Source organism: Amphiura filiformis, chromosome 15 (genome assembly GCF_039555335.1).
Source record: "Amphiura filiformis chromosome 15, Afil_fr2py, whole genome shotgun sequence".
Taxonomy (NCBI): Eukaryota; Metazoa; Echinodermata; class Ophiuroidea; order Amphilepidida; family Amphiuridae; genus Amphiura; species Amphiura filiformis.
This window is the reverse complement of record NC_092642.1, coordinates 44,487,369-44,557,614: the sequence shown is the minus strand read 5'-3', so window position 1 is coordinate 44,557,614 and position 70,246 is coordinate 44,487,369. Positions and strand designations below refer to the sequence as shown.

Here is a 70,246-nt window from a genome sequence, read left to right as displayed (position 1 = left end):
TAATACTTTTTAAACCAATATTTATGCAAAGTTGGGTGACCGTGGCCTTAAGCTTTTTTAATTGAAATTCTGTGATAAGCGCACACGACATTTTGTCGACAAAATCATAATGAGAAAAACATTAAATTGCAAACATGAGTAAATCCAACGTCACATTGTATCAAACATTTCTTAATGCATGACAGATTTTTAAGTGTTCACAATATTTTAAATATATATTGGATCGAGGTTGTCTTTATATTAAGTGCAAATACTTAAATCGCTCTCTCATTTCATTAATATCAACAAAATAAAATCTTATATAAACTATTTTATTGCAAAATAATGTACAAGTGTGAAGAAGTGTTTTCAAACGCAGTGGCCCGATGGTGGTGCACGCGTTCTTCCTTGCGTTCTTACCCTCCTCCACGTGCGCCATAATATATATTTAAAAATATCTTTGTCCCTTTCTTGCGGCTGAGAATCAAAACGTATTTTTGAGATATCGCTGGCCGAGTGGCGGGTGTTTATTTTTCTTATATTCTTTTTTTTTTTAATTGTTGCATCTTCTAAGCTTTAAATTTAATTTGTTTAAAGTAACCAATTGTTCAAATCGTAGAGGCTATATTTAAATAGTTTTGATTAAAAATTGGCTTGTTGTTTGAAAATATGAAAGAAAAGTGCATTTGCATCTCCAGGACCTATAGAGTTTTCTTCTTGCAACATAATTTATATAGGCCTGAAGATTTTCATTTCACTTTCAACCTATTAGCTTGTAGCGTACCATATAAATTAGCTTGCTAAGTAACAGTTGGCATACGTAACAAAATACAAAACTTTATAGATTAGTCATTACATGAGTTACAGAGTCCGGAAAAGCAACATTGTGCACCTTTTTGTATTGTGTGTCATTATTTAGGTGGTACTACACCCCTTGATAAATTTTTGACTATTTTTGCATTTTTCTCAAAAAATAATGACACACTGGTAACAAAAGTTATGTATATTATAGGGGCAAGGAATGCAGTCACTACACTGGCATTTCAGTGACTCAAGACAAGCGGTACGTTATTAATGATAAGAAAAGAGGTACCGCTAGAATGTACCTCATTTCTTAATGTAAACGAACAGCTACGAACTTTGTAAACAAAAGTGGCAGTAATAAAATGGTCGATAAATATGACTTTAATTTAATAAGACACGTGTATACCGAATAATACCCTCAATTATTTGACAAGAGCTAACTAGTAATTTGACAAAGATTTATATTAATTCCTCATTAAATGCATGACATCAAAATCATGTTGAATTGATTTGATATAACCTAATTACTGCGTGATTTGTACATAATTTGTTCGCACACGTGTCAACTGGTAATAAAAATTCCCTTTAAAAGGGAAAGCCAGCCTCAATGTAGAAGAGGTCTTGTAATTAGTTTTGGTCAATGTGAAAGGCATTTTTAGGATCACGCTTACTTCTACATGACAGTCCACCAAACCATCAACGATGAGAACATGCACACTGAAACAGCAGAAAACATTAATTCCTAATCTCATGTCAACTCTTTTAATTCATTACATGTACTCCAAATTGTTCTGGTCTGTTTGTTTTTTGTTGTTGTTGTTGTTGTTGTTGTTGTTGTCGTTGGTTTTTTTTGTCTTTTCAGCTTTTTACCTACGATATCTCAATTTCCAATTTTGTAATACCAGAACTTACGAACTCAATATCTTCGCTTAGGAATGTCCGATTTCACTGCTTTCGATATATACACTGCCGGTTTGAGTTAACTTACATGTACATTTTATTTTAAAATAACTTAATTAATTCGCAATGTATAGTTTAAGCCTACTATATTATAATAGATAGTGGCCAGCACATTTATAAAGGACTGGTTACTCACTACAATCTTCAGTTTCACTCTTAAACTGTGTTTTTCTGAATGTGCTGATCTTGTTGATTGCTAGTCGGAAACTCCTGCGAAGCTATGGACATGGCATCTTACATACTCCATTCTATAACAGTCTGCCTAGTGCCTTGTGTGTTTTCTCTTCAATCATTTTGTTGAATGTAATTTTATGAATCAAATAGTTATGTGTCATTTTATTTATAATAAAGAAGTTATTAAATTAATAAAGTAAGACAATTTATTTATCTATAAGTGCATGTCAAATGGGGTACATTGTTCAATAATATATGCATAAATTATGCCCATATAGCTATAGGCCCTAAAAACTTTATTTTGCATCGGATTTTTCCCGTTGAAAAGACAAAACTGATGTTTATGATAGCAACCATTTCATCAATAACATTTTGAGTCATTTTTATCCATAAAACGACACAGGATATGATAGATAACTACTTTCACATCAATATGGTCCATATGATCACAGATTGTTGAGAATCTGTGATATGATCCGGGATATGATGAAGATTTTGATTCTATAGATCGGTTATCAACATGATATCACGCTGTTCAGTGGTCAAGGAGTAAGGACCCCGGTCAAGGACACTGATATGACATCATAGGTGATGTCAGATTTTCTTCTGCTGACCATATGATGCTATATATATTAACTATTATTGTTACATTTAGGCCTTTAAACTTTTAAAGTCATAATTAATTAGTTCAAACATAACTTTGGTAATACTCACTCGTTTTCGTTCGTTGAAACGGCAAAACATACTTACTTTTCCTAACAAATCGAATTAAAATATTTAAAAAAATTTAACCACAAAAAGTAAAAAAAAAAAATCATTCCAATACCACTAAAATATAATCTCTTGAGTAAACTGACCCCAAACCTGAAACAGGTACCAGCCCCGAATGGGCTGGCGAAAAGAGGCAATTTTACTCAGCTGATTATACAAGGTACAGTGATAAAACACGTATTTTATAGTTGCCACTAAGAATCAACTTTTACTGTGCCAGTGGACACAATACAATACAAATTTGTTAGATATATTACATTTATGCGCGGAAGCTCGAAAAATGGAAAACCTGCATTTATGTAGTCTTTGACAAAATCCCCTCCACTACGATGGCGTGAGGAAGCCAAACAATCCCAAACAGAATCTGACATTTTCTCAAATGCACGATTTGGCCAATTCAATCAAAATGGTGTACAATCAAAACGGTATATACCGTAAATAAAAGTATTTTAAGCATTTTAATGTTTTCATCTTTAAAATCGAAATAAACACTCCTTTTTTGAACAACAGTACATGTAGTCACGTGATGATGTTAACCGAGTTTTACTTGTGTCAAAATCATAAAAGCCAACGCGTGTCTATCCTAATAATTTCACGGAATAAAAGAAACAAAAGCCCTAATAATGTATAGAATGATGCACCATTAATGTTAAAAGTCAATAGGATTTTCGTTATTTTTGGCTCATATTGTTTGTTGTCATGTGAATACGATCCCAGAATTCTTTGCGAGAACAGGGTGAAAAATTGAATCATTCCTGGGAAATTGAGTTTAGGCCCCTATATGCTTTTCTATGGGGTTGACCCATAATTTTCATGTCAAAAAGAGGGGCCCTGAAATTTTCGAGGTCTGTAAAGGGGGAGGGGCCGAAACATTTTTGCGATGAAATGTTTCCATGAGGCTACACTTAACAAGTGTTTGTGAACGGTCCCTAAACAGGTTTTTTAACAACAGTAGTCACGTGATGATGTTAACCGAGTTTTACTTGTGTCAAAATCATAAAAGCCAACGCGTGTCTCCTAATAATTTCACGGAATAAAAGAAACAAAAGCCCTAATAATGTATAGAATGATGCACCATTAATGTTAAAAGTCAATAGGATTTTTGTTATTTTTGGCTCCTAGGCCTATATTGTCTGTTGTCACGTGAATGCGATCCCAGAATTCTTTGCGAGAACAGGGTAAAAAATTGAATCATTTAGGACCAATATTCGTCTCAGGTTTTTTTTTTCAGATAATCGTAATAATATTACTTGATCACTTTTCCTACTATAAATTTTGATGTAAAAAAAAATGTTTTTAATATAAAGGGTTCTCTTCAGATCTGCCAATGCAATACGCAACTACTACAAACATGTTTTTGAGTCCTAGTTGATACGTTTGATATAATGTGAGAGAACGCATGGAATTATGGGATTGTATTATATAATGTTGTGACAGCTGCCTATAGCGAAGAACACAAATTTAAGGTGTGTTATTTTAACATGTTTATTATATGATTTCGAGACTTAGTTTAATATCTGATATAGATACGATGAAGAAAGTATCCTACTGATGCTTATTGTCAAAGAAACTATACGTTTTGTCAAAGAAACTACATTAAAAGAATTAACAATTGTAATTGGCCTCTCCGAATTGCTGTTATGAATAAAAATAAACAATGTATAGACAATAAGAATCAACAGCACATTCATTTAATAAAATGAATGCTTAAGGGGGTACTACACCTTGGCCAATTTTGTGCTTATTTTTGCATTTTTCTCCAAAATTATAGCACATTGGTGACAAGTAAGATATGTATATTATAGGGGCAAGGACTACAACTACTGCACTGAAAATTCAGCAACTCAAAGCAAGTAGTTATTGATTTATTGATCAAATATTGGTTTCCCTCATTTTTGACTGAACTCCACAACTGAACGGGAACCAGCGCCTTTTGTTAGGAGTCACGCATGAGTAAAGTGGATAACCTCAATACGTTTGATATAATGTGAGAGAACGCATGGAATTATGGGAATGTATTATATAATGTTGTGACAGCTGCCTATAGCGAAGAACACAAATTTAAGGTGTGTTATTTTAACATGTTTATTATATGATTTCGAGACTTAGTTTAATATCTGATATAGATACGATGAAGAAAGTATCCTACTGATGCTTATTGTCAAAGAAACTATACGTTTTGTAAAAGAATGACATTAAAAGAATTAACAATTGTAATTGGCCTCTCCGAATTGCTGTTATGAATAAAAATAAACAATGTATAGACAATAAGATTCTACAGCACATTCATTTAATAAAATTAATGCTTAAGGGGGTACTACACCCTGGCCAATTTTGTGCTTATTTTTGCATTTTTCTCCAAAATTATAGCACATTGGTGAGAAGTAAGATAGGCCCGCCTATGTACATTATAGGGGCAAGGACTACAATTACTGTACTGAAAATTCAGCAACTCAAAGCAAGTAGTTATTGATTTATTGATCAAATATTGGTTTCCCTCATTTTTGACTGAACTCCACAACTGTTGTCCGTGCTGAAATTAAATTTCCAGTGCAGTAGTTGTAGTCCTTGCCCCTGTAATATAGGCCTACATATCTTACTTGTCCCCAATATGCTATAATTTTCAAGAAAAATGCAAAAATATGCCCAAAAAGGATGTAGTACCCCCTTAAGGCAACGAAAAAAACCATGTTATACGGGCCCAACCTACCAAGATTTTGGGTTTTAGGATTTTTTTCTTTTGAATTTGCTGTAGGCCTGTGCATGTAAAATCAGATCCTGCCTGGCAAAAAGTGGATTGAATTTGACGGAAATTGCTGTATGCATGGCAAATAAAATCAGCTGTTTTAAGCAAAAAGTAGATTTATTTTGAGTGAAAATACCCGAGTGAAGCGAGGGACAAAATACAGATGTTGGTGATGTTTAGAGTCATTTGCTAAGGAAACAAAAAACGCTCAACCGACCGACCCTACGTATCAAATCCGCACTCCCGTAGAACAGGGTTTTTTTTCCGTCGCATAGGCCTATATTAAATCCCAAATCACAAAATACAGGCGCCTCTGCATTTAATGCGTCAAAATACAGACATGCCTGCATTAAGCATATAGAATAAAAGATACGTCAAATTTGACAAATCATAAAACATAATTTTACTGATAAGGCTTAAAAAATTAATAGACCTTTTTATCATGATGACATTAATCGTATACCGTATTGTTTTGGTATTATGTTGTTAATGTTTTTATATTGTCTCGGTTCTAACCGGTCTATGGCTTGGCTCCGTCACATTTTTTTTCAAAGAAAAACATGTATTCACAAAACGTCTGAATCTGCGACATGTAACATTCATGACTGTTGAGAACACAATAGATCATATCTTTAAAACTACAATGTGACGACGTAAGCAATAACCGGTCAAATGGGGCATATAAAAACAAATATTTCGAACTCATAACACCGAGCTATAACTAGCATGACTAACGTGGTTTTCTAATTCAATTTTTATTGAATTATTTACTCTTTTTACTTTATATTATATACTATGATTATGCTTTTGTCCTTCCTAATATTAAATTTTTTTGCATATCCTGATTTGCTTTGAACTTCCTTCCTTCCTTTCTTCCTTGCTTCATTCCTTCCGTCCATCCCTTCTTTCAGTCCTTCTGCCCGTCCTTCCTTACGTCCTTCCTTCCTTTGTATCTTCCTTCCTTCCTATCCTTCCTTGCTTCTTCCTTCCTTGCTTGCTTCCTTCCTTCCTTGCTTCCTTCCTTGCTTCCTTGGCTCCTTCCTCACTTTCTTAATTCTTCCTCCCTTCCTCCGCCCTCCCTTCGTATCTACTTTCTTTACTCTTCAAGTCATGATTTTGTTTTTCCCGATTCCCTTCCCATGATATGAGGCATTTAGATATTCCCTCTATGCCATAGTGCAGGTTTTCCACTTTCCGGATTTCCGCGCAAAATTATCTCTTTGATATCCGCATCTGATATTCCAGTTGAAATCCATACACCCATATGGAAGACATGACCTTAAACAACCGCGCAGGGGGTGCAGATTTCAAATGGAATCATCCATTCATGTATTTGAAATTCACACTCCCTGTGTGGTACATTAAAGTCATGTTTTCCACAGGGGTTTATGGATTTCAACAGTGGCGTAGATTTCTTTTTGACATGGGGGGGTGGAGTTGGAAAAAAATTCTTCAAGTATAGTCAATCCAGCACCTTTTGGCGACAGAATAAGTTTATGGTACAATTGCGCGCGAAACGCGCGAAAATTGTTTATATTTTGAAGCTAAACTGATGAAATTTGGTGTAAAAGTAGAATAAATGCGCGAGAAGCGCGCGAAAATTTGCACTTTTGGGGCTTAAATGGGCAAATATGGGGTTAATTTGGTCAGAAACCCATTATCAGGCGTCAACATTGGGGAGATGATTGTATGGACCATCCCCCCCTGGCAAAATATGGGGGGGGGGGGGGGTAAATCCTCCCATCCCCCCGGGATCTACGCCTATGGATTTCAACTGGACTAACACAATCCAGTGGCGTAGACTGAGAGTGCTCAGGACTCGGAACTACTCGCTAACTAGACTCTTATATAGGGGAGAGCGGGGAGTGTTCGCCCTAGGGGCAGGTTCGCCCACCCCTTGTTTCTCAGCACTACGGCTATCAGGGAATTTGGTGATGGCAAAATTAGGTAACATAGGTCATTATAAACTTCTCATATTAGCTACGCGACATATAGGGACGTGGTCATCGAACTGCAGCCAAAACAAAAAAATTACACCAAAACGTAATTTTTTCTTGCATTCATAATGTTGTATTATCATTGATACATAAATACAGATGGTTTTAATGGAAATCTGTATTGGGAACATATGGGATTTGTCAAAGATTTAATGCAGTTATAATCTCCTTATTCGATTTGTGTTTTGCATACCATGAAGAAAATACAAAAATGTGCACAAGGGGCTCGTTCGCCCTTTTGAGGATGGGGCATGTTCGCCCTATATCTTCCCCGGGCGGACTTACCCCAAACTGGAGGGCGAACCTGCCCCATCAGCGTATTATGCAAAATATGGATAATTAAACCATTAAACAAGGTAAAACTACTGAAAAACATGTTTGTTTTTTTAAAGTTATGTGATATCTGTATTACTCATACCACAGTTTATGTCCTAATCCATTTCTCCCCGAAGTTATAAACATGATACGTTTAAGCTCACTTTGGACCCCTACATTTTACCCTGACCCGACCCCTGCAACAAATTTAGTGGCTCCCCAGAAGAGAATGAATGCCCTGTATACTCTTGCTAAATGTTTGCATTGAATATGTTATTATTATGCAATGTTTAAACCTTTTTTGTGATTAGGGTGAACTTACCCCACCATATGGGTGAACCTGCCCCAATATGGGGCAAGTTCGCCACTTTGCAAAACGTTTTTGTTTGCTCTATCCTGTTGCTATTGTAAGGCCTATAGGTCTGGGATTGTGGCCGTATATAGCTAAGACATAGGGCTTTCACATGGGCTAATCCGGTCATCCCTAACCTTAAAATTGACATCGCTAGGCTGGTCAGAAAAAAATAGGGCGAACACTCCCCGCTCTCCCCTAAGTTGGCCAAGCTGATGCCTTAGCATACATAACTTCAATAATACCTACTTTTGGAAGAAAACATCAAATTTATATAAATATTGGACACAAGCGTGTCTTCACACGGAGCGACCGTTTAAACAAACAAACAAACAAACAAATAAACAAACATTGGTTTTATAGAAAACTCTTTATAATCATATGGTTAATTTTGTGTAAGAGTTTTAAGTGTCGACTTGAAGTGCGCACGTGTCAAAACCTATACCGCACATTCATCAAACATGCAAGCCCCAAAGTATGTGTTTCAAAAGAACAAAAAATGTAATCTTGCAAAAATGTGATTATTTGTTTTGTTAAAAAGCCAGTTGGCACGCGAGTAGCTAATTTCTACACCAAAGTTAAAACTTTTTGAAATAATTGGTATTATCTAGTGTTCATATTTGCTATAATGGTTTGAAAATTGTAATATGATTAATTTGTCTTATTATATGACAATGTATGAGGACACAAGACATCGCTTGATTGACACACCGTGACGGGGTCGGATATCTTTTGAGAAAAAATTGCATCTAATAAAGATTATTTGGGGATTTCCCATAATGCACTGTAAGCTTGTTCTTCTATTTTTAAAAATATTTCTGTGTTTTTTATTTTACAAGATATCACACAAAAAGAATTACAAAGCAATCATAAAAAATCACAAAAAATCACCAAAAACAAAAAATTTGCACAAATTTAACACCAGTGATACAATCCAGCAGAAACTCGTCATAATACAAATTTTTATTTATTTTGATCCGTAGTCCAGAAAAAATCTTTCACGCAATTAGCACTAAAGGGTTAACCAAAAAGATCCAAATAAAACAATGATGATGAGATTATAGTTAAACAATTAGCGTGATTAGTGAGTGCGTCAATGAACATCTTTAAATACCATGTCACGTGCAGGAGCAGTGTTAATTTGAAGCAAGCGCATGCGCAGTAACGGTGACGAACAGGTGGATTGTAGCTGATAGGCAAAGCAACTGTTTCACGCTTTTAATAATAAAACACCATGGAGGGCTGGTTATCAGCCAATCTAACGCAATGATGAATCTTCAATGACTGAGTAAACATACTTTTGAAATTCAATATCACCATTACATGCATGACTCCTAAATAGTATTATATAAACTCGTTACTTGATCAACTCATCAATATCATTTGTATATACCACCTGATGACTTCATACGAGTAATTTCACGCCGCTAATATAAAACTTTCAAAAAATGACGAGGACAGTGGTATTTCTACTTTGCAACCCGGTCGTTGGGACGCCTCGTCAAAATATTGCCACCAAAAATAAAACGATGACTTTTGACAAGTACTTGCTTATTGATGGTTGGAAAGAAATAGATATATCTGAGTCACATGATGTGCTTTCCTCCGCTGATTGCTATATTTCATCTCAAACTTCTGATCAAATCTGGACTTCAAATATTAACCATAGAAACGGATTCTCCAAACTCCAAATATCTGCACTTAGTTTGAAGCATGCAGTAACCACAGCCTCAGTGTCGTCCACGTACAAGCCATGCGTACAGAAAAAACGGAGGAAAGCGGCAAATGCTCGCGAAAGATGTCGAATGAAGAAGATCAACACAGCTTTTAACGAACTCCGTCAAAAGGTGCCGTCGTATAATGAGAGCGACAGACTCTCTAAATATGATACGTTGTTGATGGCTCAACAGTATATCTGCGCTTTACAGGACTTGCTTCAACGAGAAACTGAGAGAGAACGGGAATGTGAAACTGATATTACTGATGAAAAACGAAGGAATTCGTGAATTAATGGGGTCGGCAATGACGTGCCATGAATTAAGGTAAGGACAATTTCATGAGCACATGGCTTACTTATAAATGGTGGTCACGCTCAAGACATCTTTAAATGCATTTTGCAAATTCTTACAGCAGATTATTTATTCTTGTCCAAAAGAAGACCCTACAACAAGATAATGATACGAGCTTATACACAAATTACAAGATCATTGTAAGCGAAAGTCCGAACATTAGTAGAACAATTACTTGTATAGGCCTACATAATATGAAGGGCACGTTGCTGTATATTTTAACATTTAAAGCAGTAAAATTTCACCTCTTAAACAATTATGAAGCAAATTAGGCCTGCTCAAGGGACAATGAAATTACCGAAGGACTTTTAAAATATAAATCCCATCTATAGTCTTAGGCCCAATTCATACTTTATATTCGACGTCGAATAATTCGATGCAACAAGTATCCGTTATTCATTCAATTTCAAGTCATTTTTATCTTCTAACGAATGTTTGTTGACATAAAGTAGGCCTATTCGACACATGGGGGCCATTTTATTCAACGACGACGTACAGGGTGAATCGGGCTTAACGTTAGTTGGCTATGCAAATACTAGACTGGATCCTTCAGTCTTTCAACAACTACGCACGGTCAGGCAACGTGAAGGATTGTGGGTAAAAAAAGGCGCCGCCATTAGAGGCCAGAAAAATTCAGGCTATGCAAATACCGGCCGGTCGTTTTTTTTTATGTAGGACTGTAACAAAAAGTCTTTGATCTGAATAAAATCCAATTTTTGTTATAAACTGTCAAATTAAAGTTTATGCGTGACCTTTTATGATATACAATAAAATGTCAATAAGTCTAAATGAAATTATATGATTAACCTCTTTTCGTATCATAAGTAAAATGGGGTAACTTCGGTCAGCGGGGTAACTTTGGTCGGTCAAATATATTTTTTTAAGTGGTCATATTTTCGTACAGCAATATTGTCCAATTTCCTCGAAATTTACGAAAAATCAGGATTTTTACCAAAAATGAGCATTTTTAAACATTTTTTCAGAAAATATAAAATCGATATTTGTGAGCAAGGATGTGTGCTTGATTAATTTTGCAAGGGGTAAAATGTCAAAAAAAACAACAACTTGCCCATATGTAGCGAAGATCAATTTTTTTGATTATTTTTTTCTTCATGGAATGCAATAGGCTACTCTGACCAAAGTTGCCCCAAATGCGGGGTAACTTTGGTCAGGCTATTTTTAACCCCTAGGGCGCCCTTACAAAATGATTTAAAAACATCTTTCAACTTCAAGGTGTAGAAGGGAACCCTAATGTCATAAAAAGGAGATAATTAGAAATATTATTGGTTTTGTTTGGAAGCAGTGGTTTAAAAACTCTGAAAAGTGCCCAAAGTTACCCCATTTTACGGTACCGCTTGTCTTGAGTCACTGAAATTCCAGTGTTGGATTCCCTGCCCCTATAATATAGGGGAGAGCGGGGAGTGTTCGCCCTAGGGGCAGGTTCGCCCACCCCTTGTTTCTCAGCACTACGGCTAGCAGGGAATTTGGTGATGGCAAAATTAGGTGACATAGGTCCTTATAAACTTCTCATATTAGCTACGCGACATATAGGGAAGTGTTCATCGAACTGCAGCCAAAACAAAAAATTACACCAAAACGTAATTTTTCTTGCATTCATAATGTTGTATTATCATTGATACATAAATACAGATGGTTTTAATGGAAATCTGTATTGGGAACATATGGGATTTGTCAAAGATTTAATGCAGTTATAAACTCCTTATTCGATTTGTGTTTTGCATACCCCGAAGAAAATACAAAATGTGCACAAGGGGCTCGTTCGCCCTTTTGAGGATGGGGCATGTTCGCCCTATATCTTCCCCGGGCGGACTTACCCCAAACTGGAGGGCGGACCTGCCCCATCAGCGTATTATGCAAAATATTGATAATTAAACCAGGTAAAACTACTGAAAACATGTTTTTTTAAAGTTATGTGATATCGGTATTACTCATACCACCGTTTATGTCCTAATCCATTTCTCCCCGAAGTTGTAAACATGATACGTTTAAGCTCACTTTGGACCCCTACATTTTACCCTGACCCGACCCCTGCAACAAATTTAGTGACTCCCCAGAAGAGAATGAATGCCCTGTATACTCTTGCTAAATGTTTGCATTGAATATGTTATTGTTATGCAATGTTTAAACCTTTTTTTGTGATTAGGGTGAACTTACCCCACCATATGGGCGAACCTGCCCCAATATGGGGCAAGTTCGCCACTTTGCAAAACTTTTTTGTTTGCTCTATCCTGTTGCTATTGTAAGGCCTATAGTTCTGGGATTGTGGCAGTATATAGGGAAGCCTTATAAGACATAGGGCTTTCACATGGGCTAATCAGGTCATCCCTAACCTTAAAATTGACATCGCTAGGCTGGTCAGAAAAAAATAGGGCGAACACTCCCCGTTCTCCCCTACATAGCTTTTGTTAGCAGTGTATTATTTTTTTGTTTGAGAAAAATGCAAAAATAGTCACAAATTTATCAAGGGGTGTAGTACCACCTTAACAGACGATTCTTTAGTATTATTCAGGAAAGTTGAAAAAGAAGGAGGAAGAACGGAATTATATCCTTGAGATAATCCCGTAGGTTATCCTGTCGCACCTATTCATAGTCCTTTATTCTCAAGTAGTTACACATCTACTTGAAAGTAGCCTTTGATGTGATGTGCCTTGCCGACTACGGTTGATTAATTTTCACTCCAGAATTACACCACATTTCGCCATAATACATTCTAGAAACGCTTGCTGTTAGAATAAGAAAAATTTTAATGCTAATTTATTGCACATTCTAGGGAAGCGTGGTTACCTTTTAAAATAACCGAGTGAGAGGTTTTTCAAGAAAATATTTTTCCTGTCAAAACTGAAGCATCCTCTGTATAAAAGAAAATATGAATATTAACTGCACATCATATATAACGATTCGTGATACCCAATTGTGGCACAGTTGATGTCGTTTAAGAGCCAGAGAATTTTATTTCAATTTTATATACGCCAAAATATTTTTTTAATTGAGCAAGAATAAGGATAGAAAAAACGTTGAAAATCCTATGTGAATATTACATTAGACCCAACGAAAGATTACTGTTTCGTTTTTATGGTAATCTAATCTTTTATTTCCTGAAAAAACATTTTGGGTCTAATGTCGAATATTCACATACTTGATCAAAACATCGAACGTGTATACAAGAAAATGGTAGGTTTTCGTCTATAGTATTTTACTGACCATGGAAATGTACTGAGACACAAGCACGTGTCAAAATCGATATAATGTATTGTCCATATAGACGCTCAGTTATCATGTATATTGTTGGATTTTTTTTGTATAATACACGCAGTTAACAACAATTGAGCGCTAATAATACACATAAATGTTTTTAGGCAAATAAAATTCCAAAATATGGTACGTTTTCTGCCTTTGCTTGTCACGTGGTAGGCCTATGTTGAAGTTGCGATTATATCTTCAAATAAGTTTCAAATGAATTCCAACAAGACAAGTGGCCGAGTGGTCTAAGGCGCTGGGTTCATAGTGTGTCCAAAGCAGTCCGCCGCCATGAGTTCGAACCCCGCCTCCGCCAATCTTTAATGAAGTAAAATTAAAATTAAAATTTTACTTTAAAAAATTTCATATTGGGGAAATGTGACTGGCAGAATTTATGTATGGCGTGGAGTGGTGTGCTCCAGAATTGAAACCATATCCAATGTTTCTATAGATAATTCCTTGAAAGTATGACACGTGTGTGTTAAGGTTAGCCGAGAGTTTTTCATGCGCTTGATTTCAGAGGGGCGTAAGTTCATAACAGAAACAGCCATGCAGAAAATGAACAAGCGTACCGGGACGTAGGCCTACTTACAATAGAATATCGATCCACGGTCAAGACATGAAAAGGCTATGAAACTTGGCTTAGCTCGTGCCCGGAGCTCGGATGCCGGGGGGGTGGCACAAGCCGTTTTCGGCAATTTTCACAAGGATTTTATAAATTTTAAAATTGATTGGGGGCACTTCGTCAAGCTACGCCCTGGAAAATGTGTTGATTTTGAATTTATAGCCTTGATATCTTTGATGAAATCAATGCTGCTATTCCCCTGATTACAATGTAGGCCTAAGGGTAGGCAACAACAACAATATCAAAAAGCAATTATTTGTAAATCGAATTTGGGATGAAAATCAACAAGACAGACTTAGCAGGCCTACAAATTTCTGAATTATATAAAGTGAAAAACAATCAATCACGATTCACTGCACTCAGCGAATCAATCAAATAAAACTAAAAAGAAAGGAGCAAGAAAGAATAAAGACATAGTGAAAAAGAGGAAGAAAGAGAGAGAAAGAAAATTTAAACGAAGGATTTTCAAATTTATTCTAATAATTTGTATATAACACACACAAAAATGTTAAGCTACATCCAATGCACCAACATTTCACTCGCTGCGATATTTGATTACTGAGAAAACTCTGTTTTAGAGAACAACTTTATACGTCTTTTATACGTTTTTTATACGTCTCTTTGTGTAACCTTAAGAACCTGATGTTGCTCTGCAGGGATACCGCACGTGGATACTATAAGAAAGAAATGTAGTTTTGTAAAGATTCCAAAAAAATCCGCCCATTTTGGAATATATATTAATTATTTAGGAGAGTGTTTTAGGATTTTGTTAGAAACGGGATGATTTTTGATCATCTATATTTTATTGTTTTAATGTATTTTCCTGTCATTTCCTGCAAACCTAATAAAGATATTTTGATAATTGAAAATAGTCTGTATCATAAATCGTAGAGGTTGAAAGCGTAACCAAGCGTGCAAAATTATTATTTGCCATGGAACTTCGGTCATATTTTATTTGAAATAAACTGGATGTTAGGATCTGCATGCATGGTATGCATGGTATTGATGGTATACAGACACTGACCTTTCCCTAAAACCAGTAAGCAGCAACTTGTGTATCACACCCGTCATGGGTTCGAACCCTTTTGTTGTATTTTATTGTTAAACCTAAATAGCGTGATTGCTTTTGAATGAGCGGCAACACACATATTTTGTTTGAGGATAGCTGGATCTATCTCCTTCTTTTACATCTTCTCTGGTATTATTATAGGCCTAGACATAACAATATTGCGGATACTTAATTATAGCGTCAAATAAGGCAAGAAACATAAACACGAAATATCACGATTTCAACAAACACGATGACCTGTTGATTCAAGATTTGTTTACCAAAATATTTTTCAATTTCTTTCGAAAGAAAAAGTTATTTTATGAATGCACCAACACACGTGCGAAGCTGCAGACCTGCAAACATGCGCGTGCCATGTGCAAGACCTCGGCAGCCGTCAACGCTGACACGGGCGCCGTGCCGGTCACTCGAAGATGGCCGGTGGTCGACGTGCATGACATTATTATTGCAAACTATGCGAATACGATAATGATATACACTTTTTTAGATTCTTTATTATATAAATATATTTCTTATCATAACATTTCTTTGTTTAGACAAGTTGTTGTCATTAAAAGACGAATATGTCTACTCTCGCTGCTTGCAGGAAGGTAGCGGCACACCTCAAGTTTTGCGCGTAAGTCCGGAATACGGAAAACCTACATTAGCATCGCATGTTGTATCATAAAATTTCCTTTCATAAGCCTATACACTATAATTTACAATACATGTACATAACACACCAGGAGTGGTGTGTGGGGTGTGTATGCAGGGTGTGAGGGTGATGGGTGGGTGGGTTAAACTATAAAGTATGAGTTATACGACCATGAACTCACTGTTAGGCAGCACGATATACCTTCAATATTGATAGCTAAATACATATGAATTAATAATTTGGCTAACGTAGGCCCTAATAATAATTTCATGAAAATAAAAATAATAATTTCCTGCTTCCTGCGTTAATTAAACTTGTGTAGTAAAATTATTGTGGTCAGAAGTGCATTCATGGTTGAAATGAAAGTGGATATTAGTTGTCCATTATCGGGATTATAAAAGACGTAATCACCTCCCCTTCCATCTCTATTCGATCGCGAGTGCTTCAAGACAATTCAATATTTGATATTTGGTCGCTTTTATCATTTTATAGAAATTAATAAATCATCAAAAAATGCCATAAACCATTCATTTGAAACAAATTGAGATGTAAAAATGACCAACAAGTGCATGCATCATTGCATGGGCAACAAAATCGAGATATTGAATAATTATTAAATGATATACCCTGTAATATCTGGCGATATATAAAGGCGACTATATAGGCCTATTATAAAAGGTCTATGACAGAGCGGGTGGGTAAATGCTATGATACCCTGCCTGTAATATCTGGCGATTATAAAGGCGACTATATAGGCCTATTATAAAAGGTCTATGGCAGAGCGGGTTGGTAAATGATAATTGCTATAAATCGCTATATAAATAATAGACAGAATTGCTTGAATTGCACTAAAAATACATGCATATATACCGAATACCATTATAAACATGATGACGATATCCTGGGGCATTGTGAGCGCATATATGATATTTCAAAAAATGGAAAAAAATGACAAATATCATGTTTTCAAAAGGACCCTCCAGGACCCCTTTTCGGTACAGCATGCGAGCGCGTGGCTGCGTGCTCCAGTTTAAAAGAAAATTGACAATAGGCGTAATTGATGATTTATAAAAGATTTGATTGATGACAGTTTGTATCGATGAATAAGAATTTATCAATTGTTTCATCCCGTTTTCACCATATCTCCAATGCTGCTTTTTTCTTCTTTTCTTTTGTTTTGAATAGAGAATTTGATTGACTATTTGCGGCGAATAATTAAAGGTTGTGGTGTTTATACCATTCTGTAGACTTCTACACGTCGAGATACTTTAAAACTAATTACAATCAAATTAATATCGATATAAACTCAGATTGTTTGATGGTGTCCACAAATTGATGAGGCGAAACGCCGGATGCCGCCTATGATGATCATTGATAATCGACTCACTGTGTGATAATTTCGTTCTCTTAAGGGCTCAGATAGCAGCGTTTGCGCATTTTTTGTGGGTCCTGAGAGCAGACATATCAAATTGCATTCTGAATACGAAGAATGTCCATCTGATATCAAATAATGTTGATTTGTATTTGAATTCGCGATATAATACAAATTTTATGCCAAATTATTAAGCAATTCGATATGTCTGATCTGAGACGAATATACCTATATATTCGTCTCAAGCCTCAGGTCTGATTCGATAAAAACATGAAAAACTCAATTTCAAAATTTTTGATTATGTATAGAATAACCACAACATATAATTTTAACCAAATTATTTGTAAATATAATATAATATTTTGTCATAAAATAGTAATTTTTGTTTGTCTTTTTCTTACGTTTCCAGGGCAACACACGATGCTAATGACATCAGACCAATCATCGTCATCAACTTTGTCGGTATAATCATCGTCATCGGTTTGAATATAAAGCCTGGAACAAGTCAGCTGCTTATTAAACACCATCAATAATTAACGCTAATGACGGATTTAGCAAGAAATGCTTCATTGATAATGATTATTTCATCCATATTTGTCATCAATAATGACAATGTTCAATTCATATGGTGCTAAGTAATGACATTTAATACAGCCTAATTTTAATTGCTTTCCTGTATAACATGTATAATAGTAACTTTAATGGTGTTATTGAAAAGAAAATGCTGCAATTAAGGTTGATCGTGGTAATATGCCCATCGTAACAAATGGACATAACTGACACTATCGTCAACATTGAGTTATTACTACAGATGGGTCCAGGTATAATTATTATGATATCTATCCACAGAATATATAAAATACACCACTATCCCAAACCATAAATTTAAGGTGGTACCTTTTTAATTATTTTTTGACGAAATGTCAGGCATAAGCCTTTATTTATACATATTACGAAAACCACATTTTATACATATTTAAATCGTTAAATCAAACATTTTCAGAACAAAAGATTATTGCATTACACTACATAATTATACAAGTATACGAAATTAAGTTGAACAGTTTGGTACATTGCGAAGTTTGAGTTCATTATCAAACAAAAAGAGAAGATTGGGGTGGTTACCATATCTATATTTATTAATACAAAGCTTGGCAATCACAATTACATAGTTGACAAACAAGTTGTCTTTGATGTGTGAACCATGTTCACCAAACATGACATTTTTAACATTGAGAGAGATGTTATGCTGGATATTCAAAGAAATCACTGTTTTGACTCTGGCCCAAATGGGATTGATTTTTTGCAATAGTAAAAGAAATGATCAACATGATCAATAACATTACAGGTTTCACACATATTAGAATTTTCATTGCCCATTTTATACAACATTGTTTTTGTGGGGTATGTGTTTTGAAGAAGGCGGTACCTTTTTGCAATAGTCTTGCAAATAGACATAGATAGACATAATTATTAATTTCATAATGATGACAAAGGAAGTTATACATGGGACACACAGTGGCGGTGATCGTTTGTCAATGTGGATGACATTGTATTTTGACTGATATAAATGTTGTTTACGGTTGCTTGGTCATTTATCATGTTTATATGATTTTAAACAACTTTTGATCGGTTCTTTGATCGTATAATTCTTTTAAATTACGCAAAAATGAAACGTGTTGATTGTGATGATTTTAACCACCAAACCTTTATGCAACGCACGTTTCCGCACGCGACTAAAATAAACACACATGAATACAGAGTCAGCTGAATGACGTCAAATGATGCATGCGTGTGCGACCAGGTAAAACCCTACAATCGGGAACTTTTTGGTGATTTTTTACTAAAATCCGGGGACTTCGCCCCAAATGGGGACGTCCCCAATTGTAATAACAGCCGTATGGGGTCCCTCTATGGCTGAAAAGGCCAAAAATGGCATTATCACAACTGGAGACTTCCTTGAAGTAGGGGTAGGTCCCCGATTGTGCACACATGAAAAGCCCCAGATGTGTGGAATTTCGCAAAAAAGTCCCCAGTTGGAATTTTTTTGAATGTGTGTCCCCAGTTGTTCTCTCAAGCGTGAGGGGGTGCTCAAGCACGGCGAGTTTAATTTCGGATCGGTGTGGATCTCAATGTGAATCTGTATGTCGTTATTATAACTAGGAATATGCACATACAGGGTGGTTAAAAAAAGTATACCCATTTTTGACTTAATAATAAGTTAAGTTTATAGTCTGGCTTATATTATAAAGTGAAAGAAATCTAATAAAAGGTCTCAAGAATAACTTAATTATGTTTTTAAAAAGTGACAAAAATTCACTTAGTCCATATGGTAGCTTATTCATGCATGGTTTCTTACAATCCTAACAAAAAAGCACTGTTTACTCTCTAATGCATTAACTGACCGTAATTTACTGTAAGTTAATGTGCAATTTAATGCTAAGATCAATTATTGTAAATGAGAGTTTTTAGTTAGGCCGTATAAAATTAATGTTTTGGTTCTCGTCCAGAGGATTTTCATGAATTGATGAGGGAGGAGGTGTTTTTTTTTTTTTTCAATGTAAAATTAGCATTGTCAGTAGTTTTCGGTCTTCTACAACAGTGCTCGAGGAAACGATGAGGCCTTTTTTTTTTTTTTTCAAATGTGAGATTCTGAGGGATAAACCCCTAGAGTACCACAAAAAGACTTGGAAGTGATGCTTGTTCTCTAATAAACTTATTTATATGTATGAAGATTTCATAAATCATTCCAAAGTCTAAAAAATTGAAAAATCTAAAAAAAAATCTGACAAATCCCAGAAATTGAGGAGGAGGGACGAGAACCAAAATATTAATTTTACACGGCCATATAAACTTTGTCCCCATTTGTTCCTTTATCATTACATGGAAGAAAGAGATAAGAAGGAACCACAACGAACACATTCACTTTGTCCACTCCCTTTACCGACATTTAATTGACATTGTTATTCATGAGGATTTACTTTGATCAATACCCCGCGTTAAATAGGTGATTGGTATTGTACTCTATGTATTTGCATGTCTTCTGGAGCGTGTCTGAAGGATGATTTGAACTAATGACCTTCCGTGCAAGCACTCTATAGGATTTTCTCTGGTGACGTGATCATCGGTCATTGATGGCCTACATCTTTTTCTTCCATTTCGCCCAATTTTCCCGAACTTTGATAACTTTTTTTCTCAGAGTTGGCAGTCTTTGGCACTGAAACGAGTTAGCTAGTTACGAATATACACATATAAACTATTAAATTAAACATGTTTCATGTACCGGACTCAACCGGAACATTGTGCATTATTTAAGAACATTTTGCATCTATTTTTCATCGAAAAAGTCACCAAAATCTTACCTTATTTGCTAAAGATGAAACTCAGCAAATAAACGGCCGATTTTGATGACCTTTTCGATGTGTTAAAGGACATTTTCTACACAACACGATCAAGAAAACAGTTTGACTGTAGATCCTAAAACAAAGCTACTATACATGTTCGGAGCATCAGTGAAATTCCATAATCTTACTTCTGGGTAGCGTTTGTTTGTTCTTGGATGGGTTTGTTATAGTTTTTTTCCGTAATGATTTCGCCAAGCATCGATCGCGGTAAATGGATCATACATGAAAGTAAGTACCATTGATAGCTTTTCTTTTCATGCGTCAATGGATAAGCGGATTAAAACTTGGCCGATCGAAGTCGTTGTGGTTCCTTCTCATCTCTTTCTTCCATGATCATTATTACTTAATGTATAAATGGCAATATGTCATATCTGTTATACTCTTTCACATAAGGACTGCATTTTTTAATGTGGGTTTTTCAAGTCTTTTTCAAATCACAATATTCCACTGGAACGAATAATACCACAGTCCTAGGTTCAAGCATGCATTTTTGCTGATTTTGAAAAAGTGGACTTTTCCCCCCAAAATTTGGACCTTTTTTGACGAAAAACCCGATGGTCAGTGCATGTGCCGGATTAGTTGAACACTTACAAGACTACACTCTAATGCAGGCTTTCCGATTACCGGGCTTCCGCGCAAAATGTATCGTAGGAATTTTCATGTGTAGTATTGTGTTGGATGTTATAAACCATGTAATCGTTCACAATAATGTGGTACAGTCACGAGCCGCTTTTTAGTGGACACTTAAAAATACGTGTTGTATCCGTGTACCTTGTACAGCTGACTAAAATTGCCCTTCAGTTGACACGTGTGCGAACAAATTATGTGCAAATTAACTCAGTAATTATGTTATATCAAATTCAATGCAACACATGATTTTGATGTCATTGCATTTAATGACGAATTAATAGAAATATTGTCAAATTACAAGCTAGTTTATAATTGAGGGTATTATTCGGCATACCGTGTCGCATTACCGTATATTATATTAAGGGTAAACTTTTCGACGATTTTGTTCGAACACTTTTGTTTACAATATCAGTTTTGCATGTCATGTAACCGGGCCGTCAAACGTACCGAACGATAAATGTCATGCACGTAAACCATTGTAAACTCTCCACGATCACCAAAACCGAAACAGCATGTTCTTGTAATTTGCAATATCTTGATCCGGCACAACATCACTTCCCGTAAGTTGTGATTTTTATACCACTGGAAACCTCTCATGGGCGTGTGCAGGATTTGTTACTGCGAGGGGCTGAATCTAAATCGTTTGCGCCACTAAGTATATTGCGTCGCGCTTGCGCGACGTAGGGGGGGTGTCTGAGGGGGGATGTGCCCCCTCAGAAGTGAGAAACTTTTGCAAAATGAAGGACCAATTGAAACCATTTGGTGGACTATTTTGGTATTATTATTGTACACAATATGAGTTTGAAAAAGCCGAAAATTGGTGAAAAGAAGCTATTAAAAAGCCATTCGTGGACAAGTTCTCACTATTATTAAGTGTATAAATTATTACTGTAAACATTAAGTGTTGGGTGTCCAAAGCAGAAACAAAAAGGCGAAACTGGGGGTTGTCTGAGGGGGCTGTGCCCCCCTGAGAAGTGAGAAACTTTTGCAAACTGAAGGCCCAAATTAAGCCATTTGGTGGACCATTCTGGCACTATCATTGTGTACAATTTTGGTTTGAAAAATCTGAAAATGGGTTAAAGAAGGCCCAAATTGAAGCCATTCGTGGACAAATTTTCACTATTATTGTATAAATTATTGCTTTTAGTGTTGGGTGAAGCGAAAAGGGGAATTTGTTTATCCATACACACTGTGTATTAACACAGGGGAGTTGGAAAAATTTTGCCCATATCATTAAAAACCCAGCTCTGTTTTTGCCAAAATCGGTTGATTTGGACTATACATTTAAAAAAAAAATCAAAATAGGCCTACATTCAATATAAGTTTCCAAAAAGTCCGCAGAAAAATTAGAAAGTGTCTACTCTATGATAAATCACATCGATCATATACATATGCACAATTTTTGGATCGTGGGTTTAGGAAGCTTGTCAACACTGGCAGGCCAAGCGTTTGCGGCGGTCCAAGGGGATGGCCCCCTGGCGGGGGCCCCCTTACGTAAGAAAATTTTGTATTTGGTGAACTAAAAATGCATAATTTCAGGCCCTCTTTTAGTCTAAATTCACCAAATTATCAAGAAAAAAAGGGTATATGTGATTTTTTGGGGGAGGTGCAGGGCAAAAGGATACTCCAGCCCCCGCCACCCTCACTTAAAATGTTAGGGCATATCTCCTCCATTCCCCTGGATTACCTACGTCTATTCTGACGTATCATAGGCCTGTAATATGACGGCATACCGGGTAGGCCTAGTCTAAATCCATTAAGCGGGGAAGGGGGTGGGACTCAAATATCGTTGCCTATCATTGGCTTTCTTTGTTTCCTTTTCCTTTACTTCTTCTTTCTTTCCTTTTCTTTCCTTTTCCTTTCTTTCTTTTCTTTTCTTTCTTCCTTTCTTTCTCCTCTTCTTTTTTTTCGGGGTCCGTGCGTGCGGGGGGCTGAAGCCCCCAAAGCCCCCCCCTGGACACGCTAGTGCGCTCTGGCTACATAATGTTTATTATGTACAAAAAAATTCTTGCAGATTAAGTCGTTTAGCAAAAATATTGTGAAATTTGAATTATGTTCTGGCTTCTGGTACTTCAGAACGAAATTACAACACATTGTCTAGGGAGCAGTGTAATATCTACCCCTGATAACACAATATGAATGGCGTAGGGGTGTGTGTGTGTGTTGCTATCTACCCCTGACATGCCTGATAGCACAATATGCATGGTATAGTGTGTTGTTATCTATATGATAGCACAATATGCATGGTATAGTGTGTTGCTATCTACCCCTGATAGCACAATATATGAATGGCATAGTGCTGTGTATGTTGCTATCTACCCCTAATAACACAATATGAATGGCGTAGTGCTGTGTGTATTGCTATCTACCCCTGATAACATGAATGACACTGTGTGTGTTGCTATACCCCTGATAACACAGCATGAATGGCATATAGTGTGTGCTGCTATCTACCCCTGATAGCACAATATGAATGATATACCGTAGTGTGTGTTGCTATCTACCCCTGATAACACAATATGAATGGCATAGTGTGTGTTGCCATCTACCCCTGATAACTCAATATGAATGGCATAGTGTGTGTTGCTATCTACCCCTGATAACACAATATGAATGGCATAGTGTGTGTTGCTATCTATACCCCTGATAACACAATATGAATGGCATAGTGTGTGTTGCTATCTACCCGGTACCTCTAATAGCACAATATGAATGTCATAGTGTGTGTTGCTGATAACACAATATGAATGGCATAGTGTGTGTTGATACCCCTGATAACACAATATGAATGTCATAGTGTGTGTTGCTGATAACACAATATGAATGGCATAGTGTGTGTTGATACCCCTGATAACACAATATGAATGGTGTAGTGTGTTGCTGTCTACCCCTGCCCCCTGATAACACAATATGAATGACACATTGTTTGTTGCTATACCACTGATAACACAGCATGAATGGCATAGTGCTGTGTGTATTGCCATACTACCCCTGATAGCACAATATGCATGTATAGTGTGTTGCTATCTACCCCTGATAGCACAATATGATATGAATGGTGTGGTGTGAGTTGCTATCTACCCACGATAGCACAATATGAATGGCAAAGTGTGTGTTGCTATCTACCCCTGATAAACAATATGAATGGTGTAGTGTGTGTTGCTATCTATACCCCTGATAACACAATATGAATGGTGTGTTGTGAATTGCTATCTACCACTGATACCACAATATGAAAGGTCACTGATACCACAATATGAAAGGTAATTAGGCCTATAGTACAGTGTGTGTTGCTATCTACCCCTGATAACACAATATGAATGGTGTGTTGTGAATTGCTATCTACCACTGATACCACAATATGAAAGGTAACTATAGTACAGTGTATGTTGCTATCTTTCTCTGATAGCACAATATGAATGGTATTATAGTGTTGCTATCTATATAAGTACTTTAAAAAAATGCAAAATGCAGGTTGGGATGATGATGGCGCACGATGTTATGCACCTCCAAAGTTTACTATTTGCAAGTAAGGCTCAGAGAGACTGAAATTTCAAGAATTTTTTAAAGCTGAACGAGGGCGCTGTGCACGCTCATATTAATTTACATGTGAGTTGTTGGTGCTAATATGTACCAAAATTATTTTTTAGAGACAATTCTATTTTTTTTGTATCTCAACCCCCCTTATTCATGTACATAATAAGGGAGACTGGCTCTTAAATATTGAAAAAAAAACCCAAAATTACTCATGCCTAATTTACATAAAAATATCATGAATACATAATTAAGGTATAATGGAAATGTAGAAGCCCGGGGGGGGGGGGGCACATCAAACAATTTTGGTGGGTATGTTCCCTCGGAATTTTGAGGTGGTGAGTCTTTGGGGCTGACGGCGTACCGGTAAAAGGGGGTCTTTTGGAGCTGCGAACCGGGCTTCGAATAAGTAAAATGGGGACTTTTGGAGCTATGAACAGCATGAACAGTCAAAATCAAGGGTCTTTCTTGGCTTTTTGGTTGAAAATCGCCTGAATAAACCAGAAATATAAAGAATGAGCAATTGTTCGGTCTTTTAGAGATGAAATTATCAAAAGCAAGGGTCTTTTGGAGATCTATTTTGGTTAAATATAGGGGGTCTTTCGGAAATGCGAAATCCAAAAAGGGGGGTCTTTCCGGGGAGCTTACCCTTATGTTCATTTGTGTTTAGTGCCCCCGGTGTAGAAGTTCGTGTTGTTGTGGAAGAACTTGAAATAGTTTAAATAGTTTAAATGCCTTGGTACAACCATGCCAAATCAGTGCAAGGAATCTAAATCTTAATTGCTGTATCGACATCATTCCAATCTGAAACCCATGTGGAGAGACAAGAACATCTCAATGGCAGCAAGAATGGGCCGCATGAGAGCATTGGTAGTTTCCGTCTTCAAGTGGGTATTTCAAATCTCCTGAAAAAAAGGAGAAATTGTGTTGGTAAAATTCATCCCCCGGGTCCTTCCCCCGATCGAAGCGAAAGTGATTTCAAGGCAGCGGGCTGAATGACGTAAATAAATGAAGAGGACACTATATAGGGTAGTGTGGGTTAATCCAGAACACCTTTTCATTTAAGCCTATAACTACACATTAAAACAACGTAAGATGGAATAAACCATACCAATATCAAGAGTGGGTAATACTTTAATTGAATATATGAATACAACACCCACCCAAGTCCATGGGAAGTGATTTTGAGAGAAACACCTGTGTATCATTTTAATTCCTTAAGTTAGATTTACCTGGTCAATATGGTAAGTTTTACGTGCAAATGAGTAGATTAAACTGTGTAAAGTATGACGATTAGCATTTCAGGATTTTAAATTTTAATATAATATTTTTGTATAGTGTGTTTTCATACAAAACGTTTTAAAACGATTTCATGACCTTTGTATAACCCGATATTTTAATGTTATTAAGACGTTTTTACCTAAACCAAAACCCCAAATATGACTTATTTAAAACGTTTTAAAAACGTTTTTTTGTTTGCTGGGTCATCGAAGGTCTGCTATGAGAGGCCTATCTTTTTTTAAAGAAAGTTCTTGTTCAGTGGTATTTGCTCCATTACAGGCGCACAACATTTAATTCAAAGCTTACCATGCAACCCTATACGTGTTTCCAGTGGTTGATTTAGTGGTATGCACCCTTGATTATTTATATTGTTTTCCGTAGCGGAGCTAAGCGGAGCCACTGCTGCAACTCAGGTAATTTTAATAGGTAAATTCGACATATTTCTTGAAATAAAAAATATCAAATTATTGACCAAGTCCACTACTAGGTTTAATATGTTTCAGCCGTTGGCAGTTCTCGGAGTTGGACGGTTTTTTAGACTTGTCTTAGTGGTTTTTTGCATAATGTTATGAAATAAGCTTTCCAAAATCAAAACAAAAATTAAACCGGTAAGCTTAAAAAAGATACCCATTTTCAGTGATCTCTCAGCGCAAGTGTAAAAAGATTGAAATTGTTTATAAATTGCGTAAAAGTGAAGGATAAGTCATTCAAATCGTCATTTGATATTTTTGGAATGAAAAATTTGTCAAAAAACGAAGAAAACGGCAGTATTGACGAAGTTGAGCCCCATCCCCGCATTCATCATGCACAGTCATGCATGATCACGTACATTGTAATTTGTAGCTATAGATTGTCAGATAAATTACAGATTCAATCATGTAAAATGCCTTATTTTTGTCTTAATGTTATGTGGCTGTCAGTTGCAGTCCCTGCCCCCGGGGACTTAGGCGGGGACGTACTTTTGGAAACTGTTACTATGTCAGTCGGCTAAGTCCCTGCAGGGGGGGCAATATTTTCTTGTACATCCCCAGGCAAGTCGATCCCTGCCCCTAACCCTGGGGCAACCGCCAAAAAGATCACAAAATGTGCATGAATTCCCAGGGTTGTAGCTACGCTGAGCTGGGCGGTGGCGGGCGGGCCCGCCCGGCACTCTAAATTTCCACCCGGCACTCAAGTTAATTTTGAGCCCAAATACCCGGCACTCCAGTCTCAAATGTTTCAAAATCAATGAACAATCAGTATGAAAATTATGAAAATTACAATTTTTTTTACCACTTACTGGCTAGGTCCCCGCTATTGCCCGGGTCCCAGGGGACGGGGACTGCAATTGACAGGCGCATAAATACACGGCTTTCAGCTGAAGCACTAGCAGGTTATACATGTATTAGCACATCTACGACAATGACAAAGGAACCAAAATCTGAATTTTGATCGTTTTCACGATCGTCCGCATGAGTCACTGAATGGGCGGTTTTAATATTAATCATGACTTTTAAAAGTTGTACGGTACAGTTTCTGTCATAGAATGACGGCACTTGTTTACATTTTGAGAGCGTGCACAGCGTAAACACGGAAGTGGGGTTCTGATTATTGGCCGATTCAAAAATCTGCCACCTTAATAACTTTTGGGGGCTACTTCAGGATTTCGGGCCAAATACCTAAATCCCCATTTACTTTGACTCATGGACTTGAGCCACAAGCCTCAAAATACTATAACTACTGTTCAGTTCACTCGGGAGAACTCTGAAGTTAATTTTTTATTTCTTCTGTGATCGGAGCTGTGCATATCAGCGTACACAAGCGTAAACACACAGGCGATAAATAATCACGCTGATTGGCTGATCAACAGTCTTGGCAACAAGCATGACAAGACAGTTTACCCATTGGTCATCGGTGCGTAAAAGAGGAGGAGACCTCTCCCCTCTTACACGATTGCCGATCACCAGCGTGTACCCGACCATGGAAGAAATAATAAAAAAACTTATAGATTAGAAATCACCCTTGTAATTTAGGACCTAATTTTTGAGGGCTATTTTGGCATTTTGGGGGCAAATTGGCCTTAGTCCCATCTATTTTGAGCACTGACATGTGTAGAAATTCTAATGCACTACGTACATAAATAATTAGAGAAATCTTGTTAAAAATAAGGCATACTCTACTACAAATCGCACTTTTTCTGAAAATGTTAAGGGTATTTACACCCTGCCCAATTTTGTGCCTATTTTTCATTTTTCTCAAAATTATAAGCGCATTGGTGACAAGTAAGATATATATTATAGGGCAAGGACAACAACTACTGCACTGGAAATTTTATTTCAGCACAGACAACAGTTGTGGAGTTATATAGTAAAAAATGAGGGAAAAACAATATTTGATCAATAAATCAATAACTACTTGCCTTGAGTTGCTGAATTTTCAGTGCGGTAGTTGTAGTCCTTGCCCCTATACTATCTTACTTGTCATACAATGCGCTATAATTTTTGAGAAAAATGCAAAAATAGGCACAAAATTGGCCAAGGGTGTAGTACCCCCTTAAGGTGGGCTGTCAGTTTTTTCGAGAATGCTAGCTTTGAATTGGCACATGATAGTTTATACGCATTTACGTTGCTATCATTTTTCGGTCGGACAGCATTGTCTCCATTGACATTTTAGGCAACGGATGTTATTTTTCTGTTTAATTGTTGAAATTTGGATGGAAGCAAGTTTGAAAGATATTTCGATTGTAAACTGTATCAGTGTATCTTTTGAGTAAATTTGCCTATTTTGAACAGTCTAATATTTTGTTGAAGTGCAATTTTAACAACACTTTTTATATGATCGCTCATCGTGATCGGCTATATTTACTTCTGAACTTCCATTGCTCCACACGGTAGATATCATGCAATGCAATGAATGCAATGGTCTCTAGCCTCGCATGTAAAGCTATCGGTGAGCAAATTTTTGGTTAGACAGTCAACTTAGACAAGTTTCTCAAGCAACTGTCAGTGTGAGTAAATTGCACTTGGTAAGAAGTTTAGGAATTGAAACTTGTGCTATAAGTCGCACCCAGACAGGTGATTTAAGGTGTGCGATGGGTGTGTAATCGCACTTGCACGCCTCAAAACTCAAGTAAGTAAATGATGGGGCTTGTCGACTTGTAATATATTCAGACCATTACATTTTAGTACATTCCTTGATTGACCTCTGGCCAGTTCCTCGAGAAGTCTAGCTTAGAATTTGCTCATCACCGATATCTTCACATTCAAGGCTAGAGGTCACTGCTATCGAAATCTAGAAGTCAATGATGCATGACACTGTGTAAAGAAATGTGAGTTCAGAAGTAAACAAAACCGATCACGGCTGGCGATCGCATTGACAATTTTACTAAAATTGCACTTCTAAATTTTAGGCCGTTCAAAATACAATGTAGGCAACAATTTGCTTCAAAGATACAGTTGACCCAACAAAAGAAATTTCATTCAAATTTTAATATCAGCAGAATAATAACAGGTCACAGGTTTAAAAAAAAATGTTGACACTGATCTGTAGACTGAAAACGATAGCAGTAGATTAGATCATAGGTTACTACCATACATACATGTAGAATGTGTAACTGTGACTTACAGTGTGCAAATTCAAAGCTAGAGTTCTTGAGTATAAAAATTAACTAGAGTACCCAGGATCGGATTTCTGACATGTAAGCACATTTTAAATTATTACTTTCATCCAGTACCGTACATTGTATGCATACAGGTGTCCAATAAGTTCCATGTGGTATGAATCTGATGTGCTTTGTCAACCGGTTGAGTCACCAGAATATATGGGCATTACCGTAAACGTTAGCCTACATGTAATGGCGTACCTGGTCTTCTTTGCCTTGGGGTAACTTTCATGTACAAATCGAGAGCTCCCTCCTCTAAAAATCCCAACAAGAATTTATTTGCTGGCGGGATTTTTATGGGAGGGCACTTTAGTTTGTGTCTAGAATTCCAGTTACAAGGAGCCCATAGCGCCATATAGGCGAACATTTACGGTATGTATAAATCATGTTGTGTTCTTCATTCTTTTGAAATCCTCACACAGACGCATTATTCAAAATGCTCCACATCTATCAGCTTAAATATTCACAGTGTGAAATATTCACAGTGAAATATTATAGACTTGAAATCGCTGAATACCAAAATTTCCTTTTTTATGTCGAGACTCAAGAGAGTGAAGTAATTCAGGATAACTGGATAAGGTGGTTGATTGGAATCTGAATTTACTAAATATTCAAGTTTATTAATGGATTAGTGAAAGAAGGACCCGTCTGTAATAGCTGCCAGGTTTCTTATTTTGAGAATGTAGAAATTAGGCATAACTATAGACCTTTTGGTTTTACACAGACAGCTGCCGTTTGTTTATATTCCAGGTTATCACACAGCTGTTGGGTGCAGTATGTACAGCAATTGGGCTTTGTGTTATGCGCGTCACCTTGAATTTTAATATGACATCACATGCACATGGCCTGGTTTTCTGAACAATGCTGTTGTTCATTTGAAAAGTTCTTGTGTACATACGTATGTATGGTTCTTGCACTGACCCCTTGCAGTATGAATAGGCACTTCAAACTCTCTCAAAATTCTCATATAATATAATGTTTTTATTTCTCTTGTTAATTGCAGTTATTACTACAACTGTGCGAGGTAAGCTACTGGTCCTGTTTCAATAAGAAAGATAGCTGACAGGGACATAGCTGCCTGGAAAATAATGGAAGAGTTCCAAGGTAGTATAGATAATGCCGAGCCAGATATGGCAGAAGCAGCAACATCCTCAGATCATTCTGATGATAATAGTGAAACCACTCAACAAGATGATGATTCTAATGATGTTTTCCATATGGGAGAAAGTTCCAAAAGCCAAAGTGAAGACCATGACACCACTCAAACATTTACAAACTTGGAGGAATTAGAAAACCACATCTTTATGAATGCAATAAAAGAAAACTTAAACTGCCTTTTTTGTGACGTTCAGCTTGAAACAAGAAATTTGATTCTCAAGCACATGCAGACAGTTCATGCTACTAAAGTAATATACATGTGTGCCTTGTGCAGTGAACCATTTCGAAGTGATTCTGACCTTGCTGAACATTCTACACAGAAACATGCATTAAAGGGATACCAGTGTGCCATTTGTAGTAATTTCTATCAAATACAGAGCGAGTATCGAAAACATTTTGAGAATGAGCATAATGGTGAGACCATTGAGTGCAAGGTCTGCGATGAGACATTTCATGATGCTGTCGCGTTTTCACAGCATGTAGAAACATTGCTGCAGTGCGTGTGAAATACAATTCAAAGACAAAGACGAAGTTGAGAAACATACAGCATTTCATATGACTCAGGCTTTAGCTGAAATGTCGGAGGCAATGAGGAAAGCGGAAGAAGATAAAATCAACAAGGAAAGAATGGAAACAGCAAGCGTAGAAGAGAGGAGCACAAGTGTAGAGGAAGATTCAGATGCTGATGAATCAAAGATAAGATGTTGTGCTTTATGCAATTCATATTTCAAGCGAAATCGAGATCTCGCTGTTCATTCCAGAACTTTTCATAGCCTCACTGGGTTTAAATGTAAAACATGTTTTGCATTCTTTCAGATAAAGAGTGAATATGAATCCCATCCTTGCGCGAGAGACTCTGACATTGAAGCATTTTCACCCATGTTTAATGTACAACTACAAAGTGAAAGTCAGTCAAGTGTCACTTCTGAGGAGATTGAGTTGAACATCCAGGAGTCAGAAAACCAAGTAAAAGATGAGAGTGGTACTTCTTGTGGTGACAGTGACTCGCAATCTAATGAAAATTCAGAGTGTGACGTTACACACAAAAAAGGGTCAAAAGGGTCCAGCAAAAAGCCTAAAATTGACCCTTGTAAATGTAGTTATTGCAACAAACTTTTCCCAACCTCAATTCAGAGAGAAAACCATGAAGTCCAAGTTCACACGGGTGATTACAAAATATGCGATGTATGCGGTAAACAGTTCTCTAACGTAACAGCATTAAAAGCCCATGTGCGTAGACATACTGAAGCAAACTCGTACAAATGTCAGTTATGTAACAAAGAGTACTCCTGGAAACAGGATTTAAAGAACCACCTGTCGTCAGTGCACACGACAGAAAGGCCGTTCATTTGTAGCATCTGCGGAAAGGGCTTCAAGCGAAAACCTCATCTTGTCCATCACGAAGAACTTCACCAACAAGGAATAGCAAACTACAAGTGTAACATGTGTGATGCGACATTCCGAAATTGGAGTCGGAGAAATGTCCATGTGCAGGATGTACATACAGGGAGGAAGTTTCCGTGTAAAGTCTGTGGGAAAGGCTTTACAGCAATCACACATTTGCGATGCCATGAAGTTGTGCATTCAGGTGAAAAGCCATTTAAATGTCCCCATTGTGAGGCGGTTTAAGCGTAGACATCATGTGACCCAACATTTACAGAGGCACTTTAAAGGGACAGCTTGAATCAAATTTATGGATTGTACTATATTCCAGTTGAAATCTATACTATGTACACCCCCTATGGAAGACATATTACAGTGGAAACTCGTTTATCAAGCTCTGATAATACAAAAAACCTGATAGCTTGATTTTCAGATCCCTGGCACTGAATCCTTTATAATATGTGATGGATAAGACAATATCCTGATAAGACAAACTAAATTTTGTGGCCCCACAAATTTTGTATTTTAAAAAGAGTTTCCACTGTACCTTAATTTTCCAAAAGTGGCGTGTGTAGATTTCGAATAGAGCCACCCTTTCAAGTAACCCCATTTGAAATTCACACTTCCTGTGTGAGAGATTAAGTTCATGTCTTCCATAGGGGTGTATAGCGACGATAATATTTTGATATTTTATTACCCAATAAGCTGTGGCTATGTTCAAAAAAAATATTGAACATTGACATTGATTGACTACTTTGAAAATTTGAATAGAAGAATGGCCCAACTCCATCAAAACTGTTTTTGAGATATTAAGAAAAAATTTAATATTTGGAAAAGAATAGACAGAATGTTTTCATCTTCAGGGGACCTTTAATACATGAACATACAATACATTTATTTTTTATTTTATTTTATATACGAAATTGTATGATGTTCCATGGCAACGGTACAGGTCTTAATACGAGCTGGAGTTGGGCCTTTCTTCTACTAATATGCTGCAAATGCCAATGCCGTAAGCAGATACGTGTTATAAATAGCTACAGAAATTTGATAATTATTCATTAATTGCACAAGTAGAAGCATGTAATATGTTAGCAGGAAAAAGGGCCCAACTCCATGGAGTTGGGCCTTTCTTCCATGAAAACCATGATTAAGTGCATGTGGAAGACTATTAAGAGAGTGGATTTTGGCCCATCTTTCACACACAAGGAAGAACAGTCTGCTGGCAATAAAAACAAACCGTTCAAACCCAAGGGAACGTCCATTATATTATTAATCTCTATTATGGGAAGTGATCACTTGACTTCGATTATTCCGTGGTATCAAAAGCCACAAGTACTTGAGTACCATCATATAAATAAAAAGACATTTAAAATGAAAAATAAATGAAAATGAATCATGATATTATAATTTTAAAATAAATAAAAATTACAGGAATTTATAATATATTAGTAGGCCTACTAGAGATTTATCATGTAAAAATAACAAATAAAGTCGTCATTTTAATAAATGACAAAATTAAAATCATGCTAGCCTACAGTACCTAAATAAATTTAAATTAATTCATCAATGATAAATAAATGAAAGTTACCTGAAGAAATTAAAAAAAATAATAATATAAACAAAAAATATATAGCTGTACAAATAAACGAAAAGTCCTATAAAAAGAAAAGGATAAAGAAAAAAATGTAAAATGAATTCAGTGTAGGCCTACTTTTTAATTGTATTTTTACAAATTTAAAAATAAAATAATGATAATAAAAATAGGCCTAGTAATAATAATAACAATAAATAATAATAATGATAATAGAATAATAATTAATATTATTATTAAATAATAATATTTTTTAATATTAATAAATAAAATTAATAATAATAGATAATAAAAAATAATAATAATGATGATATACATGATGATAAATAATAGTTGTAATATAATATCTAAAAAAATAATATTGATTACAAAAAAACGTAAAAAAACCCATTCATCCCACCTATATCGTGATTTTTCTTAATATTATCAAACTTATTTCTCCACTGAAAGTTATAAAACAACTGTAAACAATTATAACTAAATATAACTAAATATTAATTGAGTGACAGCCAATGGATCAAAACCCATCATAAACATTCCAGGCATCCATTGCCAAGACGGCTTAAGGGATCTAAAATGAGCGTTTATTGCGTTTCGACAGTATTTTTGTGGGACATGAGAGCACCTCAGACCTATCGAATTGCATTCTGAATACTGAAGCATGTCTTTCTGATATCAAATAATTTTAATTTTTTGAAAATTACAATATAATACAAATTTTATGACAAATTATAAAAATTTGATATTTTTCAAATTTTTGATATATAACAGTCCTCGAAGTAAATTATATAAATCTAATGATATATTCTTAAAGTGTATGTAGCAGGAAGGAAAAGCCGACGGTCAATTGAAAATTTTGACCTTTCATATTGAAGATATGGATTTTTTCCCAAAAAGACCTAATTTTTTTTTTTGTGTTTTGGGAAAAAATCCATATCTTCAATCTGAAAAGGTCAAAATTTTTAATTGATCGTCGGCTTTTCATCCCACCTACATACACTTTAAGTATAAATCATCAGATTTATAAAGTTTACTTCAAGTACTGTTAAATATCAAAAATATCAATTTTAATGATTTGCCATAAAATGTGTATTAAATTGCTAATTTCAAAAAATCAACATTTTTTTTTCCCAAAAGACCTACTTTTTTTTTTGTGTTTTGGGGAAAAAAATCCATATCTTCAATACGAAAGGTCAACATTTTTAATTGATCGTCGGCTTTTCATCCCACCTAGATACACTTTAAGTATAAATCATCAGATTTATAAAGTTTACTTCAATTACTGTTAAATATCAAAAATATCAATTTTTAATGATTTGCCATTAAAATGTGTATTAAATTGCGAATTTCAAAAAAATCATTATTTGATATCAGAATGACATTCTTCGTATTCGGAATGCAATTCGATATGTCTGATGTGCTCTAATGTCCCAAAATAAATACTGTCCAAACGTTCATACCCCAGCCCTTAAGAGGATAGGTGTGTATAATAACAAAGAACTAGACAGGACGTTCCCTTGGGTTTGAACGGTTTGTCAATAAAATGCTGGGTTTAACTCATTTTTGTAAAGAATTGGGAGTTAGGCCCTTCTTCACACAGGTATTCATTTGTGTACAGCTCTAACAATGAGTACGGTACCAACAAAATGAATTTTTGAGATATATTGAAATCTGTACTTTGAACCTTTAAAATCATGGCAATCATGTACTGTCAGTCACTTTTAGCAATTGATGACATACTATGATTTCCCTGATTTTGTTGTAATCTTGTCTTTTATATCAAGATCAAGAAAATATAAACTGTCAGAAAAGTATGATTTAATTCCCTTTTCATGTCACAAACATTCACAATTTGATGATTTCAATGTTGTCAATGTTTATAGATCGAAAACATTGACAAATCAATGTTTTAAAAAACATTGAAACATTGCATACCCAACATATGTAAATGAGGCTGAATGAGGGAAAGGACAATAATTATATCAAAGTGTTTTACATATTATATGGATCAATGAACATTTTGACACCAACATGTTATACCAGTACAGCATTCATTTCAAATACACAAGTTATCCATTTGAAGTTCTCAATTTGCTAATAAGTCAATGGAAGATATAAAAAAACAAATACCTGTAAACATATTTGTCCCTTACATTTTCATAAAACTCAGCCTCGGACCCAGAGCAGAGCTTGGACCTGATTTATTGCAATGTTCAATCAAGGGCATCAGTATGTTTTCAACACATTTTGAGCTTGTTCAACATTTGTCCTCCACAGGGCTGCATTCAGCCTCATTCACTGGTGTTGGGTCACATTTATCAGAAGAAAGCTCATATTTTTCTTATTACCTGAATGAAATTTAACACTCAAAATACGGTAGGCCTATGTTTTGTTTTAGATGTGAGGTCAAAGTTCATCTGGGGTGCATTTGAGTTGACGTCATTGTAAAAAGATGTTCAGAAGTTTATGAATTATTTTGATGATACATGGTGTTCAAAGGTAACATCATTATGCACCATGGCATAAACACGTACAGAACAGATACCAATGGGCTATTCCACTTGAAATTCACACTACCCCTGTGGAACATTTTGGAAATATCTTCTACAAGGGGAGTATATTTTTCAAATGTAGTTGGTCAGAGTTAATCATAATTAAACCCATACATGTACACCCCCTGTATTATGGATTTACGATCTTCCAAGTTTTTCCATGAGGCACTGAACTCCAGTAAATGACACCACTTACATGTATATCAATTCTTGGGATCTCCTTTGTACTATTCTTCTTGTGTATCAGCTTTATTTGTCTCAATATTTGAGTGCAAACACTGCAATGTCATACTCCCCTTCGACCTGCCTTAAACAATTTTGGAATTGGGTATCTCAGTAAAAAAACAAAAATGCATCCTTCATTTACCGTGCCAAAGGATCACTCTCTGAGTATCTACCTTTATTGACATCTGAACATGGTGATATATTTTGAACATAATATGTAGTGTTGCAATGACCCATTTGACATTTACCCTCACATTGTTGCCATCCTGAAAGCGAAATGAATGCAATGTATATCAACTTTCACTACAAATCATATGAAACTGGGAAATTAATGATACACCCAGATATCCCAATAATATTGGCCGTACTGATGGTCACTGGGCATTTTTTTTCCTGACAAAAGTCCCTTATCACTGGTTGTGTTCAAGTCCCATTGTAATCCAACAGCTACTTATACATGTATGTACTTGTAGTATATATCTGATATTGGCAATAGTTTATATCTTTAAAAGAGATTTAAATTATGTACTGTTATTTTGTGTATATTTTTTTATATAATTATGTGAAATTTTTTAATATTTGGATGTATACATGTACCTGTTACTAATAAATAATTCATAAATCATTCTCAACTTATCAGTGACATGACAAACTTGCTTCTACCATTGTGTGTTTCAAGATGCAGTGTTTCCAACCAAAATGTTCTTGTATTGCCACAATTATAGGTATAATTCTATGAAATAATACTCTTCCATGGCATCAAGGTAATTAAAGCCACACACTAACAAACCAGGCCTTGTCTTTTGCAAATTGCTGGCGAGTGACAAATCGCTCTCCTCAAAACTTGGCAGGTGAGCTGTAGGCGAGTGATTTTAATCACTTGTATTATTATTACACCAAATTTAGGCGAGTGATAAATAGTTCTCCTCGGCTTCATTTTAGGTGAGTGATGGCGAGTGAGCACTCTCACTCGCCTCAAAAGACAAGGCCTGAGTCAAACCTAACCCCACATTTGTTTCAGATTACATTACATGTGAAGTTCAAAAAGTCCAGGACTTGTGTGGTTTTTGCACACATACATGTATTATAGTGCCCTCACAAACAGGGCAAGATGACTGACATGCTAAATTGAGGTGATAGCAACAGTGATGATGGAATAAGTGGTAAAAATGCAGAAATGAAGCTGAATGGGCACAGAACAAGAAAAAAAGACTGAAAGTAAAGAATACACTGTGCCGGCATCCACTACTCAAATAATTGGACCTGCCTGTCGTCTATCACACAAGGACATATAATAGTAAAAACAAAAATTCCTATCGTTTATTCTCTAAATAACACTTTGAAAACTTGCTTGATTTATTGTTGTTAATGAGTTATACATTTTACAAAAGTGATGTTGTTTCATCCCTCTTTACAACATAACTCAAGAACCATAGGACCTACAAAAGTATATCTGTAATATCAATTTTTGCCAAAGCTCACTACCATTCGCAATATGATGTGAACTACCAAGTCGCGATTTTATGGCACATGATTATTTTGTTCATTGCAATTTTTTCGCGCGCATTTGTCCTGGTAATTAATGTTTTTTAGTTGAACGATGCGATGTGGAAATTTTGGCCCCTGGCTCCGGTATCCCCCTTCGCATTTTAGCATTGATAGCAAATTTTCACGGGAAAAGAGATTTTTGGGACAGCTTGGAAAAGTTAGGTTACAGATCTGAAGGGCCAAAGCTGAATCATGTTGCCTTGCACAGGCCCCCCCGAGAAAATGGTCTCTGGCAGGAGTGATGATGAGTTCACTGACCTTTTAACAAGTTCAACCATGGTTCAACAAAAGTCAATACGATTACGTAATTGTTCATGTGATGACACACACAGAGGGAAAGTCAATATTTACATTTCTTGGTCATAAACCTCACCTCCATGCAGTAGCCTTTATTATACGCATTATAGCTGATCTGGGTAATCAAAACAAATCTACCCATCGTGGCTTAGGGTTTTAATAACATGCTTAATTTCCGGGATTGATTGAATTTAAATAATGGATACACATTTTAAGTTTAGCATCAGTTTTTGTTATTTAGTTAAGTTGTGTTTTTGAGAATTAAAAAAAAATATTTTGCTTAAATCATTAGAAAATATGTACCATATTGGCTGAAAATTTTAGGTTAAAAAGTCGGGTGTGAGAAGTTAGGGTCACAAATTGTACCAACCCGAAATTTTTATCACTTTGTAATATTTTCATTTGGTATGTTTCTTATTAATATTTTTTTAGGAAAAAAGTGAGAATTTGTTATCACTTTGTAATTTTTTCATTTGTTATGTTTCTTATTTATAGTTTGTGAGGAAAAGTGATAGTTTTTCATCACTTTGCACATTTTGAATTTTTTATTTCTTTTAATATTTTGTGAGGAAAAAAGTGAGAATTTTGTCATAACTTTGCAAATTTTTTATTTACTATGTTTCTTATATTTTTTCTGGTGAAAAAAAGTGAGGATTTTTTACTACTTTTATATTTTTGATTTTTAATGTTTTCTATCATTTTGTGATGACAAAAGTGAGGATTTTTTCATCACTTCGCAAATTTTTCATTTGTTACGTTTCACATTATTTTGTATGGAAAAAAGATTTTGAAATTACTTCGGATTTTTAAAAAATTTTCTGTATAATGTACAATGTTGCTTTAAGCCCATGGATTGAGAAATTTAATATTATTATTCCATGCCTTGATATTGTTTGATTGCATTTTGTAATATTGTTTTCAAAGTGATGAAAAAAGTGATGAATTATTATGATGTCCAAAAATAGGTGCCAAAATTTCTCCCCAAATCGTGCCATATCTAATTATATTTCGAATGTGATAGAAATCCTCACGTATCTCATCACAAAATAATTTTAAAAATGAATGAAAAATTGGCGTCGTAATGAACAACTTTTTCATCACAAAATAATAAGAAATATAACAAATGAAAACATTCCAAAGTGATAAAAAATCCTCACTTTTTCCTCACAAAATAATAAGAAACGTTAAACATAACAAATGAGAAGTTGGCGAAATGATGAAAATAATTCTCACTGTTGTCATCACAAAACATGATGATAACAAGTGAAAAATTTCCAAAGTAATACAAAAACTCCTTACTTTTCCTCACAAAGTAATAAGAAACATAACAAACGAGAAATTTCTAAAGTGTTAAAATATCCTTACTTTTATCATCACAAAATAATAAGAAACATAAAAAACTGCAAAGTGAGGATTCTTTCTCATTTTTAACTTTCTTAAGAGTACTACACCTGGTTTTGTGCCTTTTTTGCATTTTCTCCAAAATTATAGCGCATTGGTGACAAGTAAGATATGTATATTACAGGGCAAGGACTACAACTACTGCACTGGAAATTTTATTTCAGCACAGACAACAGTTGTGGAGTTACAGTCAAAAATGAGGGAAACCCAATATTTGATCAATAAATCAATAACTACTTGGCTTGAGTTGCTGAATTTTCAGTGCAGTAGTTGTAATCCTTGACCCTATAATATACATGTCTTACTTTTCACCAATACGCTATAATTTTTGAGAAAATGCAAAAATAGGCACAAAATTGGCCAGGGTGTAGTACCCCTTAAATCGGGCCTCAATTGTCTGAAATTGATAACATTTTATTTTTAAAGAGGGACTATGAATTTAATTCCAATATCATATTATTGAAATTCTCATCAATATTAACTGTATAGCTAAAACTACTGTTCTTTGAATGGTACAAAATGCAGATGTTCAATCGAAATACATATTATGCAATATAGGACTGTCCGCATTTTTTAGGTGGGTAATGTGTATAAAACAAATGAATATCTACGTCATTATCATTTGTTTCCCAATTTTAAAACAAGATGTTTTAGAAAAGGAAAACAAATCATACATACCAAAAAAAATCACATTTTTGACCAAAAAACACCTTCCAACCCAAAAATCACATTAATTTTGACCAAAAGTCACATTTTTGATTTTTGACCAATAAAAAATCAAATTATTGATCAAAAAGCACATTTTAGACCAAAAACTAATTTTTGATCAAAATCACATTTTAAACCAAAATATCACAATGTAAACCAAAAATCACATTATAAACCAAACATCACATGAATTGAGTAAAATTACCCGGTGTTGAGTAAGGGAAAGATTTTACTCTGCTGTTTAGTAAAATTTTGTACAATACCGTACCTGGGCAAATGATAGCATTTTTTTCAAATCATTTATTAGACGAGTGGATTCTATAGCCATTTTGGGTGCTGAAACCGAATCCGGAAAGCTTTTTTGCCGGGTTTTTTGCATAAAATGTATCTACATTGGTTCAGTGGACTTTTACAAAATGGCCGGCAGTATATTGTGGTAGGGTTAGGGTTAGGGTTAACCGGCCAATATTAAAAGTACATGACCTAAAATTACAGCTATAGGTTAGATGTTCAGAAATTTGGTACTTTGGTAAAATAGTGAGTGAGGGCAAGGCATAGCTAGCCAACTCCCGTGTTAATTGAATGGAGATTTGACCGAAAATTATGGTAAACGGACCGCTCACTTCTGAAGAATGCCACACGAAAACGGTACAAGCTACATTTAAAGTACTCTCTGTTCGATCATCATGATGAGTTTCTTATATAGTATGCCGAAATGGGGTACTGAAGGTGATTGACAAAGGGTCGTACTTCGCTGATGAGTAAGTGACAGTGAACATGAAAATCAGCGCCCATAACCCAAGTTAGTAGCTAGTTAGCGGAGACCGTCGCGGGACTGATTATTGATTATTGAAGTGCCTTATTTTATAGATATAGGCCTACGCACGATTTAGGGCAAGAAAAAAAACCCGGGACACTTTTGGAGACATTATCATCATCATCATCATCATCATCATCATCATCATCATCATCATCATCATCATCATCATCATCATCATCATCACTTTCTACATTTTTTCTAAACAACATACTGTTTTAATAAGATTTTTTTTTTTTTTTAAAATGCATGTAACTATAATTATTGTTTAGAGCGTGATGAAATAAAACATCACGATTTTCATCGCAAAACAAATATAATGCATAAGAAATCGTTTGTTTTAGAGCGTGATGATGAAATAAAACATCACGGTTTTCATCACGAAACAAAGTAATACATAAGAAATCAATTTTTCGTGAGTGATGAAATAAAACATCACGATTTTCATCACGAAACAAAGTAATACATAAGAAATCGTTTGTTTTAGAGCGTGATGAAATGAAAATTGAAAGTGTTATACAACTCCCGGATACATCTTAAAAACAAATTTCCATCTCATGATTGAATAGGAAGTTTTGGTCAAACAGAGTATAAGGCATGATATTGATAATAAATACATAGTCTTAGGAAGCAAAAACATTTAATATTTCAACCATTTACTAGAAACATTTTACCTTCATTTGTAAATATTTATAAAAACGAAATATTTGGAGCAAACATGAATAGAAATTTACAGATCTGAAACATACTTATGAGACCTACCTAGAAACAAAAATTCAGCTTTGGTACTCAACTCCATCATAGTTAGATGGCTCTTGAAAATAGGGAGAAAAACCTGTTATTTCTTGTTTAAGGGTGTTGAATTCGGCAACCATGGCAACAAAATATGCAAAATTTTACTTAGTATATGTGCATATTTTTGGGTCGTACATTACAGACCACTCTAGATGTGTTTATTAGCCTCTAAAACACACCCAGAACAAATTTCATATGACACTTGTGAAAAAACTTGGTCAAATTTTGCTGATTTTGTTGTCATGGTTGCTGAATTCAACACCCTTAGACAAGAAATAGTAGGTTTTCCACCCTATTTTCAAGCTGCCATCTAACTATGATGGAGTTGAGTACCAAAGCTGATTTTTTGTTTCTAGGTAGGTCTCATAAGTATGTTTCAGGGCTGTAAATTTCAATTCATGTTTCAACTGTCAACATGGTCAACCATTGGTCTGAAAGAGGGGGGGTCTCCAGCAAATTTTCACCCGAACCCAACTTCGTATACCGCCCATTCCTCCATTAATGGTTTGATTTGCTCAAACTTGCTTGTGGGCTTAGATATGTACCTATAGACAATGTATCTATGACATTTGAGTCATATGACCACATATTTTTGACACCAGGGGACCCCCAAAATGACAAAATCACACTTGCGGTTGAATAAATGACCAACTTTGGGTGCTCATAACTTTAAAAGGAAAGCAGATATCTGAAATTTAGAGCCAGATTCTGAACATATGACATAAGGTTAGCTAGAATCCAAGATTGCGGCTTTATATCTGTTCAGAACAAGAAGTTATGAGCCACCAAAGTTGGTAAAAATCACCAATGACACTCGCGAGTGCCAAAAAGGGGGGGGGGGGTCCGGGCCAAAATTCAAAGGGCCATTTCTCAAAAAAACGACATGGCCTATGAAGCCAAATTTTGTATGGGTTCATTGTGGCTACAAAAGAATATTCTGATGGAATTTCATCAAAATCTGAGAGGGTCACCTGGGAACTTTTTTCAGAAATTGGTTGATTTGATATGGACTGACCCTGTTTAAAATTTCAACCATTTACTAGAAACATTTTACCTTCATTTGTAAATATTTATAAAAACGAAATATTTGGAGCAAACATCGTTTTCAAAATATTTTTCAACTCCAAAATAACATTATGTTTAGAATGATTTGTACAAAGTTTTCAAAAATGTTTTTGGAATGTTATAAGAACGTAAAACATTTTAATAACATTTAAATGTCGCGTTATATAAAGGTCGTGAAAACATTTTAAAAACGTGATTGTAAATACTTGGACAAACATGTTTTTCAAAATATTTTGCAACTCCAAAATAACATTCTGTTTAGAATGATTTGTACCAAGTTTTCAAAAATGTTTTAGGAATGTTACAAAAACGTTTTTACATTGTTGAGCAACGATAATGCTGTAGGATGTAAAACATATAGCCCTTAAGTTAGGCCAAATAAACAAAATTAACATGTTTCACGTCTTCTTTGTTTCCTTTGTTGAGGTTTCTTCAATTAAATTTGTATTTTGTGAAAGTCAGTTATTTTAACAAAACAATATATGCCTTGCTAATAAACTAGAAACACTTTAGGAATGTTTTGAGATAAATAAGGGGGTCCTATATGTCAGTATAACAAATAAAAAGATTTCTCCTCTTTGTGCAGACATAGTGTATGCTAGAATAACTATAATTATGGGTATTCACGATTCTGCTCTAAAAATAAAATGCCCTTTCCTCCACCTTGTTTTGAATAAGTCGGATGTAAAACATGTTGTTTATTATTGAACTTGGCCTTCACTATATAATACATTAAAACATATTAGAAACACTTTGACCAAGTTTCAGGGCAAATTTATGCAAAATAAAAGTACCCCGAACATTTATGCATGGATTTTTAGCAAAATATTGGCAAAATTATATGTTAATGAGCTTCTCCAGTCATTTTAGCTTATTGACTTGATTGATTATTGATAAAGACAATACGATACAAAGAAAATATAAATTGATGTATTTTGAAAACCGTAGGCCTATGTCCGATTGATTCCAAAGAAAAGGCATATTGATCAGTGTAGGCCTACTTTGGTCTACTCAATTAATCTGTTTAGAGCACTTTTATAATGCCTGCATAACCACCTTAAACAGCTCAAGACACAAAATGTTAGGCAGTAAGTAGTCCAGTTTAAATATTATTTTCTTCATGTATTAATTTGTAAGTATTTAGTGGTGGAGGGTTTTATGTAATGTTATTCTTCTATTTTGTACAGAGCGCAGTAAACATACGAACACATTGTTCACCCAATTGTAATTAGGTAATGTAAAACAAAGCTTTAACATAGAACTTATTATGTGTTACAATCAACAATATCATTCGGAATCCGGCAATCGTACTTTCGTTTAATATAAGACATCAAGAATGTAGCAATGGAAACAGGCCTTCCTGTTGAATTGTCAAAATGACAATGGGCTGAGATTGAACGTACCAGCCCAGAGGATGATTTAAGGAAGTCCCACCATACACTGTAAAAGTGTTATCACTAGAGTTTCAACCAGAGGATGATTTAAGGAAGCCCCATGATGCATTGTAAAAGTGTTATCACTAGAGTTTCAACTGCCACTTTACTTTTCAAATCCCATTGAACTCTGTGCAAAAGATGTTGTTTTAGAATTGCCCGTGTGTCATTATTACTTGGTCGATTTCAGATCTAAAGTGATGTATGCATGAAGGATAATTCACACCTTCTGTAGATAACATAAAATGTGAAATCGACCAACTTTTTGAAGGTGTTTTTATTGTAAATATATCTGTCCAAATTCAAATTTAACCATGCACATGTGTATGCAGTGGGCGGGCAGTGGTGTCATGTTCACTCACACAGCTGTGCTAACCGCAAGACTTGCTGGGAAGTGCTTTTAAAAATCATCCTCTGAGTTTCAACTGCCACTATATTTTTCAAATCCCATTGAACTCTGTGCAAAAGATGTTGTTTAAGAATTGTCCGTGTGTCATTATTACTTGGTCGATTTCAGATGTAAAGTGATGTATGCACGAAGGATAAATCACACCTTCTGTAGATAAGATAACATAAAATGTGAAATCGGCCAACTTTTTGAAGGTGTTTTTATTGTAAATATATCTGTCCAAATTCAAATTTAACCATGCACGTGTACGTGTGTATGCAGTGGGCGGGCAGTTGTGTCATGTTCACCCCCACAGCTATGCTAACCGCAAGACTTGCTGGGAAGTGCTTAAATCATCCTCTGGTACCAGCCGTGGGACGTGCAATATACAGCCTCCCCGTTTTGGGCCCGTGCTCCATAGAAAAAATGATAAAAAAAGTATCATTATCACCTTCAAAACATGCGGAATCTTCAATTACATGCTTATGAAGCTTGCATATTTTCAAAAGAATGACACATAGCCATGATTACCATTATCAACTCTATTGTACACCTTTCTGTATTTCTTAATAAGGCAAACAAATTCGTGTAATCTTGTTATAACTGTATGACTACAATCATCTCACTTATATTTGCATCCAATTTTGTAAGTATATTTTGTTATTACTATCAATAAACCATCAAGAATTAAACAATAATTGTGTATATGGTATATCTCTGTCTTTGAGTCACATTTGTATACCATATCCAACTTGAACCTCGGGGGAGGGGGGGGCACTCAATTTTGGAAGTGACGGGTATGTGCCTACCGGAGTCGCGAAGTAGGGGCATATCGGGTACAAAGCGTTATTTTTAAAACTACGGGGGTCATTGGGTACAAACAAAATAAAAAGGGGGTCATCGAGTATAAGATTTAAAGAAAGGGTCATCGGGTAGAAAATTGTGACAAAATGTAGCAAAATTTTGAAACTTTCGGCATAATTGTGAAAAAATGAAGCAAAATTGGACAGGTTTCTGCATTGTTTAGTTGCATTTAGATGATGCTATTATAGAAAAAAGGGGTTATGGGTAGCCGCAACCAAAGAAAGGGGTTCATTGGGTAGCCGCAACTAAAAAAAAAAAAAAAAAGGGGGTCATCGGGTATGGATTGTAAAGTCCATTTTATCACGTTAAAATTGGGAAAATTCTCCCGCGAATTGATGGCTGAACTACATTCTAAAAAATAATAGAATCCAAATTATATGACTTTGGTCTTGTTGCGATGCATTGCACTTACTATTACATATTTTCTTATATCAACAAACAGCAAAATACATAAAAATTAATGAGACTGATTGAGACTCTTTTTATGGTTTTTACAACTCAAGTAAAAATTTGATACGATTGATTCTAAATATACTACAAAAATAAGGTCTCTCGTCCCAACGCGCAGTCGGGCTTTCTTGTTAGAACGAGGCATTCCCTCATACATTATGTTTAGTCGTGCATTGTGTTTACGCAAGTGTGTCTATGTCCTGTTAAGAAGCATGCTGTTTTCAAAGCCCCATATCGAATTCAGAACTACGTCTACGCCGACTGCGCCAACATAAAAGCAAGACCTATAAGCCCTCTATCGAATTGAGAACTACGTCTGCGCCGACTGCGCCAACATAAAACCAAGACCTACACGCAAGTGTGTCTATGTCCTGTTAAGAAGCATGTTGTTTTCAAAGCCCCATATCGAATTCAGAACTACGTCTACGCCGACTGCGCCAACATAAAACCAAGACCTATAAGCCCTCTATCGAATTCAGAACTACGTCTGCGCCGACTGCGCCAACGTAAAACCAAGAATTGCGTGCATATCCTATTTGGACATGGACGCACTTGGTTAATGACCCATGGTGTGGAACCTTGGACGTACTCAAATAATGAGTTTTCAACTGAGTCTACGCCGACCAACACCGTCGGGCTGTTTTCAACCAACACGCCCTCTCTGTCTGAAATTATTTGTCCAAATACCAGAATCCAAAAAGCCATGTCGTGACTGTAGGGGGATTATTTGTCCAACTACTAGATAGATGGCGCTTCGTTGAAGACACTGCGTCTACGCCGACCAACACCGTCGGGCTGTTTTCAACCAACACACCCTCTCTGTCTGAAATTATTTGTCCAAATACCAAAATCCCAAAAGCCATGTCGTGACTGTAGGGGATTATTTGTCCAACTACTAGATAGATGGCGCTTCGTTGAAGACATTTGTCCAAGAACCAAAATGTAAAAGAAATTATGATGTGACTATAGGGGGATTATTTGTCAAAATACAAGAAAATATCAAATTGAGGGGCTATTCCCTTTGAAGCAGCTCAGGGCTGTGCCCATGGTGTGGTGGGTATTGTGTAGTTATGCCCATGAAGTAACTACAGAATACCCCTCTCGGGGGTATAGTTGTATAAAGTTGTAACATGTTTGTATGTATTGGAATAGGGTGTTTTGTGCTTGAGTGGGGTATTCTGTTTTAATGATTTGTGTATGGTAATGTTGTGAGTGTGTTATTCTGGAGACTAAGTATAGGTCTTGGTTTTTTGTGGGCGCAGTTGGCGCAGACGTAGTCGAAAAACCGACAGAGTTGGCGTTTGACGTGGACGCAGTTTAAATTGGCGGGTTGATCAATGCAGCGTAGATGCATTATTTAAGTTGCAGATGAAACAAAGGAAGTATGTTTGCTGGTACTACTCGGGAGTAGGCCTATAGGCCCTAGGTGTCGGTTTTAACAAGGCGCAGTCGGCGCAGACGTAGTTGAAAATTGACAGGTTTTTAAAAATGGGGCGTGGACGTAGTATTGCGGGGGATTTGTCCCCGTTATACCGTTGAAGGAGTTCAAGATGTGGTATTTTTTTGTTTGTTTGTATTTGAATTAGTTGTTGGTACATGTATAGGCCTACTAGGACAAATTCTATGTCTAGTTTTTATGTCGGCGTAGTCGGCGCAGACGTAGCTGAAAATTAACAGGTTTGGGCTTTGGGCTTGGACGTGGATAAAATTGGTGATTTTATGAATGGGACATAGTGTTTGGGGGATTTGTGCCCATGATGTTGAATTAGTATAATATGTTAAATTGTGTGTGAATGTGGTGGCAGACTGGCAGTACATGAACAGTATGTTGGACATAGGTCTTGGTTTTTAAGTCGGCGCAGTCGGCGCAGCCGTAGTTGAAAATGGCAGATTTTGCGTTTGGGCGTGGACGTAGTTAAAAGTGGTGATTTTAAAAATGGAGCGTGGACGCAGTATTGCGGGGATTTGTCCCCAATGGCGTTGAAGGAGTAGGCCTACAAGATGTTGTTTTGTGTTTGATAGTGTTTGAATTTGTTGTTGGTACATGTAAATTGGACAAAGTATAGGTCCTGGTTTAATGTCGGCGCAGACGTAGTCGAAATTTAGCATGTTTGGGCTTTGGGTGTGGTCGTAATTAAAATGGGTGATCATTGGGGCATGGACGCAGTGTTGGAGGGGGATTTGTCCCCGTTGAAGTTGAATTGGGATGGTATGTTGTTTTGTGTTTGATACCAGAAGTGTTTGAGTGTTTTGCTGCTACATGCAGTGTTTGGACCGTAGGTCTTGGTTTTTATGTCGGCGCAGTCGGCGCAGACGTAGTTCAAAAATAGCAGGTTTTGCGTTTAGGCGTGGACGTAGTTAAATTATGTTAACTGTATCAAATAAATACCCTTATCTGGAATGAACTTTTGTTTTGGTTTTTAATACTGGAACATTTACGAAAATATTGCAGGCTATTCTTTATTTTTTTGCTTCAGGACTAATGTTGCTAAAGTTTTTACAGCCCCCCTCTAAGTGCACAAAAACTTTTTAACCTCCTCTTCATACACCCAAAACTTTTGAATCCCCCTATATTCAGAACTCCAAAATTTTATACCCCCCCCCCCCCCTACATATTTTTCAGCCCCCCTAATAATTGAAGATTCAGTATGTTTTGAAAGTGATATTAGTTCTTTAAGGATGACTTTGGCTATAGGGGTGGGCTTTGGCACGATTTTATGGCACATGATTATTTTGTTCATTGCAATTTTTTCGCGCGCATTTGTCCTGGTAATTAATGTTTTTTAGTTGAACGATGCGATGTGGAAATTTTGGCCCCTGGCTCCGGTCTCCCTCTTCGCATTTTAGCATTGATAGCAAATTTTCACGGGAAAAGAGATTTTTGGGACAGCTTGGAAAAGTTAGGTTACAGATCTGAAGGGCCAAAGCTGAATCATGTTGCCTTGCACAGGCCCCCCCGAGAAAATGGTCTCTGGCAGAAGTGATGATGAGTTCACTGACCTTTTAACAAGTTCAACCATGGTTCAACAAAAGTCAATACGATTACGTAATTGTTCATGTGATGACACACACAGAGGGAAAGTCAATATTTACATTTCTTGGTCATAAACCTCACCTCCATGCAGTAGCCTTTATTATACGCATTATAGCTGATCTGGGTAATCAAAAACAAATCTACCCATCGTGGCTTAGGGTTTTAATAACATGCTTAATTTCCGGGATTGATTGAATTTAAATAATGGATACACATTTTAAGTTTAGCATCAGTTTTTGTTATTTAGTTAAGTTGTGTTTTGAGAATTAAAAAAATATTTTGCTTAAATCATTAGAAAATATGTACCATATTGGCTGAAAATTTTAGGTTAAAAGTCGGGTGTGAGAAGTTAGGGTCACAAATTGTACCAACCCGAAATTTTATCACTTTGTAATATTTTCATTTGGTATGTTTCTTATTAATATTTTTTGAGGAAAAAAGCGAGGATTTTTTATGACTTTGTAATTTTTTCATTTGTTATGTTTCTTATTTATAGTTTGTGAGGAAAAGTGATAGTTTTTCATCACTTTGCACATTTTGAATTTTTTATGTCTTTTAATATTTTGTGAGGAAAAAAGTGAGAATTTTGTCATAACTTTGCAAATTTTTTATTTACTATGTTTCTTATATTTTTTCTGGTGAAAAAAAGTGAGGATTTTTTACTACTTTTATATTTTTGATTTTTAATGTTTTCTATCATTTTGTGATGACAAAAGTGAGGATTTTTTCATCACTTCGCAAATTTTTTCATTTGTTACGTTTCACATTATTTTGTATGGAAAAAGATTTTGAAATTACTTCGGATTTTTTAAAATTTTCTGTATAATGTACAATGTTGCTTTAAGCCCATGGATTGAGAAATTTAATATTATTATTCCATGCCTTGATATTGTTTGATTGCATTTTGTAATATTGTTTTCAAAGTGATGAAAAAAGTGATGAATTATTATGATGTCCAAAAAATAGGTGCCAAAATTTCTCCCCCAAATCGTGCCATATCTAATTATATTTCGAATGTGATAGAAATCCTCACGTATCTCATCACAAAATAATTTTAAAAATGAATGAAAAATTGGCGTCGTAATGAACAACTTTTTCATCACAAAATAATAAGAAATATAACAAATGAAAACATTCCAAAGTGATAAAAAATCCTCACTTTTCCTCACAAAATAATAAGAAACGTTAAACATAACAAATGAGAAGTTGGCGAAATGATGAAAATAATTCTCACTGTTGTCATCACAAAACATGATGATAACAAGTGAAAAATTTCCAAAGTAATACAAAAACTCCTTACTTTTCCTCACAAAGTAATAAGAAACATAACAAACGAGAAATTTCTAAAGTGTTAAAATATCCTTACTTTTATCATCACAAAATAATAAGAAACATAAAAAACTGCAAAGTGAGGATTCTTTCTCATTTTTAACTTTCCTTAAGGGGGTACTACACCCCTGGCCAATTTTGTGCCTATTTTTGCATTTTTCTCCAAAATCATAGCGCATTGGTGACAAGTAAGATATGTATATTACAGGGGCAAGGACTACAACTACTGCACTGGAAATTTTATTTCAGCACAGACAACAGTTGTGGAGTTACAGTCAAAAATGAGGGAAACCCAATATTTGATCAATAAATCAATAACTACTTGGCTTGAGTTGCTGAATTTTCAGTGCAGTAGTTGTAATCCTTGCCCCTATAATATACATGTCTTACTTTTCACCAATACGCTATAATTTTTGAGAAAAATGCAAAAATAGGCATAAAATTGGCCAGGGGGTGTAGTACCCCCTTAAATCGGACCTCAATTGTCTGAAATTGATAACATTTTATTTTTAAAGAGGGACTATGAATTTAATTCCAATATCATATTATTGAAATTCTCATCAATATTAACTGTATAGCTAAAACTACTGTTCTTTGAATGGTACAAAATGCAGATGTTCAATCGAAATACATATTATGCAATATAGGACTGTCCGCATTTTTTTAGGTGGGTAATGTGTATAAAACAAATGAATATCTACGTCATTATCATTTGTTTCCCAATTTTAAAACAAGATGTTTTAGAAAAGGAAAACAAATCATACATACCAAAAAAAAATCACATTTTTGACCAAAAACACCTTCCAACCCAAAAATCACATTAATTTTGACCAAAAGTCACATTTTTGATTTTTGACCAATAAAAAAATCAAATTATTGATCAAAAAGCACATTTTAGACCAAAAACTAATTTTTTGATCAAAAATCACATTTTAAACCAAAATATCACAATGTAAACCAAAAATCACATTATAAACCAAACATCACATGAATTGAGTAAAATTACCCGGTGTTGAGTAAGGGAAAGATTTTACTCTGCTGTTTAGTAAAATTTTGCACAATACCGTACCTGGGCAAATGATAGCATTTTTGCAAATCATTTATTAGACGAGTGGATTCTATAGCCATTTTGGGTGCTGAAACCGAATCCGGAAAGCTTTTTGCCGGGTTTTTGCATAAAATGTATCTACATTGGTTCAGTGGACTTTTTCAAAATGGCCGGCAGTATATTGTGGTAGGGTTAGGGTTAGGGTTAACCGGCCAATATTAAAAGTACATGACCTAAAATTACAGCTATAGGTTAGATGTTCAGAAATTTGGTACTTTGGTAAAATAGTGAGTGAGGGCAAGGCATAGCTAGCCAACTCCCGTGTTAATTGAATGGAGATTTGACCGAAAATTATGGTAAACGGACCGCTCACTTCTGAAGAATGCCACACGAAAACGGTACAAGCTACATTTAAAGTACTCTCTGTTCGATCATCATGATGAGTTTCTTATATAGTATGCCGAAATGGGGTACTGAAGGTGATTGACAAAGGGTCGTACTTCGCTGATGAGTAAGTGACAGTGAACATGAAAATCAGCGCCCATAACCCAAGTTAGTAGCTAGTTAGCGGAGACCGTCGCGGGACTGATTATTGATTATTGAAGTGCCTTATTTTATAGATATAGGCCTACGCACGATTTAGGGCAAAAAAAAAAACCGGGACACTTTTGGAGACATTATCATCATCATCATCATCATCATCATCATCATCATCATCATCATCATCATCATCATCACTTTCTACATTTTTCTAAACAACATACTGTTTTAATAAGATTTTTTTCTTAAAATGCATGTAACTATAATTATTGTTTAGAGCGTGATGAAATAAAACATCACGATTTTCATCGCAAAACAAATATAATGCATAAGAAATCGTTTGTTTTAGAGCGTGATGATGAAATAAAACATCACGGTTTTCATCACGAAACAAAGTAATACATAAGAAATCAATTTTCGTGAGTGATGAAATAAAACATCACGATTTTCATCACGAAACAAAGTAATACATAAGAAATCGTTTGTTTTAGAGCGTGATGAAATGAAAATTGAAAGTGTTATACAACTCCCGGATACATCTTAAAAAACAAATTTCCATCTCATGATTGAATAGGAAGTTTGGTCAAACAGAGTATAAGGCATGATATTGATAATAAATACATAGTCTTAGGAAGCAAAAACATTTAATATTTCAACCATTTACTAGAAACATTTTACCTTCATTTGTAAATATTTATAAAAACGAAATATTTGGAGCAAACATGAATAGAAATTTACAGATCTGAAACATACTTATGAGACCTACCTAGAAACAAAAATTCAGCTTTGGTACTCAACTCCATCATAGTTAGATGGCTCTTGAAAATAGGGAGAAAAACCTGTTATTTCTTGTTTAAGGGTGTTGAATTCGGCAACCATGGCAACAAAATATGCAAAATTTTACTTAGTATATGTGCATATTTTTGGGTCGTACATTACAGACCACTCTAGATGTGTTTATTAGCCTCTAAAACACACCCAGAACAAATTTCATATGACACTTGTGAAAAAACTTGGTCAAATTTTGCTGATTTTGTTGTCATGGTTGCTGAATTCAACACCCTTAGACAAGAAATAGTAGGTTTTCCACCCTATTTTCAAGCTGCCATCTAACTATGATGGAGTTGAGTACCAAAGCTGATTTTTTGTTTCTAGGTAGGTCTCATAAGTATGTTTCAGGGCTGTAAATTTCAATTCATGTTTCAACTGTCAACATGGTCAACCATTGGTCTGAAAGAGGGGGGGTCTCCAGCAAATTTTCACCCGAACCCAACTTCGTATACCGCCCATTCCTCCATTAATGGTTTGATTTGCTCAAACTTGCTTGTGGGCTTAGATATGTACCTATAGACAATGTATCTATGACATTTGAGTCATATGACCACATATTTTTGACACCAGGGGACCCCCAAAATGACAAAATCACACTTGCGGTTGAATAAATGACCAACTTTGGGTGCTCATAACTTTAAAAGGAAAGCAGATATCTGAAATTTAGAGCCAGATTCTGAACATATGACATAAGGTTAGCTAGAATCCAAGATTGCGGCTTTATATCTGTTCAGAACAAGAAGTTATGAGCCACCAAAGTTGGTAAAAATCACCAATGACACTCGCGAGTGCCAAAAAGGGGGGGTCCGGGCCAAAATTCAAAGGGCCATTTCTCAAAAACGACATGGCCTATGAAGCCAAATTTTTGTATGGGTTCATTGTGGCCACAAAAGAATATTCTGATGGAATTTCATCAAAATCTGAGAGGGTCACCTGGGAACTTTTTTCAGAAATTGGTTGATTTGATATGGACTGACCCTGTTTAAAATTTCAACCATTTACTAGAAACATTTTACCTTCATTTGTAAATATTTATAAAAACGAAATATTTGGAGCAAACATCGTTTTCAAAATATTTTTTCAACTCCAAAATAACATTATGTTTAGAATGATTTGTACAAAGTTTTCAAAAATGTTTTTGGAATGTTATAAGAACGTAAAACATTTTAATAACATTTAAATGTCGCGTTATATAAAGGTCGTGAAAACATTTTAAAAACGTGATTGTAAATACTTGGACAAACATGTTTTTCAAAATATTTTTGCAACTCCAAAATAACATTCTGTTTAGAATGATTTGTACCAAGTTTTCAAAAATGTTTTAGGAATGTTACAAAAACGTTTTTACATTGTTGAGCAACGATAATGCTGTAGGATGTAAAACATATAGCCCTTAAGTTAGGCCAAATAAACAAAATTAACATGTTTCACGTCTTCTTTGTTTCCTTTGTTGAGGTTTCTTCAATTAAATTTGTATTTTGTGAAAGTCAGTTATTTTAACAAAACAATATATGCCTTGCTAATAAACTAGAAACACTTTAGGAATGTTTTGAGATAAATAAGGGGTCCTATATGTCAGTATAACAAATAAAAAGATTTCTCCTCTTTTGTGCAGACATAGTGTATGCTAGAATAACTATAATTATGGGTATTCACGATTCTGCTCTAAAAAAAAAATGCCCTTTCCTCCACCTTGTTTTGAATAAGTCGGATGTAAAACATGTTGTTTATTATTGAACTTGGCCTTCACTATATAATACATTAAAACATATTAGAAACACTTTGACCAAGTTTCAGGGCAAATTTATGCAAAATAAAAGTACCCCGAACATTTATGCATGGATTTTTAGCAAAATATTGGCAAAAATTATATGTTAATGAGCTTCTCCAGTCATTTTAGCTTATTGACTTGATTGATTATTGATAAAGACAATACGATACAAAGAAAATATAAATTGATGTATTTTGAAAACCGTAGGCCTATGTCCGATTGATTCCAAAGAAAAGGCATATTGATCAGTGTAGGCCTACTTTGGTCTACTCAATTAATCTGTTTAGAGCACTTTTATCCGGGACTTTTATAATGCCTGCATAACCACCTTAAACAGCTCAAGACACAAAATGTTAGGCAGTAAGTAGTCCAGTTTAAATATTATTTTCTTCATGTATTAATTTGTAAGTATTTAGTGGTGGAGGGTTTTATGTAATGTTATTCTTCTATTTTGTACAGAGCGCAGTAAACATACGAACACATTGTTCACCCAATTGTAATTAGGTAATGTAAAACAAAGCTTTAACATAGAACTTATTATGTGTTACAATCAACAATATCATTCGGAATCCGGCAATCGTACTTTCGTTTAATATAAGACATCAAGAATGTAGCAATGGAAACAGGCCTTCCTGTTGAATTGTCAAAATGACAATGGGCTGAGATTGAACGTACCAGCCCAGAGGATGATTTAAGGAAGCCCCACCATACACTGTAAAAGTGTTATCACTAGAGTTTCAACCAGAGGATGATTTAAGGAAGCCCCATGATGCATTGTAAAAGTGTTATCACTAGAGTTTCAACTGCCACTTTACTTTTCAAATCCCATTGAACTCTGTGCAAAAGATGTTGTTTTAGAATTGCCCGTGTGTCATTATTACTTGGTCGATTTCAGATCTAAAGTGATGTATGCATGAAGGATAATTCACACCTTCTGTAGATAACATAAAATGTGAAATCGACCAACTTTTTGAAGGTGTTTTTATTGTAAATATATCTGTCCAAATTCAAATTTAACCATGCACATGTGTATGCAGTGGGCGGGCAGTGGTGTCATGTTCACTCACACAGCTGTGCTAACCGCAAGACTTGCTGGGAAGTGCTTTTAAAAATCATCCTCTGAGTTTCAACTGCCACTATATTTTTCAAATCCCATTGAACTCTGTGCAAAAGATGTTGTTTAAGAATTGTCCGTGTGTCATTATTACTTGGTCGATTTCAGATGTAAAGTGATGTATGCACGAAGGATAAATCACACCTTCTGTAGATAAGATAACATAAAATGTGAAATCGGCCAACTTTTTGAAGGTGTTTTTATTGTAAATATATCTGTCCAAATTCAAATTTAACCATGCACGTGTACGTGTGTATGCAGTGGGCGGGCAGTTGTGTCATGTTCGCCCCCACAGCTATGCTAACCGCAAGACTTGCTGGGAAGTGCTTAAATCATCCTCTGGTACCAGCCGTGGGACGTGCAATATACAGCCTCCCCGTTTTGGGCCCGTGCTCCATAGCAAAAAAAAAAAAAAAAGTATCATTATCACCTTCAAAACATGCGGAATCTTCAATTACATGCTTATGAAGCTTGCATATTTTCAAAAGAATGACACATAGCCATGATTACCATTATCAACTCTATTGTACACCTTTCTGTATTTCTTAATAAGGCAAACAAATTCGTGTAATCTTGTTATAACTGTATGACTACAATCATCTCACTTATATTTGCATCCAATTTTGTAAGTATATTTTGTTATTACTATCAATAAACCATCAAGAATTAAACAATAATTGTGTATATGGTATATCTCTGTCTTTGAGTCACATTTGTATACCATATCCAACTTGAACCTCGGGGGGCGGGGGGGGGCACTCAATTTTGGAAGTGACGGGTATGTGCCTACCGGAGTCGCGAAGTAGGGGCATATCGGGTACAAAGCGTTATTTTTAAAACTACGGGGTCATTGGGTACAAACAAAATAAAAAAGGGGTCATCGAGTATAAGATTTAAAGAAAGGGTCATCGGGTAGAAAATTGTGACAAAATGTAGCAAAATTTTGAAACTTTCGGCATAATTGTGAAAAAATGAAGCAAAATTGGACAGGTTTCTGCATTGTTTAGTTGCATTTAGATGATGCTATTATAGAAAAAAGGGGGTTATGGGTAGCCGCAACCAAAGAAAGGGGTTCATTGGGTAGCCGCAACTAAAAAAAAAAAAAAGGGGGGTCATCGGGTATGGATTGTAAAGTCCATTTTATCACGTTAAAATTGGGAAAATTCTCCCGCGAATTGATGGCTGAACTACGTTCTAAAAAATAATAGAATCCAAATTATATGACTTTGGTCTTGTTGCGATGCATTGCACTTACTATTACATATTTTCTTATATCAACAAACAGCAAAATACATAAAAATTAATGAGACTGATTGAGACTCTTTTTATGGTTTTTACAACTCAAGTAAAAATTTGATACGATTGATTCTAAATATACTACAAAAATAAGGTCTCTCGTCCCAACGCGCAGTCGGGCTTTCTTGTTAGAACGAGGCATTCCCTCATACATTATGTTTAGTCGTGCATTGTGTTTACGCAAGTGTGTCTATGTCCTGTTAAGAAGCATGCTGTTTTCAAAGCCCCATATCGAATTCAGAACTACGTCTACGCCGACTGCGCCAACATAAAAGCAAGACCTATAAGCCCTCTATCGAATTGAGAACTACGTCTGCGCCGACTGCGCCAACATAAAACCAAGACCTACACGCAAGTGTGTCTATGTCCTGTTAAGAAGCATGTTGTTTTCAAAGCCCCATATCGAATTCAGAACTACGTCTACGCCGACTGCGCCAACATAAAACCAAGACCTATAAGCCCTCTATCGAATTCAGAACTACGTCTGCGCCGACTGCGCCAACGTAAAACCAAGAATTGCGTGCATATCCTATTTGGACATGGACGCACTTGGTTAATGACCCATGGTGTGGAACCTTGGACGTACTCAAATAATGAGTTTTCAACTGAGTCTACGCCGACCAACACCGTCGGGCTGTTTTCAACCAACACGCCCTCTCTGTCTGAAATTATTTGTCCAAATACCAGAATCCAAAAAGCCATGTCGTGACTGTAGGGGGTTTATTAGGCCAACTCTAGATAGATGGCGCTTCGTTGAAGACACTGCGTCTACGCCGACCAACACCGTCGGGCTGTTTTCAACCAACACACCCTCTCTGTCTGAAATTATTTGTCCAAATACCAAAATCCCAAAAGCCATGTCGTGACTGTAGGGGGATTATTTGTCCAACTACTAGATAGATGGCGCTTCGTTGAAGACATTTGTCCAAGAACCAAAATGTAAAAGAAATTATGATGTGACTATAGGGGATTATTTGTCAAAATACAAGAAAATATCAAATTGAGGGGGCTATTCCCTTTGAAGCAGCTCAGGGCTGTGCCCATGGTGTGGTGGGTATTGTGTAGTTATGCCCATGAGACATATAGAATTGCATTTCGAAAACGAGGAATGTCCCGATATAATTTTTTTTAAATTCGCGATATAATGCCATTTTATGGCAAGTGATTAAAATTGATATTTTTGAAATTTAACAGTCCTCGAAGTAAATTGTATAAATGTAATGATATGTACGTACTTAAAGTGTATGTAACTGGGACAAAAAACCGTCTATCATATGAAAGTTTTGACCTTTCATATTGAAGATAAAGATTTTTTTAAACAAAACAAAAAAAAAATGGGTCTTTGGGGGAAAAACTCGGATGTCTTTAATATGAAAGGTTAAAATGTTTAATTGATGGTCGACTTTTCTTCCCAGCTACATACACTAAGTAGATATCATTAGATTTATGAAGTTTACTTCGAGGATGGTTAAATATCAAAAATACAAAAAATATCAAACTTTAATTATTTGCATAAATTGTGTGTGATATCGCGAATTTAGGAGAAAAAAAACCATATTTGATATCAGAAGGACATTCCTTGTATTCAGAATGCAATTCGATATGTTTGATGTGCTCTCAGATCCCACAAAAATTACTGTGCAAACGTTGCTATCCGAGCCATTAACCCAAAGAGAAACGTGTGAAAAACATTCTTTGGGAGATTGATTTTGAACTCCTACTCAGCAACACTTGGCGTTTCCTTTTATTTCTTTTATAATAAATTACACATTATTGTTAATGTGTATTTACCCCATTGGCATGGTCCAAAATTTGTCTATTTGTGCAAATTTAATTATCTCAGTGACGCGTGAACGAATTTGGATCATTTTTGCACCATTGTTAAGCAGACACTTCATGGTTTTTGCTGCCGATATTTTAAGTTATGCACCACTTTCCACAGGGCTTATTTTTATTGAGACAGCCTCTATATTATATATTAAAGTAATAATAAGGCTATTTTAAGAATTCCTGATAATTGGCTTCTTATGGCGATATGAAGTGTTTGAACAGTTTATGTGGATGATTCAAACATCTATTACGGTACATGCGACTGCATATTTTTTCAAAGGCCACGTTAGATTTATTTATATTTTATTTTTAATATATTTATGTTTCAGCCTATAGTATTAAGACTCAAAGGCGACCTTTTAATCATTTAGTGCTAAATATCTTTTAGCCTTTACCATAAGATTATTTTTCTCACACAAAATTACCGTCATATGTGAATAAATCTCCTTTTCATTTAATGCGTGGTAGCCAGAGTCTTCAAGATAAAAAAGGTTTTCAGATATTTTCTCAAAATATCAAGAGCTATCTCAAGAACCACTGAACCAATACTAGGATTGTTTGTACTCATTAAAAAGGGACAAATCTGCAATTTTTTAATTAAAAAAAAAAGACATTTGTCGTCTGTAGTTGACACCCGCGTGGAGAGAGTTAACTATAAGTAGGTATATCACCTCAAAAATAAGGGCAGCAGAAACACGTTATTTAATGTTTCTACATGAATGACCTTTATTAAAACATCAAAAATCAAAAAACCGAATTGAAATCGGTCAATGCATTGTGACGTAGTGTCAATTTTAAGATGCTCATAAATGGAATGCAAATCTGCCACAAATTGCTATAAATGACAAAATTGGCACATTTCGAGATTTTGAAGGTTAATTTGGACACTTGCTTGAAAAAGCAACGTTAATTTAAGTATCACAGGTTAATTGCCTATCTTTTTTAACTTCGTCAAAGAAAACAAAATTAAAAAATCTATCATTGAATAATTATAATAAATTAACCAAATATACTATTTTAGCAATTCTGGCCAATCTGCAGACAAATAAAAGTTGAAAAAATGACTAAGTTCAGCTAATTAATATGCAAAATTGATGCCAAAAGAAAACCGTACATGATATCAGAGTGCGTTTTTTTTCACAAACATATGTATACAAAGCTCTTTCAATTGATAACAAAAAAAATACACAAAAAGTAATCAATTATGCAAATTAGCTTATTACAGCTAATTATGTATTCATGATATTATTATGTAAATTAGGCATGAGTAATTTTTTTTTTTTTCGATATTTAATGAAAGTCTTTTCATTCATCATGAATTTGTGAAGTATGAACCTGTTATGATGTTGAGTAAAGAATCTGCAGTTAATTACTTTAATATAATACAAAAAATACAAACTTTGACATTTTGACGGTGTCTGGAATAATATTTTCATTTTTTCTGTAAATATGGTATGTGTCACCATTGCTCAAAGCCAAATCCGAAAAGTAAAAATAAAAATTTATTTGCAATGAGACTAAATTAACATTTTGTTATCTGGATTAACATGGGAAGAGAAACGGTAAAAGGAACAGCCCCTCTATTATAGCGCGTATACAAAAATGGTGTGGCCTTGGACACACACAGTAACAGAGCTATTGTGGTTTGGAATATTACTCCCTTTAAACTCACTTAAAAATGTTTTGTTTCAAATCGTTTTCCTCAAGTGTGCCATTCGTTGTCGACGGAAATAATTTACATGCTTAGAAAGATTAGTATTTCAGCTAAATGGTGGTAGATCTTGATTTTTCAAAAGGCCTATATTTATTGATTTATGAGGATCTTCAAAAATCCATAAAACAGGTAGTAGCTCTTAAACGAAGCAATATTTATTTAAAAAAACCCGATGGTAGTCACAGAAAGGTTTCACACACCATATATCAAAAATTCAAACAATTGTGATAAATAGCACATATGAGGAAATTAATTTTTCGGCATGGATGTTTGCCAAAATTGAACAACTTTCATGCGCGCGCTTTTCAATTTACTGTTATGCTTGCATGCACAGTGTTGCAGAAGTATTGTGCAGCCACTGTGACATGCCTACTATAAGTCTGAGCAAGACTGCGTTGGTTTCAATGTTAGTAATGATTTGCACCCGTAATACCAGTATTTTTTGTGGACAAGATGAACATCTAAAAGTACTGGGCTCGATGGTATCCCAGCTACATGTAGATTTCTTAGGGATGGAGCCTTAGTCATCAAAGATCATTTCACGCACATTATCAATTTATCTATCAGTTCAAGTTCAGTTCCAACCGATTTTAAAATGGCTCGTGTTAAACCACTTTTAAAGAAAAATGTAAGAACAGAAGTTGGTAACTATCGTCCTGCGAGCATTCTTAGTGTCACTTCCAAGATCCTTGAGAGGGCCGTCTATGTCCAGCTTGAGAACTACTTAACAAAGAATAACATCCTTTACAGCTTCCAGTCTGGATTTAGGGGGATTTTCTCAACGGACACATGTTTGACTCACCTTAGTGACTATATTCATAGTCAGACCGCTTCTGGCAATTTTACTGGTATGCTTTTAATTGATCTGCAAAAGGCTTTCGACACTGTTGACCATGTCATTCTTTTGAAAAAAATTAGAGGCCTTGGGAGTGTCCTCGGTTGAGTGGTTTAAATCTTCTTTAACTGGTAGGAGGCAAATCGTCAATGTTAACCAGGTTGATTCTGCCCCACTTGATATTTCCTGTGGAGTTCCGCAAGGCAGTATCCTTGGTCCCCTCCTCTTTCTCTGCTATGTGAATGACATGCCCAGCAGTGTCGACTGCAAATCACTTTTATACGCTGATGACAGTGTCTTGCTTGTTTCTGATAAAGATCCCCAAAAGATCGCTGATTAACTGAGTCTCGAATTAGACTCTTGCAGGCAATGGATGATAGATAATAAGCTCTCCCTTCATCTTGGTAAAACTGAGTCCATCTTATTTGGTACCAAAAGGAAGCTAAATTCTGTTGATAGTTTTACTGTTGCTTGCAATGGGAAGCTAATTAATACCTCTCTGTCTGAAATATTTAGGGTTCACCCTCGATAATACTCTTTCCGGTGAATCAATCGCTTCGAATATTATCAAAAAAAGCAAGCGGGAGACTCAAATTCTTGTACAGACATGCGGACTTTTTATGCATGAAAACACGCAAGACACTGTGTTCAGCTTTAATTCTTTGTCATTTCGATTATAAAATGCTTGTTCCTCATGGTATACAGGGTTATCTAAAACTGCAAAAACAAATTACATATTATGCAAAACAAGATTGTTCGTTTTATTTTGGATGTGGGGCCACGCACTCATATTGGGCAGAAAGAATTGGACATGGTGGGTATGCTATCGAGTCAAGACAGAGTAGTTCAATTAAAACTTAGTCATGTTTTAAAATTTTCCATAACTGTTGTCCTGATTATATGAAAATGCATTTTACTAGAGTATCATCTCTTCATAATTACAGTACCAGGGGTAGCCCATTCAACTTTAAGGTTCCTCACTCCAAGGGCCAAAATAGCCTCACTTTCTTCAATAGTGCAATTCATCATTGGAACTCACTGCCAAATGAAATCAAGAACATCAATGATTTTAAATTGTACAAACAATCTGTCAAACAGTTTTTAGCTGATCAAGGATCCATTTGATTTTTAGAGTTTGAGCTGGTCTCACATATCTGCTTTTTGCGTCCTTTGTGCACGTTGTCTCTGTTCTTGTTTTTGTATGGCAGTTTGTTCCTGTTTTCTTTTGCTTGTAAAGGACCCCCAATGGAAATAAGCTTTTCCCAAGGCTTTTTGGGCTATCCTTGGTACTTGTGTTGATTTGTAATTTCGTTATACTTCATGTTCATGCAGCAATTTTGATGTGCAATTTATTTTATTTTGTTATAATAATGTTATAATAATACTGTATATGTAATGTAATTTGTATGTTATTCGCATAGTATACCAAATAAAATAAAATCAAATCAAATCAAAGACTGCAATATATAAAGCCCAGTACGTTCTCTTTCGATTGATCAAACTTGGGAATCAAATACAGAAGTTTATAATGAAGAATTTCTTGATAACTGATTCCGTCAAATTTTAATTTTGTAATTCTTTAACACAAACGATGAAATAATATTAAATAGTAATAACAATCGGGAGGGTATATGTCAGCTGCTTCTCTCCATAGCCAAAATACCGTAATGAAGTTCAGTGAAAGATATCTCACATGCTATTTTGACCGTTTCACGTGGAGTTCTACACATATATCAAATTTGATCTGTTGACATACAAACACATCGAATTTGGTAAGCTTTTATAGAACGAAGGAAAGATCACAGTGTTCCTTTTTTTCTGCATTTTGAAGGTCATATCATGCTAGTTTACTTCTAGAAATTTAAACATGTCCATAGTGCTGCACACGACCAGATGAAGGAAAAGCAATATTGGTGTTTGAAGTTCCACTTAAATAATCCTACATGACATCCAGGTGCAGGAAAAACAACATTGGTGTCTGATGTTGTATATTGAAATAATCATATTGGACATCCAGGTGCAGGAAAAACAACATTGGTGTCTGATGTTGTATATTGAAATAATCATATTGGACATCCAGGTGCAGGAAAAACAACATTGGTGTCTGATGTTGTATATTGAAATAATCATATTGGACATCCAGGTGCAGGAAAAACAACATTGGTGTCTGATGTTGTATATTGAAATAATCATATTGGACATCCAGGTGCAGGAAAAACAGCATTGGTGTCTGATGTTGTATATTGAAATAATCATATTGGACATCCAGGTGCAGGAAAAACAACATTGGTGTCTGATGTTGTACATTGAAATAATCATATTGGACATCTAGGTACAGGAAAAACAACATTGGTGTCTGATGTTGTACATTGAAATAATCATATTGGACATCAAGGTGCAGGAAAAACAGCATTGGTGTCTGATGTTGTATATTGAAATAATCCTATAAGACATCCAGGTGCAGGAAAACAACTTAGGTGTCTGATGTTGAACATTGCAATAATCATATAGGACATCCAGATGCAGGAAAAACAACATTGGTGTCTGATGTTGTATATTGAAATAATCATATTGGACATCTAGGTGCAGGAAAAACAACATTGGTGTCTGATGTTGTATATTGAAATAATCATATTGGACATCCAGGTGCAGGAAAAACAGCATTGGTGTCTGATGTTGTATATTGAAATAATCCTATAAGACATCCAGGTGCAGGAAAACAACTTAGGTGTCTGATGTTGAACATTGCAATAATCATATAGGACATCCAGATGCAGGAAAAACAACATTGGTGTCTGATGTCGCATTGAAATAACCCTATAAGTAGGCATCACCCCAAAAATAAGCGCAGCAGAAACACGTTATTTAATGTTTCTACATGAATGAGCTTTATTAAAGTATCAAAAATCAAAAAACGGAATTGAAATCTGTCAATGCATTGTGATGTAGTGTCAATTTTAAGATGCTCATAAATGGAATTAAAACTTGCCACAAATGGCTATAATGACAAAATTGGCACATTTCGAGATTTTGAAGGTTTATTTGGACCCTTGCTTGAAAAAGCAGCGTTAATTTAAGTATCACAGGTTAAATGCCTATCTTTCCGTACTTCGTTAAAGAAAACAGAATTTAAAAATCTATCATTGAATAATTATAATAAATTAACCAAATATACTATTTTAGCTATTTCAGCCAATCTGCAGACAAATTAAAGTGAAAAAAAGTTCAGCTAATTAATATGCAAAATTGATGCCAATAGAAAACCGTACATGATATCATGTTATTTCAATGGATAACAAAAAATACACAAAAAGTAATTAATTATGCAAATTAGCTAATTACAGCTAATTATGTATTCATGATATTATTATGTAAATTAGACATGAGTAATTTTGGGTTTTTTCAATATTTAATGAAAGTCCATTCATTCACCATAAATTTGTCAAGTATGAACCTGTTATGATGTTGAATAAAGAAACTGCAGTTAATTACTTAAATATAATAATAAAAAATAGAAAGTGTGACATTTTGACGATGTCTGGAATAGAATTTTCACTTTTTTCTATAAACATGGTATGTGTCACCATTGCTCAAAGCTAAATCCGAAAAGTAAAAATAAAAATTCATTTGCAATGAGACTTTAAATTAACATTTTGTTATCTGGATTAACATGGGAAGACAAATGGTAAAAGGAACAGCCATTCTACTGTGTCGCGCATACAAAAATAGTATGGCCTTGGACACACACAATGGCTTAGAGTAGGGATGACCAATGAACCATCAAGTTGATTAGAACACTCCCATAGACATGCAGGGAGCTCAACTGTGCACTGCTTGCACAGACATTTCTAAATTGAGCTCATTCTTTTATTTTTCAAATTTTTTCTGTAAAAATTGGGGATGTTAATTCCAATTATGTTTTGTAACTATCCTGCAAATTACAGCAACATAACTTATTTGGTTTTCCTGTAAGTGTGAGTCAAAGTTGGTCCATCGCCACAGTGCGCTTAATTGCCAGTGGCCAAGTACAGCACTGCTCAGAATGGCACAAAATATTCAGATTAATAAGATCAGGTGAAAACCTTGACCTACTGAGCTGTATTTTGGCAGAGTTGCCGTTATTACCTCTATCATACCCTCTGTAAAAAGGTTAAAAAAATGGACAAGTAGATCTTGAATTAAAAAATAAATCACCAGCTTCCCTTTGGAATTTCCATACACCTTTCGAGTCATGTTAAATAGATACCGTTCTGAACATAAATGTGAAGTTTCGTGCTCATTTGATGTATTTTTCACCTGATTTCAACCCCAAACGTTTTCTTATTTTATACCATCTACACTGAATTGCTGCTATACACGCACAGGAGCTGTACTTTTAAAATACTCGCCTAATCAATAATGAGTCTTTCACTCCATTGTTAAAGTACTGTGCTCCCTGTAGCATTATGGAGTGACCAGGTCCTAGTGTGATGGTTTTGAAGCAGATGACAGTGTTCATTCAAGCCTATCAAGGTCAGTTATTAGCCACTTGCTGAATGGCTGGGCATTATCAGCTATCAAAGAGATACCTTATGCAGCTGCCAATCACAGTAGAGGTTAAACATTTTGTTAAAACCCCAAAAGTGATATCAGGACAAAGCTGTGCATGTTGGTACTTGATTGTTTGGATTCCTATGTTGAAAATCCCTTGTAGTAGTATTTTTTTAATGTGTAGTATAATTTATATTGTTGTGGAAAAAAAGTTCACCTGGACTTTTGATTTTGTGCCATTTCAGCCATTTTGAATGATTTTTAGCAAATGTTTTCTAAAAGCATGATTTCAGTGCCTCGGTTTGAAGAAATAATTTATGCTATTGACTAGTAAAGTTCCATTTGATAAAAACACTCTTTGAGATTTTCACAATATGCTTGTTACATGTTTGCATATATATTAAAAGAAAGAAATATAAAAAGGTAAATATGCTTATACCAATTTTGCTCCCATTGCTATTTTTGGACTTTGTAATTTTATTTCGTTCCAATGACCGGTCAGAATGGGAAACTTTGAAAATTCATAATTCGAAACGTTTTTGACCGATTTTGACCATTTAACCACCAAAATACTTCTGCTGATGAGTTCTTTCCAGAAAACAATCTTTTGTAGCAATAGGGGCAACATGAAATGTTCATCATGAGATGGTCATCCCTACTTAGAGCTATTGTGGTTTGGAAAATTACTCCCTAAAAATGTCTTTGATAATGTTTTGTCTTTAATTAGTCTTACTCAAGGCAAGGCAAGTGTTTCATTCGTTGGCGACGGAAATAATTTACATGCTAAGAAAGATTAATATTTCAGCTAAATAGTGGTAGGTCCCTTTATTTCAATAGGCCTATATTTACTGATTTATGAGCGATCTTCAAAAATCCATAAAAAGAGGCAGTAGCTCTTAAACAAAACAATATTTAATTTTTGCGGACCCGATGGTAGCCTCGGAAAATCTTCACACACCATATATTAAAAATTCAAACAATTTGGATAAATGAAGCATATGAGGAAATTCATTTTTTGACATAGATGTTTTCTAAAATTGGTCAACTTTGAAGCGCGCGTTTCAATTCACTGTTATGCTTGCATGCACAGTGTGGCAGAATTATTGTGCAGCCACTGTGACATACCTACTATAAGACATCCAGATGCAGGAAAAATAATTTTGGTGTCTGATGTTGCACATTGCAATTATCATACTTTTATAGGACATCCAGGTGCAAGAAAAACAACATTGGTGTCTGATGTCGCATATTGAAATAATCCTATAAGACATCCAGATGCAGGAAAAATAACTTTGGTGACTGATGTTGCACATTGAAAATAATCAAATAGGACATCCAGGTGCAGGAAAAACAACATTGGTGTGTGATGTTACATACTGGTATTCATTCATTCATTCATTCATATTTTATTCATCAATCAATATCATCAAATACAGTATATAAATACAAATAACATAGATCGATATATATACAAATCAGTTGGAGTAATAGTAAACAGCAAGATTAATGGTAAAAGTAATTATTAATGTAAGAATTACTACAAGTTGTATATCAGAAGCAATGTACTATATAATATACCAAACATGATTAGAAGTATAACTCAGGATATGACAATAGAATAAAAATATAATCATATAAGACATCCAAATGCAGGAAAATCAACATTGGTGTGTGATGTTACATACTGATATAATCATATAGACATCCATGTGCAGGAAAAACAACATTGGTGTGTGATGTTACATACTGATATAATCATATAGGGCATCCAAATGTAGGAAAAACAACATTGGTGTGTGATGTTACATACTTATATAATCATATAGACATCCATGTGCAGGAAAAACAACATTGGTGTGTGATACGTTTTGTAAGGTTGTCATTCATCTTCTCAAATAAAAGTAGTCCAGTTGATCAGTTTTATGTTCAATTTAATATTGGTGTGTGATGTTACATACTGAAATAATCATATAGGACATCCGGGTGCAGGAAAACAACATTGGCATGCGCGTATTTTTGGGGGCCAAAACGACTGGGCGGCGGAAGAAGAAGGGGCGGCGGAAGAAGGGGCGGCAAAAAGAATTAGTAGATGAAAAAAGGGCGGACAATTTTGAAAAAATTGTACAATACATCAAAATGTGTTGCTTTTAGGGCGTTAGCGCCTATAATCTTTTTTTTTTTTTTTTTGCTCTTCACTTTTTCAAACCACCGAAAAAAAAAATTAGGTCAACCTTTTCGGGCTGTTGAGGAAGGGCGGCAAAATTTAATTTTCTTCAGCCTCCGGAGTAGGAGCGGCCACGGTACGCCACTGATTGGTGTCTGATGTTGCACACTGAAATAATCTTATAGGACATCCCAATGAAGGAAAAACAACATCGGTGTGTGATGTTACATACTGATATAATCGTATAGGACATCCAAATGTAGGAAAAACAACATTTGTGTGTGATGTTACATACTGATATAATCGTATAGGACATCCAAATGTAGGAAAAACAACATTGGTGTGTGATGTTACATACTGATATAATCATATAGGACATCCCACAGTAGGAAAAACAACATTGGTGTGTGATGTTACATACTGATATAATCATATAGGACATCCAAATGTAGGAAAAACAACATTGGTGTGTGATGTTACATACTGATATAATCATATAGGACATCCCACAGTAGGAAAAACAACATTGGTGTGTGATGTTACATACTGATATAATCATATAGGACATCCAAATGTAGGAAAAACAACATTGATGTGTGATGTTACATACTGATATAATCATATAGGACATCCAAATGTAGGAAAAACAACATCAGTGTGTGATGTTACATACTGAAATAATCATATAGGGCATCCAAATGTAGGAAAAACAACATTGGTGTGTGATGTTACATACTGATATAATCATATAGGACATCCAAATGTAGGAAAAACAACATTGGTGTGTGATGTTACATACTGATATAATCATATAGGACATCCCACAGTAGGAAAAACAACATTGGTGTGTGATGTTACATACTGATATAATCATATAGGATATCCAAATGTAGGAAAAACAACATTGATGTGTGATGTTTCATACTGATATAATCATATAGGATATCCCAATGCAGGAAAAACAACATTGGTGTGTGATGTTACATACTGATATAATCGTATAGGACATTCAGGTGCAGGAAAAACAACATTGGTGTGTGATGTTACATACTGATATAATCATATAGGACATCCAAATGTAGGAAAAACAACATCAGTGTGTGATGTTACATACTGAAATAATCATATAGGGCATCCAAATGTAGGAAAAACAACATTGGTGTGTGATGTTACATACTGATATAATCGTATAGGACATCCAAATGTAGGAAAAACAACATTGGTGTGTGATGTTACATACTGATATAATCATATAGGACATCCTGAGTAGGAAAAACAACATTGGTGTGTGATGTTACATACTGATATAATCATATAGGACATCCAAATGTAGGAAAAACAACATTGATGTGTGATGTTACATACTGATATAATCATATAGGATATCCAAATGTAGGAAAAACAACATTGGTGTGTGATGTTACATACTGATATAATCGTATAGGACATCCAAATGTAGGAAAAACAATATTGGTGTGTGATGTTACATACTGATATAATCATATAGGACATCCAAATGTAGGAAAAACAATATTGGTATGTGATGTTTCATACTGATATAATCATATAGGACATCCCAATGAAGGAAAAACAACATTGGTGTGTGATGTTACATACTGATATAATCTTATAGGACATCCAAATGTAGGAAAAACAACATCAGTGTGTGATGTTACATACTGAAATAATCATATAGGACATCCAAATGCAGGAAAAACAACATTGGTGTGTGATGTTACATACTGATATAATCATATAGGACATCCAAATGTAGGAAAAACAACATCAGTGTGTGATGTTACATACTGAAATAATCATATAGGACATCCAAATGCAGGAAAAACAACATTGGTGTGTGATGTTACATACTGATATAATCATATAGGACATCCAAATGTAGGAAAAACAACATCAGTGT

The 70,246-nt window shown here is 35.3% G+C and overlaps 1 protein-coding gene across 2 annotated transcripts; it reads left to right on the top strand.

Moving 5' to 3' along the window:
- Nucleotides 1-26,353: 26,353 nt before the first annotated feature.
- Nucleotides 26,354-32,829, top strand: LOC140171702 (zinc finger protein 711-like). 2 transcript variants are annotated; one of them, XM_072194999.1, is made up of 2 exons: nt 26,354-26,387; nt 30,618-32,829. In XM_072194999.1, the coding sequence occupies exon 2, from the start codon at nt 31,328-31,330 to the stop codon at nt 32,399-32,401; it is 1,074 nt and encodes a 357-aa protein (XP_072051100.1). In that variant the 5' UTR covers nt 26,354-26,387; nt 30,618-31,327; the 3' UTR covers nt 32,402-32,829. The 2 variants fall into 2 exon arrangements, with proteins under 2 accessions (XP_072051100.1, XP_072051101.1); XM_072195000.1 differs by lacking the exon at nt 26,354-26,387 and adding an exon at nt 29,848-29,986.
- The last annotated feature ends 37,417 nt before the right edge of the window (nt 32,830-70,246 follow it).

Coding starts and splice junctions, on each gene's coding strand:
- LOC140171702 (XM_072194999.1), top strand. CDS start 31,328: ATGACTCAGGCTTTAGCTGAAATGTCGGAGGCAATGAGGAAAGCGGAA.